This window comes from Rhynchophorus ferrugineus, unplaced genomic scaffold (assembly GCF_030347505.1).
Source record: "Rhynchophorus ferrugineus isolate W39M unplaced genomic scaffold, kcgeb_rfMv2 rfM9, whole genome shotgun sequence".
In the NCBI taxonomy this organism is placed as follows: Eukaryota; Metazoa; Arthropoda; class Insecta; order Coleoptera; family Curculionidae; genus Rhynchophorus; species Rhynchophorus ferrugineus.
Genome location: NW_027472588.1, coordinates 11,093,649 through 11,165,737, shown reverse-complemented (window position 1 = coordinate 11,165,737; position 72,089 = coordinate 11,093,649).

Genomic DNA, 72,089 nt, shown 5'->3' with positions numbered 1-72,089 from the left:
GAAGTATCCCAGATCACGCATATTCTTACGCATAGTTCTCTCAAATTCTCTGATTGCCCCCCATCGTTTTACTACGAATTCATGGGCGTTCATAGAAAAACCATCCCCCTAAAGACCATAAATTAGGGCCATATTTTATTTTACTGTCGAATAAAATATCTTCTTCAGTTTCGTAATAAAAAAGTTTATCAAAAGATTATTAATTTTTTTTGGTGGCGTTCCGACATTTTTAGGCCTGCCGTCTTCTGGTCTAATATTTCTTGAGATTCAGATTAGTAGAACGCAATTTGAAAACGCATTTATGAATTTAATAAAGTGTAGGTTACATTATTACTAAAATATTATGTTTTTATAATTTTAATTTATTGATTTACTTTAATTGACTAAATCCAAAGAACAACGGATATCATTGAGCGTTCTTTGGAAGAAACAAATATGCTCTGCATTTTTCCTATAAGTGCCACAAGCCTTCGATAAAGTTTGACACCAGGGTTTGATATATATATATATATATATATATATATATATATATATATATATATATATTAATGAAGATACTGTCAAAGCAATATGTAGAAATATCAACAATATATAACTTCAACAGACTCGCAGTTAAATAGACTTCGTTGGTTCAGTTTTATTTACAATCACTAAATTCCTAACTTGTGTTTTCGTGATTGCTGAAGATTGTTCTCCTCGAACAGCTCAGACCTCTTTAAATAATATAATTAAACTATACTCTTAGTTTTGTTACCATTATCTTAACCAGACCTCCAGAAACCTCTGGAAAAAAGTTATATGAGATGCATTGGCAATATTTTTAAATTGTACCTCAAGCAGATACTATACGGATTCTCAAATATATTTCTGAATGAATAGAATTTTAATCCACTGCTATAAATAAATTAAAAACTGATTTTATATCAGTGTTAAATTAATGGCAACGATACAAAATCTTGAAATAATAACATAGATGTAAATATTATAATTTTAGTGAATACAAATTTATTTATGTAGATGACGTGGTTAAATAAAATTTTACGTTTCTTCTTGTCTGCTAATCTGTCACTTTAGAATCCTCCGTTGGTCACTCAAGATAAAAATTCATTCAAAACAAAGGGATCATCATCCATTTCAGACTATAGTGGCCCACTTCTTCCACTTGATCTATCAGTTATTCTGAATGAAGCGATTAGTTTTAATTGCTCTTTCCCGTTCTTGTACTCTCTAGGTTTTTTATCAATAATTTTATTCGGACAATATAAGTGATTTGTCACTGCCATTTGCCAAAACGTTTGCTAAATTAATTCATATTTGCATAAAATACTGTGTTATCTATAGTGTCTTTTATATTTTAAGAGCTTAAGTAATTTTGCCTTGATATACCTGTAAATAGACTAATTAGATTTTTAATCTGTCCGTAATCTGTAAATTCGGAAATAATAACCTTAAAAACAAGATAGTCTAGGTCATCGCCTACTTAAACGGGATCTCTATACGGGCATTTCAACAAAAATAATGTTGACTTATAGTTACTTGGGTAACTCACTAAACATTTTTAAAAATTCAAACTTTTTAAAAAACACACAATAAAAAAAACATTTTAAAATAAAATATGTACATAATAATCATTTTAATAATTAAACAAAAATAAACAAAACCTTATTTAACCTATCTACTACACGTATTTTATATTGTACTATATACACAATTTATCTTAAAACCTACCTAAATCTATTCTAGTATTTGCAATATTATTTTAACTATTACCAACTGACTAATTTGAAGTCGATGCCAAGTAAGAATTTTCTCGCAGTCAACTTACAAAGGTACATAATATCACCAACTGGATCTTCAAATTGTAAGAATGTCCTTCTATCGAAGAAAAGGGACAAATCAGTTTACTCTAGCTACGGTTCATTCAGCCTTCCGATCTCATTAACAAAAATCAACAAGAGAAAATTTACAAACTCTCTGAAACTGGAACTGCGTAAATAAAGAACATTCAAATTCATTCAAACATTCAAACAAATAAAGACATTAATCAATCAAATGGCCCCAATAGTAAGCCAACTAAAGAGCATTATTCACAGGACAAGACAAAGATCTTATGAAAGCATCTTGTTCAGATTTATTCATAAATTAAAAATCTTGCCGTGAATATCAGCAAGATGGTGTGGTGTAAATTAGGGTGTGTAGTGGAACTACTAAAACCCAACGAAAATGTTACTATAGATCTCATGTATCGTTGTAAAAAAGGACGAGAAATAGCGAGCTAAGGATGCATTTGAATCCTCTTGAATGATAACGCTTGAATGGGAAGTTCTTTTTTTGATATATTAATTTTTAAGGAGAAAAATATGAGTATAATGCATGCAAACAAAAAATATTTACGATACGAAATACTACAAACTGGTCTTTTGGATTCAAAACTTTAAGAAAATACATATTAAACTATTGGATTATTAATTTATGAATTATAACATTTTGAGTGAAGCAAATTTTGTTATTGTGAAAAAATGGATATAAAGGAATTTCGGGTGTTGATAGAATATTGCTTTTTGAAGGAAAAAATACAGTTGAGACAAAAATTTGGCGTGATGCCGAATTACCGGACACTCCCCAGGAAAATTAAGAAAATTAAGTATCAAGGATTGGTATGCTAAGATTAGACGTAGTGAAATGAGCACCAAAGACCGTGAACGCAGTGGACTCCCGGTGGACTAAAGAGGTTGTTACCGACGAAAATATTTAAAAAATCCATGAAATAACTCTGAATAACCGTAAAATGAAATTGAATGAAATAGCAGACACTATATATATAACGTCTAACTCATATCATTCACGAATATTTGGGTATGAGAAAGCTCTGTGCAAAGTGGGTACCGCGCGAGCTCACTTTTGACCAAAAACAACGACGAGTTGATGATTCGGAGCAGTGACTGAAGATGATCAAGCATAATAAATCCGAGTTTTTGCGTCGATATCTGACAATGGATGAAACATGGTTCCATCATTTCACTGAGAAGTCCAATCGAAAGTCCGAATCATCTGGGTGGACTGCACACGATGGTCGTTAACAGCGACTATTACATAGCCTTATTGGACGTTTGAAGGACGAAATCGCTGAAAAGTGGCCGCATTTGTACAGCTTCCCTCCATCTTTGTTACTACTATTATTTAAAAAATGGTAAAATATTACAAACTCTTTTTATTGTATTGTTGTGCTTAACAATACTTAAACTTGTCAATTTATTTTATTTAAAACCTACAATTAATATATTCTCTAAATTATGTATAACTTTAACCTACTCTGAGATAATTACATTAAATCTAAATTTCAACCAAAGCAATCATTTTGGTGTTAATAGAGCTTCAAGTTTTAATTGTGTCCCGTTAACAAACGTTTCTTTTGAACTATTTTTTCTGCTCCACGCTTAGGTAGACAATTGCATATGGCATCCCATTAAAAGACCTAAACGTTCCCGAAGCTTGAAAAACGATCTGGGGTCTCGCTCTTAATTACTTTCGCATCTGAGAGGGATAGAGTGTCAAACCGTTTAGATTTGTATATTTTTGAAGCGGAAAAAGGACGATGAGACACATTTGATAGTCCTTTTATTTTAATATTTCACCACCTTGGTATTCCCGTTTTTTTTCCTGTCGTTTAACAGGAAACATATCTCATAACGTAGCTGTGATTTAACGTGTTGACGTAAAGTTATGAGAGAACTAGAATAAGTAAATTATATGAAAAAATATCTACGTTTTCGGAATTATTATATACGGATATTCAAAATTCATTATTTATTCGAAAAACTGCACTTCCGAAGTGGTTCCATTGGAAACATGTCAGGATCTGTTGGGTGGAAGGGGGGAAATCGAAGGCAACCCTCAAATTTCAGAGGAACGTGCACAGTTTTCACATATTTTTTTATCTAAATTAATCAGATATTGCTGAGCTGATGTGAAAATTAGAAGCCGTTCAGAGCAAAAGCTTTTTAAGAACTAACCATATCATAGGAGAAGTCGTAGAAATACTGTAGGCGACTGATTTTGTAGTGTAACGGTTAGAGCCTTCATCTCAAACGTAGAGCTCGTGGGTTCGATTCCCGGCGGGGAGAACAATTTTTTGTTGTTCTAGTTTGATTCGAACATTTCTCAATTCTCTTAGGCTAGGTAGCGGCTCCCAGGACCTGAAGCGTTCCCTATTTTCAATTATTGTATTTAATTACAATGTGTCGTCACACGGACTGCATATTTACTTGACCCACCCATTGTAATACTTAACAACGTAAGTGGGTAATTTATTGAATAAATATTTAACACTCAAAAGAGAAATATAAAATATTTTAACGAAAAAATTGAACCGACTTCAAAAAATAAATAAAAAACTCACTAAAAGATAAAAAATAATAAAACTGTAAACTACCTTTTTATGAATGGTTGTTCTGCTGATTCACCCACAACGAAGTTCTGACTAATAGATAGCAACTCATGGATTCAGTTCATTCCCTTATGTCTTAAAGTAGAATTTGAAATTGATCAGTGGTTTACTCAGACCCAGGATTCTGCCCAATACAAATTTATTATATTGGCTCCTATACCATTCCTAATCATCTCTAAAGGAGTACAAATATTTATGAGTAATTTAGAAAGTATTCTGGCCTGCTAAATATATTTTGGATGATTCTCTTTAGACTAGCTCCTAAAACGCAGAAATTCAACATCATATTGGGCCTATAAATTAATTGTAAAATATTATTCACGAGATGCGGCAAATATATTAGGGAGAAAGTTGTGATTAAAACTAATTTATAAAGAAAAATCTGCACAGTTAGTAATAGAAGAAACTTAGAATAAATAGAGTATTGTTAAAATGAACTGACAAGTAACAACAAACTAAAACAAGTAAATATGCTCTCTAATTGAAGTAAAATACTTGGATATACGTTTGTTAATTAGGTGGATTAATTAGGCCTCCAGGGGATACCACTGCATAAAAAATGTGCCTAGAACCTGTTAGGTGATGTTGGAAAAGTTTAATGTTAATACAATAAAAGAACCCTAACCTACAAATTATTGTCACTGTATAATTAACTGTAGTTTAGACTTACTATAATGTTAAAATAAATTATATTTGATAACACTATTTTTGTTCCAGTATTTTATTTACAATAGAATTTTGTTATAGGCCAAAACCCAAATAAACTAAATCTAAAAGTTTATGCGGCAACGTTCCGAACATTTGAGGTTATACATTTAAAAGACGTGAGTTCACTGTCTCTTCGGACAGACTATGTTAATACCAAGATAGAATCAAAGAAAGAAATCTTTATCCTGTTGAGAACCTTGATATCTAAGTTTTTGTGTCATCTGCTCCTTATGTATAAAAAGAGAAGCAGGAATACTACATGATTGAAAGAGTCGACATAATGAGAAGAATAGGAACTATAAAGAGTAGAATATGGATATTAAGGAGCAATTGTCAACACACTTATTTCAACAGAAACTAAAGGTAAGGTCTATTCAAAGTTATTTTGTACATACGTCATCTAAATTTGTGACGTCAAAACGTCACAATGTTGCCGCTTCAACTCTGTTTTATTTCAGTTAGGCTTTAATAAGTAACAAAATTCCAATCTAAAAAAATCGAACAAAAATGTTATCAAATATAATTTATTTTAACATTATAGTACATATAAAAACTATAGTTAATTATACAGCCACAATAGTTTATAGGTTAGAGTTATAACTTCTTATCTCTATTGTTTTCAAGAATTTTGCATGCGTCTAACAACCGGACAAATTTGACAGGCTCATTCCTTTACAAGTTCGAACTAATCAGACATCATTGTGTCTCTTTTTTGTCGGATTCTAAAACGAATTAACAAATTGGGACAGGCAATACATTAAAAATTTAGATGACGTATGTACAAAAAAAAATTGAGTCGGCTATACATCGTTGAAAGAGTCGACACAATGAGAAGAATATGAATTATAAAAAGTAGAATATGAATATTAAGGAGTAACTATCAACATTTAGGAAGAGAACCGTATTTATTATTTCAAGAAAAACTGAGAGTAAAGTATATTCTAAGTTACTTTGTACGTAGGTCATCTAAATTTATGACGCCAGACATCGCAATGTTGACCAACTCTGAGTTTTAGTTCAGTTGAGCTTTGATTTACAACAAAATTCTAGTCTAATAAAAATAATTGAACAAAAATATTATCAAATATAATTTATTTTAACATTATAGTACATCTAAAAACTATAGTTAATTATACAGCCACAATAGTTTATAGGTTAGAGTTATAACCTCTTATCACTAATGCTTTCAAGAATTTTGCATGCGTCTGACAAACGGACGAATCTGACAGGCTCATTCGTTTACATGTTCTAACATGAACTAATCAGACAGCATTGTGTCTCTTTTTGTCTGATTCTAAAACGAATTAATAAATTGAGACAGGCAATACATTAAAAATTTTGATGACGTATGTACAAAAAAAATTGAGTCGACTATGCATCGTTGAAAGAGTCGATACAATGAGAAGAATATGAATTATAAACAGTAGAATATGAATATTAAGGAGCAACAATCAACATTTAGGAAAAAACCGTATTTATTATTTCAAGAGAAACTGAGAGTAAAGTATATTCTAAGTTACTTTGTACATAGGTCATCTAAATTTGTGACGCCAGACATCGCAATGTTGACCAACTCTGAGTTTTAGTTCAGTTGAGCTTTGATTTACAACAAAATTTTAGTCTAATAAGAATAATTGAACAAAAATGTTATCAAATATAATTTATTTTAACATTATAGTACATCTAAAAACTATAGTTAATTATACAGCCACAATAGTTTATAGGTTAGAGTTATAACCTCTTATCTCTATTGCTTTCAAGAATTTTGCATGCGTTTAACAACCGGACAAATTTGACAGGCTCATTTCTTTACACGTTCGAACTAATCAGACAGCATTGTGTCTCATTTTTGTCTGATTCTAAAACGAATTAACAAATTGAGACAGGCAATACACTAAAAATTTTGATGATGTATGTAAAAAAAAAATTGAGTCGACTATGAATCGTTGAAAGAGTCGATACAATGAGAAGAATATGAATTTTAAACAGTAGAATATGAATATTAAGGAGTAAGTATCAACATTTAGGAAAAAACCGTATTTATTATTTCAAGAGAAACTGAGAGTAAAGTATATTCTAAGTTACTTTGTACATACGTCATCGCAATGTTGACCAACTCTGAGTTTTAGTTCAGTTGAGCTTTGATTTACAACAAAATTCTAGTCTAATAAAAATAATTGAAGAAAAATGTTATCAAATATAATTTATTTTAACATTATAGTACATCTAAAAACTATAGTTAAATATACAGCCACAATAGTTTATAGGTTAGACTTATAACTTCTTACCGGACAAATTTGACAGGCTCATTCGTTTACGTCTTCGAAGTAATCAGACAGCATTGTGTCTCTTTTTAACTAGAAGTATATGAGAAGGAAAATGTTGTCTGATTCTGAAACGAATTTACAAATTTCGACAGGCAAGATGACGTATGTACAACGAAACTTTGAATATAGTATATAATGATTCTCGTACCCATATAAAGATAGCGAGGATTAAATTGTATGATAAACGATGAGTTATTCCGAAATTCGCGTCCTCAATCACAGTTCACTTCTCAGAAGGCACAATTAAAGTTTTTATCGGCCCTCTCGTTAAGCAGCGTCTTTAAAAGCCAGACCTTCAGCGTCTCCATTATTATGCACAATATACAGCGGCCGAATTTCGTTTTCAATTTGAATTTAACGTTAATGTAGAAAACGCATTACTTTTATCGCATAATGGAAACGAGTTCTTCACTTTATAATATCTTTATGGAAGCGATAGAATAAAATGAAGGTCTTTTGTCAGGTGAGTCGTGAAGTGGCAGAGATAGTCGCTCCGGTCTTTTATTTTCACGGGGCTCCGTTGACAGTTTGCATAAAAAAACATTCTTTTTAGATTTAACTCGAATAATAACAATTTCTTTTATTCCCCGCATAAAAATGTAAATGTTTGATTCACGGTCATCGGGAACGATCCCTTTTAAATTATTCAAGATCGCTTCTAGCCTGAATGGTTTGACGAGTGGCAATTAAACGTTTTTACGGAGACCTTTCGACTTTTTATCGCCGCCATTTTTATGCGAAAAGGATAATGTTTAAAATACCTTATTGTATTTGTTTGCCGGCCCTAGTTCATTTAACATAGAGAAAAGCTTCTCTTTAACTATATTTATTGACTGATCATTAAGTAAAGACAGTAAAATTTCATTCAAAAGTTGCCTGAGTAATATTTTCGTCTTTTACTATTGATTTGAATTACTGTCACAACATTCCTGTCTGTTGTGACAAAAGGATACTTTTCTAAAATTGCTTTTATGAATAAAATATCATAGACAATACACTACAATAAAATATTGTAACGACCGTTACGATTCTTTAGGCCATCATGCATTCACCTATAGCAAGTTCAAAGGTTGGCAACGCTGGTAGATTGGTACCATGCGGCTCCCGGCTATAAAAGACCACCACGGCGACATCTCGCTCTCTTTTATTTCCTCTACCCTTTGTAAGAGTACTACTTCCACAGCGCTATCGTACTTCCTTTACCAAACCTAATATCCTGTCCGTTCTCCCGTCGGACACATGTATCAATTAATATCGCAATAAAGAAGTTTTTATTCAACCAGTGTTTTCAGTTCTCGTGCGAATTCCTTCCGCAAAATAGTAATGAGTGTTCGGACAAAAAATTGCAACGACAGCCACACATTCTGACCGACCAGACGAACAGTCCTACAATTGGTGACCCTGACGTGATCGAAGTGCCTAACAGACAAACCAGCTCAACAGAAGCCCCTCGACACGTGCATGGAAAGATAGCACGAGGAACGAAGCCCCTCAACATCACGTGGTCGACGTTATCCTACGAGACTAACGTGATGGACGAAAACTATATAAGCTCATCATGGGTAACATCAACACATAAACACCCTTGTATCACGAAACGGTACACGTAAGGCACCACACCTATAGGTATTCTCAAAAAAATTGGAATGCACCAAGACGAACGATGTCCTGCTCCAACTTCGATGACAGCTGATCCAGTAAAACTCCTCGCTCAGGTTGGGATATATAGCTATCATGCAGACCCCTTCTCATAAGCAGTCCCTAGGCGATTCATTGCGTAATTGCGGCTGCACTCCGGAACCTGCACCGCATAGAAGTACGTTCCAAGGCAGCTCCACTAGGAGGGGAGTGATGTAGCGACCGCTACGATCCTTTAGGTCACCACGCATTCACCTAGAGCAAGTTCAAAGTTTGGCAACGCCCGGTGGATTGGTACCATGTGTTTCCCGGCTATAAAAGAGCACCACGACGACGTATCGCTCTCTTTCCTTTTATCTACCCCTTGTAACAGTACCAATTCCACAGCGCTACCGTACTTCCTTTGCCTAACCTAATATCTTGTCCAGTCTACCGTGGACCACATGTATCGTTTAATATTTCAATAAACAAGTTTTTATTCAACCAGTGTTTTCAGTTCTCGTGCGAATTCCTTCCATAAAATAGTAGTGAGTGTTCGGACAAATAATCGTATCAACAGACACACATTCCGACCGACCAGACCAACATTTCTACAATATCATATCAAGTCAAACATATTCTAATACATTGTAATCAATATTTACACAATTCCTTTTATCTACCCCTTGTAACAATACCAATTACACAGTGCTACCGTACTTCCTTTGCCTAACCTAATATCCTGTCCAGTTCCCCGTCAACCATCGACCACATGTATCAATTAATATTTCAATAAACAAGTTTTTATTCAACCAGTGTTTTCAGTTCTCGCACGAATTCCTTCCACAAAATAGTAGTGAGTGTTCGGACAAACAATCGCATCAACAGACACACATTCCGACAGACCAGACGAACATTTCTACAATATCATATCAAGTGAAACATATTCTAATACATTGTAATCAATATTTATCGATCTAAAATGCATACTAATGAAGTTAAAAGCATTCAAACCTAAACTGGCATAACCATACACGGTCTGTCCTAGAGGTGAAATCCTTACACTCCAATTACCAAAATTTTAACTTCCAACGGTCCAACGGCTACAAAATTAAACTAATTTCGTGGCCACTAGACTACACACTTGCAATCAGCCTTCCAGTATATTGTAATAAGAAATTATAAATAACCGGGTACCTCCACGGTCTTGGTAGTTAAGCAAAATCATTTTCAGACAGTTCATTAATAGGCGAAATGTCCCGACTTATTTATTCCCGTCCGTATTGTAATTTTTACGACGTAATGCTTTTTTAAAGGCCGAATTTACATAGCTATCTGCAGGCTCATCGCACACATACGCACCAGTTCGGCCTCCGCACGAATTTGAAGAAAAGACGAGAAAAAAAATATGCCCCGACTTGATACCATCTTGGACGGACCAAGAGATGGAAATGTCGAATCAGTGTCGGAATCTGTACATATTTATAAAGCGGTCCTGTCGTGAGCCGAAACATTGAACTTTAAAAATATTCAGATTTGTTAAAATGGTTTTCGTGAGAATGTTTAAGAATACATTAGGGTAGTAACCACGTTTTGGTATATAGGAATGTAATTAACCGGCTCAATTTTTTAGTCTAATTGCTGTAAATCTCTGAAGTGCGTGTAACGGATTATGTTCGACTAATTTTGCATTTAATAGTATATTAAGAGTTTCCGACTCACCTACAATTTGTCTTTATGATAACTTAAATCTAGGTATATAACTAGGAGGACCCCACCGGCCCTATCTCACTCTCTGGTGAAATAATATTTATATATGCCACTGCTGTATTTTTTATTATATGCACCTCATTTCACAACATTACACAAGATCAGAAGATTTCCAAAAGTTCCAAGCAGGATCCAAAGCTGCAATACTTCAATATTCTCATGTGAATGCAGTCTTTCCTCATGCCCTCTTGCAATTCTCTTGATTTATCAGTCAGACTGTTGGTATCTGAAGGTCTCGATGTAGGTGATCAGTCCTATAGTATTTGGGTGCGCCCACAATACCTTTCAGGACTTTGTTCTGAAAAATTTGTATTTTCTTCATGTTAATCTTTGCAGAATATCCCCATAATTAAACTCCGTATGCCCATATATGTTTCAGTATCTGCTTATACAATAGCAATTTATTATGTACTGACAATTGTGATTTTCTTCCAATTAGCCAGCACATTTTCCTATATTTGAATTCCTGCTTATATCTTTTCTTCTTCATATGTTCCTTCCAGCGAAATTTTGCATTCCGAGATATTTAGCGTTGCTGCTTTATGGAATGGTAGTATTATTTAATGTTATTTGTGCTTGTACGGTCTGATTGTAGGTGAACTGTACGTGCACAGACTTACTTTCATTGTCACTTGCCTGTTGTAATTTTCGTGAGGCTTCACTATTGTCTCCGACAGCTATAATCGCAGTATCATCAGCAAATGTAGCCATCGTAATATTATCCAATTATGGTATATCACATGTGTAGAGTAGATAAAGCATTGGACTCAGTACATTTCTTTCGAAAAATATAAAGATGATTAAAATATCTAACATATATATAATGGGAAACAAGCAAAGTTAACAACAGTGAGCTATGGGATATATTCGAATAATTTTACGAATATATCCCAAAGCCGCCAATGAAGAACCTCACACTGAGCATGTTCGTCAAATTCTTCACAAACGGGATGCCTGATTCGAGATGAGTATTGACGTTCCTCATAAACCATGGGCAATTGAGTATACTACGGACTTTTTTGGATTGGAGCACTTGGAGTAGTACCACACCTATGCTCCGTAGAGGCAGACTGGACGAACTAGCATTTTGTATAGAGTCGCTTTCAGGGAGATTGGAAGTTTACTTTTTCTACAGAGGAGTGGAAATAGTAGGTTGTACATACCATTTCCTTTGCAAATAGGGTGCTGTATTTGAGCTGACCATTGGAATATGCGTTCGAACTGGAGACCGAGGTATGAAACTTTCTGAAGTCAGGCGATGGGGACTTTTTCAATTTGGAGGCGACAGGCGCGGAACTCCTTCTTGCAGTGGAACAGAATAGTCCGAGTTTTGCACGGGTTTATCTGCAGCCTGCAGAATTTGTACCACGCAATCGCCTGGTTTAGCTGGTCTTGGAGTATGTTCCGAATACTGTCGAGACTATAACCGGTTGGGAAAAAAGCGGTATCATCTGCATAAAATGCTGTGTGGGAAAGTTTGTGGAGTGGGAAGTTAGCCATATAGAGATTGAATAGGGTTGGGGCTAGCGGAGCACCTTGCAGGACTTCTGCGGAGATATGTTTATGAGAGGAGAATACATCACAGATCCTCACTTGAAAGGACCTACCATCCAAGTATGAATCTCTCACGGAGATTATATCATTCAGTAGACCAAGCCGTTTCGCTTTGAATATTAGACCGTGGTTCCATACTTTATCGAAAGCTTTGGTTATATTTAAAAAAGTGGCTCCAGTTTTTCGACCTTTCCTTAATGCCTGGTGGATTGTTGCTGCGACGCGGGCAGTTTAATGAAGACTTGAATGTTTGGCATGGAAACCGAATTGTTCGTTCAGGATTATGTGGTATGCGCCTGCGAAGTTATTTAAATCGTGTAATAACGCTTTTTCGGTAAGTATGGATCTTTGTCTAGGTTTGGGGAGAGCTTATAAATGTCTGAGAGGTATATTCATATTTTTTGCACACCAGAAACATGTTTGAAGAATAGTTGGTTTGCCAGGGCCAATGGTTTGGACAGCACAAATAAAGTAATCCCTTCATGTTACAGCTAATTTAAATGCAAAAATACTCCACAGTAAGGATGTCGACCGTAGAGAAAAATGTTTGTATTTCGATATAGATGCTTTAAAAAATATCGATGTGTCGAACTGAATATTTGAAAAAAATTGATGTATCAAAGAAGAAAAATCCATCTTGTTGCAAAAACAGAAAAAATATAGTTAATTTTATGATATAATAAATATTAAAATTTTGTACGTGCCTTCGAAATTTGAGCGCTTTTCTCGATTTCCCACCTTCCCCCAAACAGGTCCGGATTTGACTCCATTGGGACAACCTCAGAAGTGCACTCTTTCAAATGAAAGAAGAATTGAAAATCGGCCCAAAATTGACGGGGAAATCGGCGAACATTCATAAAAAAATATACAGCCGAAACTAGAACCTCTTCCTTTTTCGCAGTTAAAAATTTTACTGTGTTGCATATTGTTATTGCGTATTAAAATAAAACTTAAAACTAATCACCTGGTATTAGTTATTTCGACATCGAGTTGTTACCTTCGACAGGTATTTTAATCTACGCCGTACAGTTGGGAGCACGTTATTATATTATAAACTTGGCAAGCTATAAGCGGGCTTCTACAACAAAACGACTAACAAATTCCATATTCATAAACGGCGCTCTTCTCAGTTATTAATTTGCGAAAATTTCAATACTTCAGGCATGCGTTGCTTGTGGAATACCACTACCTTAAAGGAAAAATATGCCGAAAATCTAATTTCGAAGGTAGGAACGGTGACACCAACGCGTCGATAGGCGGAACGCGTACCAAACTCAGAATTTTTAATTATTATGTGCTTGTTACCGGGAGGGTTCTATTAATTTATCGATAATTAAATACTGCAAATTCCATTTCAGGGATACTGGTAAGACTTTAATCAAACGGATTGTGAGAACGAAGAGTTTCGTACAATTATTTGATATTTTAAATGTTTAAAAAGCTGTACATTTTCTCTCTTGCTCCATATACAAATTCCATCCATTTTTTTTCTGCATTTGCTCAGTTTTCATGCTTCGAGGGGTTTCCTTTCTTCTGTAGTATATCTCCGATATATTCTTTTAGCTCTCCCTCTCGTCTTTTCCATCTCCGTCCATGCTTCTTAGATTCTCTTAGCTTGTCTACTTATCGCCTTTCGATACATTCTGCTATTGATTCAATATTGCTGTATTTTCCTATCATCCTGATCATCTTTGTTATATACCTGATTCGTTCAGAATTACTTCACTTATATTGTTTTTAAACGCATTTTACGTCTTTTATTTTGACATTTTGAATTTGGATATTTATTTCTTCTGGTTCTTCTATCACAATAACTTGTTTTGTTTTCATTTTTTATCAATATGTATTATCTTAATGTCAAATTACATATATTTAAGATTTTCTGTAGATGGTGTAATCCGTCGGTTTTTATTTGTATATCATCCACAAGAGCTCCTACCGATATTTCAATACATTCCACATATTAATACCGTATATCCGATATAACGGTTGATTTTGTTCCAATACTCAATTCTCAAAAGAAGCATTGCTGAATATATTAAATGTTTAAATTATTTATACAGATTTTATACAGATTGGTTTCTTTCAGCTCACATATCTCTTATTTCCTAGCTCTTCATAGAACAACTATGAACATTAGAGAAATTAATGAAATTAGAACTTTAAAGGAAATTTGTCATGAGGGACACACATGCTTAAAACAAAATTATTTAAGATCGCCATAATAGTTTAAATAACTAATTAGTCCAATTGATGACAATATTTTAGAAGAGGAAGGATGCATAACTATTTGGAATAAGTTTTTTAATAATTGGAATAATTCGAAGGGAAACAAACCCAGGAAATAAAAGCAATCAAATTTGGCTAGTTCTTATCCACAAAAATCTTTTAGGAAGCACCATAGACTTCATTTTCACATATAATTATGGTTTGAATATTATTTATTATTTACTAAAAGCACAACAGCGTACATATTACATAATATTTTTTATTTTATAATTGCTTAATTGGATTTTATATATTAGCTTGGCATCTGACATTATATTTAAAGGGAATTGGCTTTGTTTCTAATAATTAATTTTAATGCTTGTCTAATAATCTAACACTAATGCCTTTTTAAGAATTTTTAAGAGCTTCAGCATTTGGTTTAGCAGTATTCTATTTTCTTAACAACTGAAGCATATTGTTAATACTTTGTTGCTTTATATCACGAACAGATTGTTGTTTTATCCTTATATTTTGCATAAATGCATCACTTGCTTATGTATCGTTGACTTGATACAAATTTTTAACACAGTTCAGTTCGTTTACACAATTGTTTATATAATACACTTTCTTGCACACTCTCAGATAAAAAATAAACTTACAATGCATATACCATATAGCATATTCAATATAGTATATTCAAAGTTTTTCTGTACGTCATCTGAATTTGTGACTTCAAAACGCCACCATATTGAAACATTTAACTCTGAGTTTTAGTTTATTTTGTCATCGACCTATAATTAAATGCTAATCTAAATAAAATAATGAAACAAAAATGTTATCAAATATAATTTATTTTAACATCATAGTACATCTATATATAATTATACAGCCACAATAGTTTATAGGTTAGGGTTATTTCCTATAATAACTATTGTTTTCAAGAATTTTGCCTATGTTTGACAACCGGAGGATTTTGACAGGCTGCTTCGGTTATTGTTCGAACTTATCAGACAGCATTGTGTTTCTTTTTAACTAGAATAAAATGAGAAGGAAAATATTCAAGCTAGATCTAGAACTAGCTAGATAGAAGCTAGAACTTTTCAAGCTAGATAATTATTTACCTTCAACGTTTAAAACAAGTTTCAAACAAATTTATAAATACTGTTGTGTTTATTATTCCTTTGTTTCATTAAGTTCTTCTTAACTTCATGGAGGAAGACGGTTAATAATAAGTTATGGATTTTATAGTCCTCTCACATAGTTCTTTACTTTCTAACAAGTGTACAGAACTCTCAAGAAGAAAAAGGACAATTGTTTGTCTAAAATTTGTTTGAAATTGTTTATTGGTATCACAAAAATTAATATACTTGTACAATAAGTATAATGTTTCTCAATGGGCCTGGGAATCCTCTACGGACTATGATGTGATTAAAAAAACGGCGTTATTTTGGGTTGGAACATTTTTGAGATGTTTACATTCACTGGAAATGTTTGTCAATGTTTCTATTTTGATTAATATTGATACATATGAGTCTAAAAACAAAGCTCCTATAGTTTGTAATAATGATATGGGATAATATACTAGTGTGATATAGATATTAGCATGAAGTAAGCATTTAAGTATATTGCGTATTCATTTCAACTTAATTGGATAAAATTGTAACAAATAATGTTATTGCAATAAGTTTAAATTTATGCTACATTTTTAAGAAAACCCATTACCGCTACAGCTTCTAGAAGAACAACACATCATTTACAGGCCGACAAGTACCAAGCTCTTTGAATATATGTAATAGGGAGCGATTAAAATCGGTGGAAAGTAAACTAGAGCTTATGCTTTGTTAGCTAGAGTATATATAAACTCACTTTTTTTTAATTAATTACATCTTACATGCGATATGCTTAGTACAATCTTAAGTCACAAATTAATTTATTACTACTGTTCTGTTATTAATACATCAGTATGTATTTCCAAAATCAGCATAAAACTAATCTACTTAAGCTAAACTTAAAAATACACTTATATACTCAACGAGTTCGTATGGTTTGGTTTGCTTCAATCTAATGATTTCTCGCGTGTTTTCTAGTAGCTGTATATAGTAAACTTGTTTCAAGTTTTAGGGTGAAATCTTTTATCACTTTATATATTCATTTGATTCCAAAATCAAGGAGCAGCTCTTCGTTGGTTACGTAGCCATAAACATTGATAATTAACGGAAGAATTTTTTTGTATGCGTTGGATTACTAGGTGGTTTGATGTTTTAGTACGACCTCATATTTGCACCCTATAGGTCCAAATAGGCTTTAAGATTGACTGATTGAACCAATTTCTTTAATCACAGATCAAGTTGAGAGTATCTTCATACTAGCCAGTACGGTTGCTTGATTTTGAGTCTAATTTGCTCTGCTTTTTGTCTCACATGATCTTTCCAGTTTAACGTACCATCGAGATATATTCCGAAATATTTAGCTTATTCTGCTTGAAGCATCGGGCATCCATCAAGTGATATAATTAAGTTTTTGTCAATTTGCCGCAACGCAAAATTAACATATACAGATTTGGAGTTACTAAGTGGTATTTTCCAGTGTCTAGTCCATTTGTAACTCATAAATAAAAATAAAATAAAAAATGCTTAATCTAAGAGATTAGTTTTAATACAGAATTTATTAGAAATATATTTGCTTCAAGATATTCGACCATCAAAATGACCCGCCTAAAATAACAATTCACGTAAATTTTTAACACTTTTCAAGAACTTGCCACTGTTTGATCTCAACAATAATATTTTATTCATAAAACCGAAATTTTATGCGGAAAAAGAATATTTCCAGTTTTATCCCAGCTTATATACCGATATTGATATCGCAAATTCAGTTCGATATATTAATAATAAACATGCAGATATACTCGGTTTCTAAATATTAATTTATCCGCTTCCAAACTCAGCGTAAATTTTTAAATAACGAAAGTTCGGGCCTCCTAAAATAAATGCAGCATTACAATTTATGACAGTCGATAAAGTGCAACGTACATTTCGTTTCGAAATTAATTTTCCATTTTCCTAGCGAATTCGTAAAATTTCCAAATTTTTAATACCTAAATTTTATATGACTAGCTTAATGTTAGTTTCGATAGTTTTCATTGACTTTGCGAATGATGGCTGATCAAAAACTATGGAAATATAAAATTTTATTCCGTAATAAATATGCTTTATTAAAGGTCCATGTACGTAAATCGTAAACTGCGAAACTACAAATAAAGAATAAAATCAGAAGTCGGCGCAATAACAGAAGTTAACAAAGTTTTTAATTATATATTTTTGATGATGTTTGTTATAGTTTCTATGCTAATAAAACCGATGGTTGGTGTTTTTATTCCTTCGTCTTGGCAACACTAGTTCGGAAACTTGGTATTGTTGAACATTAATTCCCTTAGAACATATTATAATTTCAATGAAACTTTTGTAATTTAGAGTGACTTGAAAAAATCATCTCGGACATTAAACGATCCAGTGAATATTTTCCTAACTTCACTATTATTTTTGTTAACTTTTGGCATTGAATTCAAAGACAACGCGGTCCTAAAGCGCAGTAAAATACTGGTATAACCAATTCAATTGAGGTTGGTGTTCCTTCAAATGTTTTTTTCGTATTAAGCTGTATTTTCCAGTCTCTAGTCCATTTGTATCTCAGAAAAGTTAGAAATAAATTATTGCTTGATCTGAGAGATTAATTTTAATATAGAATTCATTAGAAATATATTTGATTCAAGATATTCGACCATCAAAATGACCCGCCTAAAATAACAATTCACGTAAATTCTTAACAATTTTCAAGAACTTGAATAAAATTAGGCACAGTTTGATCTCAACAATAATATTTTATTCGTAAAACCGAAATAAAATATCTCGATTTCGAATCATATTTTTATTCTTCAAAGCGTATTTGACGCGGAAAAAGGATATTTCCAGTTTTATCCCGGCTTCTTCACCGTTATTGATATCACAAATTCAGTTCGATATATTAATAATAAACATGCAGATATATTTGGTTTCTAAATATTAATTTATCCGCTTCCAAACTGAGCGTAAATTTTTAAATAACCAAAGTTCGGGTCTTCTAAAATAAATGCAGCATTACAATTTATGACAGCCGATAAAGTGCAACGTACCTTTCGTTTCGAAATTAGTTTTCCATTTTCCTAGCGAACTCGTAAAATTTCCAAATTTTTACTGCCTAAATTTTATATGACTAGCTTAACGTTAGTTTCGATAGTTTTCATTGACTTTGCGAATGATGGCTGATCAAAAACTATGGAAATATAAAATTTTATTCCGTAATAAATATGCTTTATTAAAGGTCCGTGTACGTAAATCGTAAACTGCGAAACTACAAATAAAGAATAAAATCAGCAGTCGGGGCAATAACAGAAGTTAACAAAGTCTTTAATTATATATTTTTGATGATATTTCTTATAGTTTCTATGCTAATAAAACCGATTGGTAATATTTTTATTCCTTCGTCTTGGCAATATTAGTTGTTTTCATCGGAAACTTGGCATTGTTGAACATTAATTCCCTCAGAACATATAGTTTCAATGAGGCATTTGTATTTTAGATTAACGTGAAAAACTCCTCTCGAGAATTAAACGAGATTGTCTTGCGAACATTTTCCTAACTTTACTATTAATTTTCTTAACTTTTGATATTGAATTCATAGACAACGCAGTCTTACAGCATAGTAAAATACTGGTGTAACCAATTCAATTGAGGTTGAAGTTCCTTCAAATGTTTCCTCATATGTTCAGAAAAAAAAATCGTGAAGCCAAAAATCGATTATTGCCAATTCTGTACCTGATCTGACAACGCAAGAAGCCCATGTGGTATACCATAGTATTGACAAGTCTTTTACTACTAAGTTATTTTAGTATCAGTATGATAAAAAAACTAACACCTAAACACCAGTTTGACTGCCATGTTCGTAAGCTACGCAAGAATGTTACTGTATGTTATTTACACAGAATTATTAAAATATCTGATTATAGACAGAATGAATTAGAGTCAAAAAAGAGCACGCACACTCTACATTGAATAAAATAAACTAAAATAAGCTAAAGCAAGTGTACCACAAGAATGTTGATGTAATTCTTTAGCTATTTTATACAAAACGGGTTGATTGAAAAGTCCCCGACCTGACATACAGATGGCGCTACTAGAATTAAATCCGTGTGCTTTTTAGTTATACCTAACCCTCAAAAGATGTCGGACTATTAGATTGTGAATTATAGCATTTTGAGTGAAGCAATTTTTGTTATTGTTAAAAAAATGGATAAAAAGGAATTTCGCGTGTTGATAAAATATTGCTTTTTGAAGGGAAAAATACAGTTGAAGAAAAAACTTGGCTCGATGCTGAGGTTCCGGAAAATCAACCATCAAGGATTGGTATGCTAAGTTTAAACGTGGTAAAATGAGCACCGAAGGCGGTGAACGCAGTGGACGCCCAAAAGAGGTTTTTACCGACGAAAACATTTAAAAAATCCACAAAACAATTTTGAATGACCATAAATTGAAATCGAGTGTAATAGCAGACACTTGAATGTATGTATCAAAGAGAAAGCTTGCCGCGCGAGCTCACTTTTGACCAAAAACAACGACGAGTTGATAATTCGGAGCAATGTTTAAAGATAACCAAGCGCAATAAATCCGAGCTTTTGCATCGATATGTGACAATGGATGAAACAAGGCCCCATCATTTCACTCCGAAGTCTAATCGAGAGTCATCCGAGTGGACTGCACACGATTTCGGCTGAAGTTCCTCACGGTAGTATCTTAGGAGCATTGCTGTATCAGCTTTTTACTGTTGATATCGTAACAACCAAATAAAGACTACTTGGAACATTTTCCGATGACATATTCATGATGGTAAAAGATATATCGCTGCTTAAGGCTGAAATAATCCGGTAATTTTAATTTTGCGTTGCGCCGAAGTGACAAAATCCTAATTATATAACTTGACGGATGCCCGACTCCTCAATCAGAATATACTAAATACATTGTCTTCCGTCTTCATGGTAGGTTAAATTGGAATCTTAATTTTAAACAATAAATAGGGCACATTACATTCAAAATCAAGCTACTGTACTAGTTAGTCGAAATATACTCCCAACTTGGTCTAAATCAAAGATATTGGTAAGTCAGAAAGCCAGTTTGGTTATATGGGGTGCAAATATAGGGTTGCATTAAAACATCAAAACAACTAGTAGTCCAACGCTGCCAAAATAAAGTTCTACAATTAATTACTCAATGCTTTCAATGAAATCAGAAGATTGAAGTAAATCAAACCATACGAACTTGTACAATGGAGCTTAAGTGTTATTTTGAACTTAAACTTATTTCAATAATAATATATTCAGATTTGATTCGTTTGATATCGTTATATCATTACATATTCATACCATAAATCACATTTTAACATATTTCCGATTAATTCCCAGATATCACACCCCAACCAACACTCGTCAGTTTAACCCTAAGAATTAATTATTTTATCAACATATATTTGATAAAATCAAAACCGTCGAACGTACACTATATGGAGACCTTAAATCGCCCTCCCTCCAGTGTTATTATTTTGCCATAAAAATTCAAAATGTATAATCAATTCTTGTAGAAAGACCGTGGTGACTCAGCCGTATATCTTAACGATATCTTATCGTGACCGAAAATAAAAACCGGGGGTGCATAGAGCCGAACAAAGTTTTGTTGCGTTTGTTGTGATGGTAAAGCGGCATTAATTTGTATGTGGCGTAATGGATTTGTCGATATACGAATAATAGAATATAGAAAATTATTTTAACAACATTAGTTTCGAAGTTGGCCCTGCGAATAATGAGTTTATAACAGCTCGGTGGGAAAGTTTTGTGCTTCGTGGCTGAATTTTCCTTAAATTGCCATAGAAAACTTGCGTTAATCTATACTACATTATTTAATTATATGACTATTTGGATGTTGAATAACCCCTATAGTATACAGCGATCTAAAAGAATTAATAAGAATTTACTCTATAATCTTTTCAAAAGAACAGTGAATTCACGTGCTCTGAATTGATGACGTCAAAACGTCACAATTTTACCACATCAACTCAAGGATTTAGTTAATTTCGGCTTTGATATACAAAATTCTAATAAATAAAATAATGAAACTACTAAAAATACAAAATTATATTATTAAATTAAAAAATACTGTGACAAAATATAATTTATTTTAATATTACAGTACATCTAATGCATATAATAGTTTGTAGGTTAGGGTTGTGTTTTTTTTAATTACATTGATTTTTTTCATACCACTTATGAGCTCCAGGCTTGTTTTTTTTATGTACAGGTATCACCTGGAGGCCTAATACACCTAATTTAAACACCTAATAGTTTTATTAGAACTTTTACGTTAGTCCTTGTTTCCTTGGAGACAAGTTTTTTTTTGTAAAGTCATTTTGATGTTATAAATACAGTATTTGTGAATGTGAAATAACAAAATGACTCCTTAATTTGTTTTGCTACTACCTGTATATATCTTTCTTGGTTTCTTTTTCTTCAGTTAGTTTCATTCGTTATCTCCTCACACATTTTAACCAATTGATCATGTATATTGTAAACAATTATACTCATATTTGTGCATTCAAACATTACTAACAAAACTAAAAATTATAACAATATTATATTAACCAAGACAAACGTACTGAAAATGTACTACACATGTCTATTTGAGAGTGCTATTGAAGGGTTAGTTTTGCATATGTAAAGTAACTGTAGAACAATATAGAAGTTATATAATAAAATCACACAATTCAGCCAAAGTTGAAGTTACATGGCCTGCTGAATTATAATTAATTAAACCATTAGCTGAATAGGACAACGAATATTTGATAGGATTTTTTTTATAATCTCTCTATGATAAATGTGCGAGATATTAATGTCGATGCGGTTAGGGTCACAGTTCTGAAAATATAGAATGAGAAACCAATTTTCAATGACAAACGCGATATTAAAAATATACATGAAATATAACCGAGACCAGCGATTATCACCACAGATATTTCTAATATCAGGTAATATTTAAATATAAACATACTGTAGTTTATATACGGATAGCTAAAAGAACGGGCAATTTATTATGCTGGCGAATAATAGTATTAATAAATAAATGTACAGACAAGTACTGATAATACATGGTATTGATAATATCAATAACAGACAATGACAATGATAGGCAATAATAATGATGAAATGATCAGGATGGTTAGCAACAATGTTAGTCTATAGTCGAACAGTCATAACATACACGGTCAATAACTATAACTAATAGCAATGATAAATTATGCTGGGATGAGGTATGATATATGCACACTGTATGAAAGGAAGGTCAGCTTATATCCTATCACTAACAATTATTCACTTGAAATGAGATCAAGAGAAGGAGGTGCTCGAGATGTGCATTAGGGTTAGTAGGACTCGCTAGGGTTGAAGAAAAAACTCAGATATATAATTAAACAATACTCTTGCTATTGTGCACTCACTTTGCCAACTCTAGTTATGATGAACGTGCAGTGCGTACAAGGGAAACCCAAGAATCACATGTTAAATACGCTGCCACCAAGAGGCAGCAAAAACCTTTTTTGGTGGCGTTTATGTAGGCTTCAAATTATCTCTAGATAATAACTACACATCAGTAAGTCATAAATTATATTTACAGTGATATCTCTCACTTAAATATCTTCAATGTTATTTAATTTAAGAATTATACAAAAAACACAATAAAATAGAAGAGACTAAAATAGATAACGATATCCAAATAGAGGAAATTGAATAGAGAATAATAAATAGAAATAATCAACAGAGAATAGTAATTGAAAAATAATACATAGAAAATAACAGAGAGAAAACCGGAATACTGTGAAATGTGAACAAATTCACAATTTGATGACTCATGTTTGGTGGCACAAAACACCGTAAAGTAAATTGAACTGAAGAAGTTCTAACGTCCCCTGGACCATAGATATTCGGAACTACTTATGATTTCCTTGAATGGTATATGTATTTATCTGCTTTTGAAGGAAAATAATATTGAGAAAATATAAAGAAAGAAAAATGTTTTAAATCGTGAAACATCTCATTAACCGCTTTGGAAGGACTTACAATAAGAGTATATATTAGTCCACATTTCTCTCCGAATTTGACGCATGCGTAGAATAAACTATAGAAAAGAATAGACTATATTGCCATCCTTTTCTAGTGGCGGTACATTCTTTACGAGTCGGTCGGTATAGTAAATCAAGTCAAAATAACAATAAAATCTAGGATATTTAGATTTTGTATTACCTTAACAATTCTATAGTAATAACATTTAAATTTGTGTTACTCTTGGTGGTTTAACATACGTTGGTTTTGCAATATGCAAGAAGAAATAGTCAAGCGCAGAATGTAAGGTTATATTTTTAAAAGTTATAAAATCCAAACAGCATTAATTTTATCTATACTGGAAATGTTAGCTGCCAAATTTATAACATCATTTTCAACGACATCGAATAGGTATCAACATATGCCAAGATTTAATGATAACAAGAACAGAGAAGAAAATAATTCTTGTTGTGTTGGAAGTAGTCAAGTCATTAATGAGGTTTGTCCATTAAGAATAGTAGCAAAAATAGTAGTAACTGGTTAGACATTTATTTTGAACTAATATATTTTAGTAATCATTTAAATTTTATTTTATTGATAAGATATAGGTAGAATTTATTGAGAGTGGAAGTCGAAGAATGTAATATTCAGACAAGAAGAAATTAAACAGCAATTTGCTAAGGTGTAAGAACAATGAACAGTGAGTACAGTACATATTATGAAATAATTAAATTTGCTAACAAAAGTAGACCTGGATCAAATAAACAAAATATAAAACTAGCAACGACACCCTAATGATCTAAGGACAAGGAAAATACAATAAATTATTATATAAGAGTATAAGTAAATAAATTATTGTTTTGTAAAAATAATAATGTATTGACTGAGATCTCTTTCAGCTGAAAAGTACGATAATCCGTTCATTTTAGTCTATTCATTAATGGGGTGTATGGTTCAAGAATAGTGGCGATCACAGTTGATAATATTTGAAGATTTTCACAGCTTTAATATTTAGTGGTGGCTTTTTCATTTGGTTTTAACTATATTGACTGGGTTTGATCCAAACGCTTTTGGCTTTTTATGGCATTGTTTAATATTGTTCTTGGAGATCTTGTTAATGGTTCAAATATGTAAATTAATTTAAATATAACGTTTTTATAAAAGTAGAAAGGCATATAGAAATTAGTTTTATTATAAAGATACATACGCGCAAAGTACGTATGCGCCGTAAACGTAAACGTAAATTTAAAGGTATCGTTACGATAACGATTCTTAATAGATGTTCGAAGTTGTTGGTGGTTTAACAAACAGCCATGAATCATCGCTGACACACCTTCGCATATGGCAGCAGAGCACATTTCCCATCGGCCGATATGCTTTCATCACCCGTACCAAGGCGCTAACAATACTTGCTCAGCGGAATATTAACAAACTGCACCGTGCAAGAAATTAAACTGCGAAGCAAACTAGACCGTTTTCGGGCCGGCCCCTGCACTTGCTCGCCTATGCAGAAACTTAAATAAGGGATGTTTTGCCGTTGCGGGGGATGAAATTTAATCTTAACACATCCGGAGCGAAGTTTTCGTATTGTGAACGTATGTTTCGTGCGGATGGGTCGACGTCTGTAGCAGATGTCCGAAGGCTTTTGTCTGAGGCGGTCGTTTAAAATTCAACAAGTGTCCCAAATAATAGTAAAATGCATCGTATTATGTCGGACATTGTTCTGTTGGGTCCGGAATTCAGGGATACCGTCGATTTCTGGTAGTCGTCTGAATCGATGTGATTTTACTATTGTATTCTTTATTGTTACGTTCGGATGTAGAACAGATACCTTCTATAGATTAGAATTTATATGACTGTTATTGTTAGGTCTTGAAGTACTTCCGTTCGATTTTATTGTCTCTTGTTCTCGATTGAATTCAGAAATGATAGTCTTCCACTCTAAGCTTTAAATGTACGTATTACATTATTTTACATATAACTTATAAACATAAAACACTAGATGTATTCGGTATAGTGTCATTGGTACAATATATATTAACCAAAATATTTCATAATATGTTCATGAATGAATAAATTTCATTTGTAATCGTAATGAGATGAAGCTAAACTGCAGGGATTGATGGAATTGGCGTATGCGCACAATCGGCTATATTGCGTTCTCTCTTTCCCCCCCTGGAGTGTATAAGCGGCCATTTTAAAATTAACCGTTGATATAATGAAAACAAATAATCTAGAATATTTAGATTTTGTGATACATTAGCAAGTTTATAACAATAATAATTACATTGTTGTGTTGTTATTAGTGTTTTAACATCCTTTTTTTAACCTCTATAACATGATTTTAAAATATAGAAGAACACGCCAATTAAAAGATAATCAGTTCACTAGTCGATTCGTTACTAGGGTTTACCCATCAAAAATAGTAGCAAGAATTTCGGTAACTGATAAAATTAGATATCTATTTCAATTGCGATATATTTTTGTAACGATTATTTTTTTCTTTTACAAAGCTGATGAAAATTAAATTAGAATAATAGAAAAAATTAGATTGAATTTTATAGGTTGCATGAGTAGTGGAGAACAATACTTTGAAAAGATCAAATTTATCAGTAAGAGTTGACATGAATTGAATAAACAAAACATATAACATTAATTATCAATGACAACCTAATGATATAATGAGTACCACCCTGAAGGCTGGTTGAATGAAACAAACCAGGAAAAAGAGAATATGTTTTTATAAAGAGCATAGGTAAATAAATTATTGGTTTGTAAAAATTGTGTATGTATTAACTGGTGACTTTTAGTCATCGTACCTTTCAGGTGAAAAGTACGATGGTGGGCAAGATCAAGATTTTGGTTTCAGATAGATGAATTATGTATAAAAATATGGTTTCTGGACTTTTTGTAAATAATATTAGATTAATAATATTAAATAATATTAGATATTATCAAGTCTTTATGTTAGTATGATTTATGGACTTCGTCTAAAAATATTTCGATATGATGTCTTTATGTAGATATGGTGCATGGACTTGATGTAAACATATCAATCATGTTTCCCAATTTTTATTTACTCGCTAAATAAAATTACAACACTCAATTATTAGAATGTGCATTTAATTAGCATTTAATTTAAAATATGTGGTAAAGATTAATTATAATTTTCATGTTACTATATTTACTAGTCTTTAAATAAGTTCCCAGCACTTCCTTTACTATAGTAGCATGTTTGATTGTTGCTTTTTAATTTCGTAGAGCTAAATTTCTCCGTCGCTGAATGATATACAAAGAAAAATATATTAGAGTAAAATTAAATAAAAATCAGTTACAAAATAATGTATATGCGCTTGCGTAGAGCTTGCCCCACGAAAGCGCTGGTTTACTCAGGCTATTAGTTCAGATAAATTAAAATGCGCATGTATTATTACAATGTATTACAATATCCTACCGAAATAGATCCATTTTTCATCTTCAGTCACAAAATGCTCAAGAAAATTAGTCTTTTTTCACCCTGCAAACATTGAAATTTTCATTTTCAGTCATTTCTTGTGGTGGTCAATTTGCCTCCTTTTTGATCTTTTCCAATAACTCATATGAACGTCTAGGAAACATTGATTCATAAACTGTTAAGTTGCCTAAAATTTCAAAGAGAGTTTCGGCTGGATTCACTACATAAACTATTTGGTCCTTATAATATAAATTTGCCCCTAAAATCTTTAATAAAAATAGATATGAACGGCGCAGTGGTCAAGATGACAGAATGATTCTCCTACAGTTGTGATAGTAGCAGGTTCGAAACCTGCTTGGGCATGGTTGTAAATGTATGCTTGTGATAGTTTATAATTCTGATTCTCCATAAAATCAAGAGTGTAAAATCAGACCAGAAAAACGATCCCAGTAACGCCAGTAACTAAATAGGACCAGACATCTTGTGGAATAATCTCTTAAGTTGGTTACTCGCCAGTCTGTAGACTTAATGCCGAAGACCCTGATTCGGATCTGACGTTAAGCAGTATATCCAGTCCAGATAAAGCCTAGTTAGTAAAAAGGACATCAAAATATATCAGAAAAATAGATACATAGCTTTTTTTTATAAGTATATTTATTTAGTATTATATTTATTATATTTAGTAATATATGTAAATTAAATTGATGACAAAATGCGAATATAATGTGATTTATTTTGTTTTACTATATCTTTTTCTAGCAAAATATGTTGATACATATCAGATAACAGGAACAAAAAGAATCCGACGTAAAAAAGGATTTCCGGTGTATTCTCCACCCCGACAAAATCCTTTTTGACACACACGCCCCCAAGACTACCAATATTAGTCGAATATTTACGTAACAAGACAAAATACTGGTAAGCAGATCTTATTTTTTTTTCGATAAAAATATGATCAGTCGACAGCGAACTAAATTGAGTTGTCGGCGGTGGGGGTACGCGAGAGGTGGCGTGGGAGTAGGAGGGTCGAGGAGAGAGGGGCAGGGGAAGGAAAGTGAGCCCCTAAATTTGAAATCAAATTTCCTTCGGAAAATACGGTATCGCAACAGTTTTCTTGTTAGGCGGAAAACTCGTTGATCCGTTGACTAACACAGAAAATAAACTTTGTTCGAGTGCAGCCATAATCCTAATGCGGAAGGGAGTTACTTTTAAATTGTCTCTGAACCATGGTCTTGTTTATATTTAATTAAATTTTAATATTTTTTGATTGAATTTATCTAGACTGAATCTAAGTAGTAGATCCATTCCTCGGCATTAAACTTACCGGCTGGCCACTGACTAACTTAGAAACCATCTTTGAAGATATCCAATCTTACCCACCCTGGTAACTCACGTGACTGGGACGTTCTTTCTCCTCACGTATTGCACTCTCGGTTTTAGGACAATCACAAACATAAACTTACAATTATGCCCCAGTACTATTTGAATCTGCGACATTCGTAACAACAGGAGAACCGTTCTGTAGGAATTTCGCTATAAAATATTGCTTTTTGAAATGAAGAAATACCGTTGAAGCGAAAACTTGGCTCGATGTCGAGTTTCCGGATGCTGTCCCAGGAAAATCAACCATCAAGAATTGGTATGGTAAGGATGGACGTGGTGAAATGAGCACCGAAGACGGTGAACGCAGTGGGCGCCCAAAAGAGGTTTTTACCGACAAAAACATTAAAAAAACCCACAAAATGATTTTGAATGACCGTAAATTGAAATTGAATGAAATAGCAGACTCTCTAAATATATCAACTTAACGTGTACATCATATTATTCACGATTATTTGGGTATGAGAAAGTTTCGTGTAAAGTGGGTGCCGCGCGAGCTCATTTATGACCAAAAACAAGGACGAGTTGATAACTCGGAACAGTTTTTGAAGATGATCAAGCGTAATAAACCCGAGTTTTTGTATCGATATGTGATAACGGATAAAACATGGCTCCATTATTTCACTCCGAAGTCCAATCGACAGTCATCCGAGTGGCCCGCATACAATGAACCAAAGCCAAAGCGTGGGAAAACGCAACAATCGGCTGGCAAGGTTTTGGCGTCTGTATCTTGGGATGGGCATGGTACAATTTTTATTGACTACCTTGAAAAAGGAAAGGCCATTAACAGCGACTATAATATAGCGTTATTGGACCGTTTGAAGGACGAAATCGATGAAAACGGCCGCACCAGAAGAAAAAGAAAGTGTTGCTTCACCAAAACCATGCACCATGTGTCAGATTTCAGTGAAAACGATTTCAGTGAAAATCCATGAATTGGGCTTCGAATTACTTCCTCATCCACCGTGTTCTCCAGATCTCGCCCCCAGTCACCATTTTCTGTTCTCAGATCTCAAAACAATGCTCACTAGAAAGAAATTTTCGTCGATAAAGAGGTGATCGCTCGACAGTAGGAAACCAAGGTTGAGCAGTAAGTGGAGTCCAGATAACCCATAGTAAAGAAAAAGATACTCTAAATTATAAAAAAAAATCAATTAAATTTTAAATATTTTGGTTAATATAAAAGGACAAAACACCTTAGTCAAATTTTTATTTTCAGTTTTTTATATGCTAAATTAAAATCAACTTATATTATCAGTTAATATCTCAAACTCTATGCATTGTTGAAAATATTGATTTTCAAAACGTATATTATTCATACTCTTAATCTCTACGTAATGTAATTGTTTTGTTTGGCCAAAGATTCCAGAGTATATAAAAACATCTAAAGGAACATGTCTTAAAAAATTCTGACGTAAGGCCCGAACAGTGTAGGAAAGTAACTTATATTAACAGTTTTAAATAATCATCATGAAAAGAACAAATAGTTCAAAATAATACACTAATGTAAAACAAAAAGAATAATTGATAAGTTATTTAAAAAATAAAAATGTAAATTTTATTACCGCAATAGATAAATTAACATAAAGTTTCCTTAAATTTTAAAATAGTTAGCAAATTAATGAGGTTTTTATAATGTGTTTTATGGAAGCCGTTAATAAATTACCTTATTAATTTTTTTAACCTGACCTTTAATTAAAGAAATTGGTTTATCAGTCAGTCATCAGGTGCAAATATGGGGTTGCACTAAAACATTAAATAAGCCAGTAACCCAACGCTGATAAAATAAAATTCCTCAAACATAACTATACGAATTTGTTGTGTATTGATGCAAGTACAACAGAATAGTAGTAATCAATTAATTTGTAAATTAAGATTCTACTCAGTATATCTAATGTAATTAAATTTAAAAAATGTCAGAGCGTCGCTGATTCTCTATTATATTTCTATTATTGCATTGTTAAATACTTCATATTTTCCCATGTTAATTCTAAAATTTTATTATCAGTAATTTTTGCACCATTAATTTTTATTCTTAATAAACAAAACTCGACAGAGTTTATGAAAAAATCTGATTACCTTTATAATCACTTCTAACATATTAATTCATACACGGTTTCTAGAATCATCTCGATTTCTATATCTTAAACAAATACAATATTACTACTATCATCCGCTGTACTATATTTACCAAATTTTTAATTTATAATTATTAAGGAGTCGTTAGTAGTTATACTATAAATCTAAAATAGGTGTTAACGGATATTTAAATGGGTCAAAAAGATTCACCTTTTATGGATAAAGGACAGGTAATTCTTCTTATTTTTTTATGTATTAAGTTTAAGTCTTTTGGCAAATCGAGCACATTTAATTTTTGTACTAAAATTCTATAATGTACATTATTTTCACTTTCTATGGGCTTACGCTACCTATAATATCTTTGAGCTGGAACACAATATTGGAATAATTAAAAGCAGTCAATACCGCTGACATAGTTGTTGGCCGGAAGGCGATTCTTTGAATATGCTTTCTATTTTACTAAATTTGATGTATTTGTAACATACTAACATATTACAATTTCATATTATATATTCATTTAAACTATGCCAAATGCTACACTCCTTAGTGAACAGAAGTTTTGGTTTCCCATCTTAATATAGGAGTAATAATTCACTAACTAAATAAATGTTAGGACTTCTTTTCTATTAGAAAGTACATCTAAAACTAATAGCTGCTATAGTTTTATATTTTTAATTAAACTTTTTTCATCTCAATAAACTGTTGTGCAAGTTTATAACTCAGTAACGAACCGACTAGTTATTTCGCACAATTTCTCCGTAAGTTTCTAATTTATTGCGCACATTATATTAGTGAAATTACTCGTACGTTTCGCTGTTGACATGTCGACGTTCCCAGATTCCATTTCTATTCTGTACGCAAACAATTCACTGCATTACATACACAGCACGTTTGTCGAATATGTTCTAATAGTACAAAACGGCTCTTTTATCTCGCAGACCGTGTTTTCCGATATTTATAAATAAAGTTTACCTTAATTTGTTGACATCGGAATTTATTTTACCTTTAGGGCTAAAGAATAAGACTAAAAGAAGCTAAAGAATAAGTTTATGTTCTAATTCCTCTCTGTAAAATGTTTATCTCGTAATAATTTCAGATAATCTCAATAATTTAGAATAGTTTAAAATTTTCCAATAATAACAAATACATACGAGGTAAATAACATTAGAAGGATATTACTTGATTACACTTGTTTATAAAGGAAAACATTTAATTTTGAGCAATTTAAAAATGTGTTAATGAATAAAAGTATTAATTTTTTTACAGCATCCTTATTAGATACGCTTAGTACAATCTTAATTATTATTATTATTACAATTAATTTATTACTACTTTTCCTATGTGCTTGGATTAATTAAAAAGCAAGACGAGTGCGAGAAAATACATCAGTATGTCTTCCTCAATTATAAAATTATAATTATTTATTAATTATTAACTTATAGCTATAGTTTACACTAATAATACACACTAAATGTTCACACAAGTTCGAATGGTTTTGTTCGTTTCAATCCCCTGACATCCTGCGCGCTGTCCAGCAGGTGTATTGCTTCCACGTTAGTATGATTTAGTAATCTTCTTTCGTGTTTCAAGGCGAAATTCTGCACAACTTCGCAAATCCATTTGATTTCCAGATCATCGTGCAGTTCTTCATTGGTTACACAGCGATAGGCATTGGTAATCAATCGAAGAACCTTGTTTTGACAGCGAAAAGTATTAATGCCTAAACATTTTTGGGAATGGACATTATTTTTATTACTAATTACATCTTACGTTAGATATGCTTAGTACCGTCTTAATTTACAAATTAATCTATTACTACTGCTCTATTCTACTTGCATTAATACACAAGAAAGGCGAGTACGGGATTAATTCATCAGTATATATTTCCTTAAATAAAATAAGACTAACCCACTTAAGTTAAAGTTAAAATATATTTATACACTTAACAGGTTCGTGCGGTTTGGTTCGCTGAAAACTTCTGATTTCCTACGTGTTATTCAGAAGCTATATGGCTTCCACATTGCTGTGATTTAGCAACCTTATTTCATGCTTTAAGAGAAAATCTTGGATCACTTCATATATCCATTTGATTTCGAAGTCATCGTCAAGCTCTTCGTTGGTATCGTAGCGATAAGCATAGGTAATTAATCGTAGAACTTTTTTTTTGGTTTCGATGGATCGCTAGTCGGTTTAATGTTTTAGTGCAACCCAATATTTGCACAAAATAGGTCCAAATTGGTTTTATGATTGACTGATAAACCAATCTTTTTTATTATGGGTCAAGACTTTAAGTTTAATTTGTTCTACTTTTGGTCTAACATGATGTTTCCAATTTAATTTACGATCGAGGGGTATTCGTTAAGTGTAGAATTATAATTACATAATAGATAGTTCTTATTTCGATGCAAATAAAAATTAATATGGATATACTTGGAGCTATTAAGATATATTTTACTTCAACTACAGCCCTAAATAGAGATATACATCTTTTGCCATGATAACTGTGCCGTCGGAAAATGTTCTATCTACTGTTTTCTTTGATATAGGGGTAATAACAAATGTAAAACTTTAGAGGATATTTTATACCAAGATATCTTCTATCTCAAAACAATTAAATTGAAAGCATTGTTCGTATCTATATTTGATAAATTCTTCTCAATGTTAATTTTAGAGAAGACTGCAAATCTTTCACACAAATACATTGTAAGAATATTTTAATGTCTAATTTTTACCAATTAGAGTCTATTGGGACTAAATAATATTTAATACCTCTCTTTTCATATAAATATGGTTAAAATCGACCTAAAACTTGTTTCTAGTTACACAAAGGGTGCGTATACAATTTTTTTTCACGAGTAATTCATTTCCCTTCTCACCGATATCACCGTAATGTTCCAGCGCCAACAATACAAACGACCTGAACAAAGAAAATCATAAACAAATAATCTAAATCAATAAAAAACAGTCTAGGTGCGATACATAATAGATAGGAAGATAATGTGCCCGGCACAGTTAGAAGGGATGATTGGACACAAAAATCAAACACTCCATTATACCGCAGCGTTCAAACAAAAGCCCCTACGTAAAACTAATATTTGACATTTGGCACGGGGACGACGAATCTTTTGTGTCGGCGACCGTCGCTTGTTATTTTAAAATAAAGGCCATCTGCATCGACACCCACCCCACTTTGACTTTCTTTGTCGGTGCTGTTTTGCTTCTGTTTATTCCCGTTATTGTGTGAGGTGGTGCGTGTTGTTGAATCGCTTCTCAACTAAAACGTTACAAATTACACGTCGCAAAACCGCACAGGTCTCGATGGTCGGCGAGTCCGATGGGTAAGGGGGAAGTTGAGGTTAGATTTGGCATTTTGAGGTTTGATAAACGAAAAAATTGTGGGGAAGTGCGGGAGTTAGCGGTTAGGACATTAGTAACCATCAACAGGTAATTTGCGTGTCAACTTCATCGACATTACGATTATTTTAAGTGGAATTAAACTGATGCTATTATAAAACCTTGATGATATTTCCGCTTGCTTCATATGATGGCATGTTCAAGATGCAATAAGACTTTATTCAGATTCTAAGAGCCAATAAAATACAAATTGATGTTTTAGGCCTCTTTTACCAATTTCAAGTTATGTGACAATACTGATTCATTATTTCGCTTGTAACTCGACGAACTGTTGTAAAATAACCTTCTTCAAAGTATTTAATATTGTTTAAATACCAGTCAAAAACATTCGCCGTTTAGGCCGGTGATTTTTCGTCATCTTTCTGGTCAAACCACAGTTCCGTCACTATAGAGTTTCGGAGATTTCTAGATAGAAAACTAGGCCAGGTAAATTTCAGAAACTCTATTTAAGGGCCGTTTTACATAACTAAAATAATTTTGTAATAAATAAATGATGAAATAAACATTAATTTAACGAGACAAAGTCTGGGTTATACATTGGCTATACATGAAAACTTGGTAGCCAATCTGTCTCAATTTTTGTGGTATCACTAAAAAAACTGCGCATGGATGACAAAGTATCTTCTACTGACCCATTCTGGAGATTTTCTTAATCGTCATATTTGAGCAACCCAAGAGTTCCTTTTATATTCCATCAAATATCTAGAAACATAGCCACTGGCGTCAATTCCATCCAAAGCAAACATTTTCCATGCTATTGTCGTATGACATTAACTTTTTATCGCCAATAATCGAAAATCAGTGATAGAAACTCAGTTTATTACATTTTAATAAATTTTTTCACTACTGATTAATGTGGAATGTGTCGAGATTCGTAAAGTGAAATGTTTTCTTCACTGTACACATGTGTAGATAAATGACGTTACCCGTAGATTAGAATATTCTATGTGATGCTACTTATCCAAATGCTCTATAATATGGCTTCATTGAATAAGTTTTTCTAGAGTTGCACTACATGAAAGCCAACTTTTAGGAAGCACCAAATTATTTTTTCTCCAATGAGTCAAAAATTTAAATAAAAATTTACGTTAACACTCAAGTAAACGAAAATAATATAGACATGCTATATATTCTATATTATTTCTATATTGCAGCTTACTAATTTTCAGAAATTTCGATTCACTTTCAATTAGAGAACAGCAAATAAATGATATGGGAAAGATATTCTTTGAAAATTTTTAGGGAAAGAGTGGGAGTGGATAATTTTTAACCAAATAATAATACATCTACATACCACGTTGTTAATATTATATTATTTTGTATAGAATATTGTTCGATTCATTTGTAACTTGTCTTATATATTTAAAACAATTTTTTTTAAAATTTGATATAGTTAATTTATACCCAACACCGACCAAATAGTAAACTTTCATAACTTATTTAAAAAAAATACAGATTATAAATGAATTTCACAAATTAGACATCATTGCAACTTCGCTATCTGAAACAAAAAAATAAATAAGACAAGTTAAGTCAATAAGATTGAACAATCAATAATTTTCAAAGTGACAGTACAATGGCCGGTCAATTTGAGTTATAAATGGATATGGAATGAGATATCTCAGACTGATAAGACATTTGATCAAATCAATGTCAAGAAGGTAAGCGAAGGCATCTAATCTATGACTGGTCAGTTGTACCAGTAATACCAACACGACTGGCCTTTTTTGTTCGTTGAAAGATTAAGATAAAATAAGTAGGAAGGAAATATTAAATACTATATATTAAATTATATAATATGGAATTTTACAGTACCGTGTTGATTTCAGTAAATTTAGTAAAAAAAAATCTGTTCTTTTTAACTCTTTATAAAACTTCATAAAAACCTAGCGATATTTTCCTTGAATAACGGTGGTAACAGAGAGGTCCTTCAGTTTTTAGCCACTGTAAATATTTCAATTAGAAATGAAATTGATGTTACTATTAGCTCTTATTTTACTTCTAGAAGTAGTTAATTGTTAAATATGTTAAATATATTGAACGTTATACACTTTTAACATATGAGAACAAATAAATTTGAAAACTTGCTTTAACCATAAAACTTCAACAATATTTTTGGAAATAATTATACAATTTACTATATAATATTAACTTAATTGTGGTGAGTATTTCATAATTAAACATGACAGCTTATTTATTTCATTTGTTTATTCAATTCAAAGTTATGTTAAAATTTTAGTTCAGATATTTCTCTTAAGTCTACCAAAAGATAGGATCCCCAAGAACCAGATCATCTAGCATATTTGAAGGAGAGGTTTTAATTGAAAACGTACTATTGAGAACTATAAATTTGATTATAGAAAAATCAATACAATTCACTATAAGTCTACCATATGTGACAGAAATCCAAAACAGTTCGATGCCCTTTGTTTTTGATATTTTACAAGACCTTATAAAAATAACGGTGAAACCCAAGTAACACTATAGTAGAAACACTAAGCTGTAAAAGTAACTTGCTTCAAATTGCAATATTTAAACATAATAATAGGTTTTATACAATTATTTTTAAAGAATACTTATTGTGAACCAAGAATTATAATGTTATAAAAGTGCTTGCATGTATTTCGATCAGCGATATTAGCGAGAAACTGTGAACTTCGATGGTTTTGATATTGTTCTACATAAAATAACAGTTATTCGGAGATATTATAGTTTATGGAACTTTTACCATTAAAGGTCGGAAAAACATTTGATTAGGTTTTGCAAGTTATAATATTTTCTTATAATTCACTGCAGATATATTGTTCTTCATGCTAAAACAGGTATAAAAGAAAAAAAATCACAAGTGATCGGCAATAGGCAAACAGTAATTAAGTTAAAAGACAAGTTAATTTATGAACATACCATATCTAAGAGTGAAATATTTGAAATTGTTACTTTGTAAATGTAAATTAATGTAAATGTAATTTTTAATTGTGCCTTATATAATTAACTTTTTTAGTAATAGGGCTGAAAATATGTCTAAAAGGATTGATATAGGATGTGGCAGTGAATTATTACAATAGACATGCAGAGCGAGAAAAACGTAGAAACTAAGTAGAAATACAATGATATAAGTACTTGACAAGTAAAAAACAGCAGTTAAAGAAACAGCAATTAAAATTTAAACTACATTACCTGGATTTGCACTTGTTAATTAAATGGACTAGACCTCTAGGGGATACTTTAGATGGCTTGGAAAAGAGTTCAATGTATATAGTTTTAGGGTTTTCAACAATATATATATATATATATATATATATATATATATATATATATATATATATATATATATATATATATATATATATATATTGTTACTAATTAAAGCCAAAATAAACTATATAAATTATTTCTATAGAATATATAGTGTAGAATTCAATAGTGTGAATCTTTCTCTATATAAAATAATGCTGCTATGCTAATGAGCTAATACTGTTTCTCAACGTTCAGTACTTTTGTTGTTTGATATGAAGACATCTGAGGGCGAAACTCATAAAATAATTCTTTTACCATCATATTAAATTGTCGGCTTTGATGTCAACGATTATATTTATACAAATAACGGCTTGAAGGACAAACAAGTTTAAATAAAGCCGTTTAAAATTATAGATTCTCGACTAATAAATTACTTCCATTGCGTGCAAGAATTTGTCTAGCGATACAATTTGAATATTGACATGAGAGAACTAGGAGAAATAAGTTATCATTCCTCGGTAATAAAGTGCTTTCGGGGTGGTTTTTCTATTAAACGTTTTTCGGTCGTCATCAATAATTTCCAGGCGAATGGAAACGCATTGAGAGAAAGCCGAACCCGAAACGGTTTCCATTAAAAACAAGCCCGAAAAAAAGGCAAAACACGAGCCGAGAGATAAATTCTGCGCGAGACCGTCGGAACGACACAAATAAATATTATTTCCTAATCCAAATAAAATCTATTGCAACTCGCAAAAAAAGGCCATTTTCTGCGGTCCAATATCGTCATTCCCCCCGCGCGCAATAATTCAACGGTGACAACTGCAAAAAAAATAATTACTTCCCTTTATTTATTGGTTATTGTGATAAGGTATCGATATTTTGAACCGAGCGATTGTCGCATTACGTGTCGGTTTATTTTTTTATGGAAATATACAAAGATCCCGAAACACGATATCCGGTGCGATCTCAGGGGGGTGGGTTTTGTTACAGACAACCGGAGGGTGTCACGGACGGAACGCTAGACGGTTTATTGAACTTTTCGGGGATGTCTTTCTGCAAAGGAATTAATCTCTTTTGGGGTCGTTTTTAGGGGTTCTTTGAGAGATAAGTTAAAACGATTGAATCTAACCAAATGTTATGCGTGTTTTGGATAGGATGATGATATAAGATTTGTTCTTCGTAAATATTAACAGGTTAATTGAAAAGTCCCCGGCCTGACACATAGATCGCGTTACTAGAATTAAATTCATATGTTTTTTAGTTAGCCCTATCCCTCAAAAAATACCTGTATAAATTTGAGAGCTGTCGGATTATTAGTTTGTGAATTACAGCATTTTGAGTGAAGCAACTTTTGTCATTGTGAAAAAAATGGATAAAAAGGAATTTTGCGTGTTGATAAAACAGTGATTTTTGAAGGGAAAAAATACAGTTGAAGCAAAAACTTGGTTTGATGCCGAGTTTCCGCACACTGCCTCAGGAAAATCAACCATCAAGGATAGGTATACTAAGTTTAGACGTGACGAAATGAGCACCGAAGACGGTGAACGCAGTAGACGCCCAAAAAGGTTGTTACCGACAAAAACATAAAGACCGTAAATTGAAAGAGACTGAAATAGCAGACACCCCAAGCATATCCACTGAACATGTACATCATATCGTTCACGAATATTTGGGTATGAGAAAGCTTTATGCAAAATGGGTTCCGCTCAAGCTCAGTTTTGATCAAAAACAACGACGAGTTGATGATTCGGAGCAGTGTTTGAAGATGATCGTAATAATAGTGTAATAAACCCGAGTTTTTACATGACTTGATGATATGTGACAACGGATGAAACCTGGCCCCATCATTTTACTCTGAAGTCCAATCGACAGTCATCCGAGTGGACTGCACACGATGAACCCTCTCCATAGCGTTGGAAAACGCAACAGTCGGCTTGCAAGGTTATGGCGTCTGTATTTTGGGATGCGCGTGGAATAATTTTCATTGACTACCTTGAAAAAGGAAGGACCATCAACAGCGATTACTTTGCGTTATTGGACCGTTTGAAGAACGAAATCGCCGAGAAACAGCCGCATTTAAGGAAAAAGAAAGTGCTGCTTCACCAAGACAATGCACCGTGTCACAAGTCAGTGAAAATGATGGCATAAATCCATGAATTGGGCTTCGAATTGCTTCCTCATCAACCATATTCTCCAGATATGGCCCGCAGCAACTATATCCTGTTCTCAGATCTCAAAAGAATACTCGTTGGGAAGAAATTTTCGTCGAATGATGAGGTAGTCGACAAAACTGAGGCCTATTTTGAAGCCAAAGCCAAATCGTACAACAAAAGTTGTATCGAAAAGTTGGAGGGTCACTATACTCAGTGTATCACCCTTCAAGGGAATTATATTGAATAAAAAAACTAATTTTGCCAAAATAAATGTGTTATACTATGGTAGGCCGGGGACTTTTTAATTGATTTGTTATGCTAGGTTTTAGTTAATACATATTATGTGCTTGTGTGTATTCTAATCATGTTTTCGCTTTATACCTGTACATATTAAAGAAACTGGATGGGGTATATCTATAGCCTGTTCGAAATAACAGTGAACTCATCACGTCAAGAGATTTTTAAACCTATCGCAATTTGTAAGTTTGTTTTTTTGTTTTTCAATTCGCAAATAATTATTACTTAAGCTGAAAATGACGAAGCTATTAGATAGTTGGATATATATATATATATATATATATATATATATATATATATATATATATATATATATATATGCAAAATGCAAACGCTGGAAACAGGAATGGAATTGAAATGGGGTATGGCAAAGAATTCCTACAATAGACATTCTAGTCAATAAAGTTATACAAGCAAGAACTGTCTAGATATGTGTAAAGAAGTATGGTCTACAATAACAGTTTCGATTTGGATGAACTTGATGAGTCACATTTAAGATGAAATTGAGAAATGGTGAAATGAACAGATGTTAGATGGATTGGAAATTAACAGTTTAGTTATTCGGTTGAATAGCGATTCCAAAAACTTTCAGTTTGAGTGCAGCAGGTGTTAAAACAGTATTAAATGAAGTTAATTAAATTTAAGCAGTATTACTTAAGATTTAGTGTTAATTTCGGTTATTCCCGGATTGTTAGAACTACCAAAGGCTTATGGCAAGTTAAGAATAACACGATCACGTATATTTTATATTTTTTATAGGGAGATCAAATTATTGTGTCAGTTTTAACGTAAGGTATATAACTATACGTAGAAGCTGTGAAAGAAAAAGCCGACAAACGCCAAAGTTTCATACCCATATAACAAAATTCGAGAAAAGCAAGAATAGTCTGTCCTCTTTGTTTACAGGTTACTTAGATTTTCGAAATCAGCTATAGATTTAATTTGATGTATGATGAAAAGAGAACAGCTGAAAAAGATTATTCTTGCGTAAGGACTGATAGTAAGTGATCCGGTTCTCTAGACATAGTAGATGATTGTATTAGATTTTATTCTAAAGGTTATAAATATATTTCTGTAAATTTTGGTATCATTAACATTTTATTAATTTAAGCTTTCATTACTAAATCCATTTCTTAACAAACCACTAACTGAATATTGCAAGTAATAAATACGTTAGACTGTGCACCGAGAGTTAAAATGAATGATGCGAAGTACATTAACAATTATTGAATAACTATATGGAATTTTTATTCCTCATTTATTGATTGTGGAGACACCAATGACAAAAGTTTACGTTTTTTGTCATTTGCATCATTAAATAATTTGATATGTAGTGGGTAACATTCTACTCCAGCTGATCACTATCTTCTTCGTACAACAGCGCAACGCTGGTTCCAACAGATAAAGAATAACAGGTTGCATACAGTCATTCGCGACTTAGTCCCATAATTTAAAACATCATGCTTGAAAAGATCTAGTTTAAAATTGAAACGATAAATACGTTCCCTTATACAAGCCTTGGATATAGGAAGAATCTCTATAAAAGATACAAGATTGAAAACAGGCAAAATTAGTCAATATAGAGCGATATCGAAAATTAAATAGAGATGTTAGGTTAGCGCTGAAGAAATGGCCAAGCACCAGGAGCTTCTATTTCTCTAAGATAGAAAGGAGCAATATTACAATCACGACTAAAATTCGTCTCTTTAAAATGTATATTTTGTCAATCCTCCATTATGTATCTGAGGCTTAGACACTCATAGTCTATCCCTTTCTTGAGCTTTCACTAGTGAATGATTATTCAAGAGTCCGTTTATAATTTTTCGGTAGCTGACATTGAATCAATTATTTGTAACCTGTTTTCAATTATTAAACGTTACAGATTCTTTTGGTTCTCAAAAATTACCTTACAATGACATTGCTAATTAATATCATGAAATATCTACCTGACCAATATTACCAGCAATTACACTGCCGTCTGCCATTTCGCATGAAAAACTATTATGACAGCCGAGTAAATGCAATTTGAATAATTTATTCAATATAAACCTGAACATTAATAATCCCCATCGCAGATGAGACCTACGTAATACGTTTTTTATTCTCGGGCGGGCAACGAGAGTAACAGATGGTTTTCAACGGTTACTCATGCCGGCCCATCTTCCAAACAAGCTAACACAGGTCATTAAGAACTGCCATTGTCATTGCTGGAACTGGTTTAGATCGACGGTATTATGCAAATATGCGAGACATGCCTGGCGGTACTCATTTGATATAATTTAGTGTAATACGGCGGGACCCCTGTGGCACCATTTTATTTGATTTTATACGATCGGGTTGAACCAGTTTCATAAAAAAAACGGTGGCAATTTTAATTGAAGCATTGAGACATGAATAATAAATATATATCCACATTATAGTGTTGTAGTTAACATATTGATATAGACTGACTTACACGGGACAGAAATAATAAAGTAATATGAATACTATGCTGTAAAGTGTATTTTACTGCATATTGGCAAGACTGCTTCTATGTAAATAATGAGACGCATAGGTATTGATTACATGCCAGGCCTTGTATAGTCTATCCAAAATAACAGTGAACTCACGTTGTCTCAATTCATGACGCATTTAGCGTTGACATTTTACGCATTTCAATTTATTATAGCTTATTAATGAATTGTTATAAAATAAAATTTATTTTAACATTAAAATACCACTAATATATTATAGAAGGGGTTAAATTACCATTAATTAAATATCCACAATAGTTTGTAGGTTACATTTATTTTATTATATTTATATTATATTATATATTGGTTATTGTATTTATTATATAATGATGAGTATATTTATGAATAGTTTTTTCCACTCTCGTAACCCTGCCTTGGTATTGTCATCAATGAATTATAATGCCACATTCAGAAAGTTTCATTTACTCACTGTAACATTCTGAGCCACTATTTAAGTCAATAACTAAGCTGTTAATATCCAATCTGTACTAGTTCACATCCTCATTGATGAATTTCTTACTACAACTGGCATATTCTTGCCAAATACTACATTAGTCTATAATGATAACGTACCCATACCCACATGGGTACAAAATAATGAAGTCTTTGTTTGAGTCGCATCAGAAAATCGTTAAACATCTTCTCTGGCCAGCACAATTGCCATGCTTCAGCATAATAGAACAATTGTGGAGAGTTTTTGGAGCAGGTAGTAGATCTCCATCTCCAACTTTATTGCATGGGACAACATTCGTAGTAAAATAAATATTCATATGCTATTCTGTGAAGGTTTGTAGCTCCTTTAAAGGCAATTGGTAGCCCAATGTCTTATTGATATAAGTTAATATTATGTACATTTTTTTATAACATCTTTATTAGATACGCTTAGTACAATCTTAATTATTATTATTACAATTAATTTATTACTACTTTTCCTATGTGCTTGGATTAATTAACAAGCAAGACGAGTACGAGAAAATACATCAGTATGTATTCCTCAATTATAAAATTATAATTATTTATTAATTATTAACTTATAGCTATAGTTTACACTAATAATACACACTAAATGTTCACACAAGTTCGTATGGTTTTGTTCGTTTTAATCTCCTGACATCCTATGCGCTGTCCAGCAGTTGTATTGCTTCCACGTTAGAATGATTTAGTAATCTTCTTTCGAAATCCTGCACAACTTCGCAAATCCATTTGATTTCCAGGTCATCGTGCAGTTCTTCATTGGTTACATAGCGATAGGCATTGGTAATCAATCGAACAATCTTGTTTTGACAGCGCTGTATGATTAACTGATTTGCATTTTTAGTGCAACCCCATATTTGCACCCATAGGTCCAAATTGGCTTTATAATTGTATTATAGATCAACCTCTTTGATTTTAGATCAAGTTGAGAGTATCTTCCGACTAACCAGTATAGTTGTTTTATTTTGATTCTAATGTGTTTTGCTTTTTGTCTAACGTGATGCTATTATGTACATGTCAACTGTTTATGTTATTTGTTCCATAACTTGTAGCAATTGACCTCTAATTGATATTTGTTTTATTTTAATCAGACTACGTAAATTTTGTAACTAATATGTTGTTATAAAAATATAAACCTGTTGATAAAATATTGTAGGCTTTTATATTAATGTTATTAATTATTAAAATGAAACGTAAGAGGGTTGGACACAATGGATACATCGTATTTATACTAATGTTTTTTTCAGGCTAAAATGAAAGAAGTAGTTACGCAATTCGTTTACTGGAATGTCATTTAAAACTCTTTTGAAATGTTTTTGTAATCCCTTCGTTTGACTGGAAACTATTTTCTGGAATTGTTTGTCTAATAGTTTAAAGTTTGTTAGATTTATTTTTGAATATGTATTGTTAATATATATATATATATATATATATATATATATATAATGTTTTTTTTTAACTTTTAGTACATCTTTTATTATTCATAGCACATTGTACATATGAAAGCAGGATAAATCTAACAGCAGCATCTATTTCCAAAATTAAAATTATATTAGTATCACAAGCTAAAGTTAATAGTAACATTTATACAGTTTGACACGCTATTTATTTGATTTATTAATAATTCCGAATTAATGATTCCGACTAACCAGTTGTTTAATCTTGAAACAGATTTTCTCAGACTTTTACCTCACATGACATTTCCAATTTAATCTACGAACCAGATGACGTATGTACATATGACGAGTTATTTTGCTGGTTTTGCTTGATTAATCAGGCATCCTTCTAGTGATGTAACTAGGTTTTTGTCATTTTACGGCAATCCAAAATTGACATGAGCAGATTTTGAGCTACTAAACTGTGTTTTGCAGTCCATTTGAGGACTTTGTGTGCCCACTTGTGGGTTTGATTTGTACTTGGATCAATTCACAAGCAAGTCAAGTGCGAAAAAATACATCAGTATGTATTCCTCAATTATAAAATTGTAATAACTTATAGCTACAGTTTACACTAAAGGTATACACTTTATATAAGTTCGTATGGTTTGGTTCGCTTCAATCTTCTGATATCCTGCGCGTTGTCGAGTATTTGTATTGCTTCCACGTTAATATGATTTAATAATCTTCTTTAGTGTTTCAAGGCGAAACCATGGATAACTTCGCATATCCATTTGACTTTCAGGTCGTCGTGCAGTTCTTTTAGGTATTTTAGAGATATATCTTTTGCCTAATACTGCGTTGTCAGATATAGCACTAGTCACTAGATACTAGACATCTTGAGCAACTCAAGTTGAAATAAAGTTTAATATTGCGAATGCCCCCGAATGCCCCTATATGGGATATATTAGAAGTTCTTGCGAGCAAAAGTGCCTCCGGTAATTAACAATATTTCCACGGTGATAAAATGTTTATATTGTAGATCTGCCTCAAATATCATACCGGGTGAATCGCCTTTTTCAATAACCACTGTTGCTCTGTATACTTTGTCGATTACTGTATAGTCATTTTGAAATCCAAACTAGAAATATTATACTTATAAATAGTTTAACGTGCTTTAACACTAGTTTGTCAATTGATATGGATGTGCCGCGAAATATACCTATAAGACCCGACTTGTTTTGGTGTTTTTTGGAGCACAATTGTATAATCTCTAAACATTCTGGAGCCAAAGTAATATAGATATACTATTATACTGCATTATATTAATTACTAGCGACCCGCCCCGGCTTCGCACGGGTGCAATGCTGATACTAAATTAAATACACTACAGAAAAAATATGAACATTGTATATAAAAACATAGCGGCCCGCTCCGACTTTGCACGGGCATAAAATATATATGCCTATGTCACTCAATGAAAACATGATTAAAATCGATCCAGTATTTTTGGTTCATTCATTACTGCCCTTAGCCTGCACGCATTAAATTTGGAGTAAAACAATTCCTCTTCCCCTATACTTACTATGAAGATTTCCTGCTCTCTTTGGAATATCTAAATTCATACAATTTTTATTACATTACACATTTTTAAACGCAAATTTTAAATTTGTAATATCTCCGAAAATATTTGTTTAATTTACATGCTGTAAGGAACCATATTGATCTATATTAATTGCACACTGTATTTAAGGTACTTAATTCGATAAGGATTAATGCCGTATTGCTTAAAATAGCTTCGTAAATAAGCCATTTTCTCACGTAAAAAGTAAATAATATAAATGGTTAATGTGGGTTATCCCTAAAAGATAAACATATACCATCGCGGACTTTTTTGTAGACCTTTTTATGGTGTACAATACTGTAGTACATTAATTTGATCTAACTCGTAGGGCTAGGCAGCGTTTTTGCTAATTGCTAAATAAGCCTAAAAAAATAGGTTAATTTACGACATCACGTTAGAAACCTCTAAAATTATCAATGTTGCCTTAGTATATTGTGCATGTATTATACATATAAACCTTCCTCTTGAATCACTCTATCTATTGAAAAAAACCGCATCAAAATCCGTTGCGTAATTTTAAAGATTTAAGCGCACATAGGGATATAGGGACAGAAAAGGCGACTTTGTTTTATACTATGTAGTGATTTATTGCATACAAATATTCATATTATTTTATATTTAGGACAGGAATGACAGGACAAAATTAACACCAAATTTTAATATTGATTTTAATATTACTTCAATTGAACAACGGTTTATATTTTCTTCAATACAAAGAAACTATATATCCTTCAGGCCATTACTTTTTCATTATTATAAATACGGGTTGAAGCATTAATCTACTTTATATTGATTATTGTGAATTTATTCCATTAGGATATTTTATTACTATTTTTAGAAAGTTTAATATATTAATTTTAAATATAATAAACATTTTATTATTTATTTTTATTTAAATGAATGATATTTTTTACAAAACAAGTTAGTTTCTAGAATGAGATTTAGCTTATAACTTGTCCAGGAGATCACTCACTGAAGCGATCTTCTGACACTTAATACACTTAATTTTCTTTCTGACAAAATAATTCTCGATTAATTTGAAACCTATTAGTCAGACCGAATTACACAACGAATGAAAATTCGTTGTGGCACTCCTCCGTATAATTATCATCCCCTTCAGCAACAATTGTAGTAGAAAGTATTCCCGGCGCAGTGACAGATGTTATAAATGAGAAACTATTATTCCTCGAGGTACCTTGAACTGAACGCACCCTACATTTTGATGGTTTAAAATGCATTCTAAGACGATTCATTTATCATTGACGAAAAGATGAAAAAGATCTCCACATGTACTAAACAGTTTTGACGGAACAGCTTTCGTCTTTCTGAACCGAATAACCATCCTTTTATTGTGGAGTTCTTAATTTTAATGATGATTGGGTTGGATAGACTTTAACATCGTTTCAGATAAATTACAATAGGTTTATTAGAGAACTATTCAGAATATAGACAGCCATTTTAATTACTTTTTATTTATCTATTTGATTGTATAGGTACAAGAAAAAGTAACTTTGGCTTTTAATAACAGATGGTTCTAAAATCTGGTGGGTCTGAAGGGCAAAAGTCTATAGAAAATTATAAAAATAGAGGTATCGTTAGACATTTACTAAGTCAAAAGTTATAGCGCTTTAAAAACAGAAGTTCTGAAAGGTAATTTTCATCAAACTTTTTCCAAACTTATTTAAAGAAAAAACGGAAAAATGCTGAGTAGTCTCCTTGAAAATTCGAAGGTGTTTTTTATAAGTCTCTGCCGAAAAGAATACAAGTATTATTGAAATAAATCATTCGATAGGCGATGAAAAGTAGATTACATACGATAATAGTATGTGAGACCGATTGCAGCCGATGCCAATCAATTTTATATTATGTGTTTAAAAAAATTGATTAATAATTTTTATACAATTTCCTTTTAAATAAGGTATTTTTATGTACAAAAAAACGCCACGAAATATAAGAAACATTTAATAGAGTTCGGAGAAATTGAATTGATATTCTATCGGAATATCTTTATCCAGAACCTCGGCATAATTGTTCTGATTAGAAATCGATACATACCTCAACGCAATTAGGCCATTCAATCCGTCTCAATCTCGATATAATCTTTTGGCTCGGGACCGTATACTAACAGCGCAAAGTTTAATGAAAACTTTTCAGTGCTATTTCTGTTGTAATTAAAGTTTCGGCATAAAGTTTATTGAAAACGTAAGCAAAGTTTCTTAGAGATTCCCGTTTCGGCAAAAGTTCCAGGTTCGGCAATTTACTTTATTCCATTTAACGGTGTAATTATGGGAAATGGGAAACTACTGGGCCGACAGCAGAACAAGAAACTCGTATTACCACTGTTTTACAATTTCGTTTTTCCTGTGGGAAATTCAACATTTGGCCATATGGGTCAACAATTAACTGTAATACGTTAGGTGGTATTATGCCGCTTCTGTTCGATTTTATTTTTTCATCGAAGATTCCTACCCCTTTTTCGTACTACGTCCACTATTACAGGATGATTTTTTTATGTCCCGCTCTATTATTCTCGGTTTAAAGCTCCAACACCTCTCACGATAAATAACTCTAATAGTAAACGTCGAACTCGATTCTCGCTAAGTAACTCGAAGAATGCATTTATTTATATTTTATTCAAGACATTAGCATATATATATATACACTTCCAAGTATTTATATAAAATAAATGATATTTGTCTTGGAAAATGCTAATAATTTATATATTTAAATGTTTGATATTAAAAGTTGTATTTCTTCACTATACGAAGGTAAAGTGAAAAGTTCTCGGTCTGGGACAGAAATGGTATTCTTCCCTGAGTGAACGTATCATATGACAAAATTGCTTCCTCAAATAATTTGTTCACACACATTTGTAGAAGAAGTTTTGTTCGTTAAACTGCACAAGCTTGAATATGGTGGATACAGAAAAGCTTAATATTGTATGAATGAAATTCAGCCGATGACACTGTTCCTTTCACAGGTTTTTCATTAAAAAAACTACAATCATACATACATCAACTACAGGAAAACATCGAAATATTGCATGATATTGTAACGAGTGACAATCGAGTGAGAAGGACTGAGGTAGCTGAGCTGAGGGTGCCAACGAAGATGTTAAGAGGACCTTAGATGCATATTTTTCCTTCCAGGCTATCCGAAGTTGTATGTATAATAACTACTATTTTATTATTTAAGCGTCAGATTATCTATATCTTTGATTTTACCTAAACTAGTAAAGAAAATATAGCGAATAATGCTTGTGTATGCAGCTTCAACATGGAAAACTAATAGATTAACATTAATTATAATAGATTTAGCATAATTAAATAGAATTATAATAAAATACATTGCAACTCTTAGAACAGGATATAAACTCAAGAGAATCAAATTGTTTGAACTTGTGTAGTATACCTGGTGTACCGGAAAGTCATTACTGCTTTTCGTACTGGTTAACAGATGTCGCTAGGCTTTAATTTGCAATGTTATGATTTGACCTTTCAAGATTCAACGCTGTGTGTGTTATATTTTGCCAAAGTAGCACCGTCTTATATCTCTTCAAAAATGTCAAGTTTCGTGACTGAAAACGTGCTTTTGAGACATGAATTATTTTCTTACTTAGTCAAACGAAAAAATCTGCTGAAACTTACCTTTTGCAAAAACATGTGAGATGTGGTTTCGAGATAACAAATGTGGTGATTTCGATATGGAAGACAGAGAACGTTTTGGTAGACTGAAAAAGTTTTAAGATGCGAAACTGCAAGAGTTATTGAATGAAGATCCAAACCAAACTCAAAAACAATTACCCACAAAATGTGGGTAAACGGGGGCCACGTCAATTGAATAATAGGCAAATGGAAAATCGAAAAATCCTGGGTGAAATGTTGCTTCAAAGGTATGATCCAAAGTCATTTCTGCATCGAATAGTGACAGGTTATGAAAAGTGGGTTTATTTTGAAAATTAAGCACAAAAAATATGGTTACGCCTGGCTAAGCCGGCCAATTGCCTCCAAGGCCGAATCGACTTATAATTAATTGTGTTTGGTGGACACAGAGTGGCGTGGTGAACTATTGAAACCTGGTGAAATAGTTAACAGCGATCGCCACAAGCAACAAATGATCAATGTGAACCATGAATTGATCGAAAAATATCCAGAACGGACCCGAAGGCACGCTAAAGTCATTTTACAGCACAATAATGCGCAGTCTCACAGCACTTGGATGGGATTGTCTCGTCCGACTATCAATGTCTCGCATCAGTAGGACACGCGCTACAGAGCAGTACTTCCCCAATTTCGAAAAAGTTAGAAAATGGTTAGATGAATGGTTTGGCTAGAAGGGCAAAGAATTTCTATGTGATGGCATCCATAAATTCCATGAAAGATAGGCAAGATGTATAGAATCATATGGCCAATACTTTGAAAAAATAAATTTTTCCTTTTCTTTGAAAATTTTGCCTTTCCAGTATATCTGGTAATGTAACGTAGTAAGACGCTTCTATTAAATTAATTAAATAAAATAAGCAAAACAAATTAAAACGATTAATACCCAAACTTTGTTAGATTAGAGACAAAGTTATAACGGATGTGTCCTCTCAGATGTATACCCAAATTTGAGCTATTGTAATGACAAATTCTAGATTAGTCGGTAAATTAAAACAGTTAAATTATTTTCTCATTATCAATCTATACGCTATTTCGTTGAATTTTCTCCAAAAACAAAGGTGATTTTCTATCCTATTGTTATACGTTCTCTCGCCGGGAAGAAAATACCACTCTTAACCCTCTCGGAATTATTATTCGTAACCTCCACCGTCGTCCCAACTCGAAATCGCTCGGAGATTCTCAGCCGAGCCGAATTTAAAACAACGGGCTCTCCTCTTCGGGTCCCGGTTTTTGTTAAAACCCCGCGTAAAATCCTCGGAACACTTCTCCAATTGATTGTGTTTATTTAACGGGAAGTTGTCGAACACGTTTTAAAATTCCTTTGAAAGGCGAAGAGGAAGAAACCGAAAAATAAACCTGTTTAAAATCGGGAGGATGTTTTTCGGGGAAAAATTCGAAATTTAATTTGGGACCGGTCGCTGAAAAAAAAAATCGGCGGAGGTTTTTCGACGGCGTCGCCGGATTTGGCGGAGGAAATTTTAAATTGATTTCGCGATTGGAAATATTCGATTGGCTCTTGTTGGCGATTAAACGGCGATGGAGCGATGTTTCATTTGACTTTACGCTCTTTGGGACTTAAATTGTTCTTGGTTTTGTACGTTATTGTTTGCTTCATGTCGTTTTAATTCGGCTTCCTTCTATGAAGTCGGAATATAAATTCAAGGTAAATATTAACGGCAATTTTGCATCAAAATCATGGCTGCTGTGTTTTTGGTCTGTAAATTTACTACCAAATACTTTGATAAATACATAAAGCGGCTTAATAGTACGACAGTAAAAAGAAATATTATTTCGGGATATCTATATGGGTTTGATTTGGTGGCCTCAGGTCCTTGCTACAGCCTTACATACTGGATGCAGATAAAATTAGAGGAACTTATACATAATATTGGCTTTCAGTTACTAAAGCCTTAATCCACAGCTAGGCATATTACTATAAAACAGTACAAAAACAGCAAAATAATATTCGCAAGTCAAAGTACTGATTTCCATATAGTGCCTGCTATATACAGCTGATCTACCCAGCACAGAAATCACTTCTGTGGCGAAATATGCAGATAATACTATACACCATCAAAGAATCTCCTAACAAACCTCAATTAAAAATAAGTTCTCAAACTAAAGTGTTGCGTATCATTGTTAATGCTCCGTACTATATCTCTAAATAGTGTATCTCAATGTACTTGCTAATCAGCTAAATGTACGACATACGATGTCCGATCTGCTTAATGGACTTATAGACCTTAGAGTCTAAAAACCATTTTACCCAAGAACTCACTTAATGAAGTAATTTTATAACCCCTAGTTGGTATATGGTCAGAAAACGGTAAGTGACATCAACGTTTCGTAGATCTTCTGATCTATAAAAAACGTATTGTATAATTTTTAAGTTTTAAGATATTATAAGGAATAAAAATGGTTATCTAAAAAATGTATTGCTATATAAGTAAATACATATGTCCATTTAAATCTATGGTATTGCACTGTGAGGTACTACTAGAAAATCAACATAGCTATTCTTCAGAGGTTCCAGATTAAAATGTTGCGAGTCATCATCGATGCCCCCTATATTGCGTTTCCAGTTTAAACTAATTGAGCGCGATATACCTTTGAAACCCTTAAGAAATGTTATTCTCTGAAGTGTTAGTGCAAAGTACTCTTAGTGCATCCCAATGCACTCGCCAAACAGTTAAATGTGCGCGAGGACAGTGAAGTGCGTAGGCTCAAACGCATACTATCGTACAAACTGATTAATACACACATAAAGTGAGATATAATCCCTAAAGTAAGTTAGAATAGTCTCTAGAATAAGATTTAGATTATAAGTTTGTACCGCAGATTACTTACTGAAGTCATCTCTTAATTATATAATGGAAATTATAAAAAAATACTTATTGTCCATGGGCAAATTGTTGAAGTTCAAAGAGATTAATAAAAAATATATTTTATATCATTCGAAACTAGATGTTGTTTGGTTTTGTGCTAAAACCAATGTGATTTAAACAAAACCGTCGTGATTTAGAGCGACATATAAAATGGGATGCCCGGAATCCGTGTACGATACAATCGATACCGAAAGATATAGGCCCTAACCCCTTGTTTTACCGGTAGCTATAACTATAAAATTAGTAGTGACATAAACAAGGTGGTCCGCCCGTCGAACAAACATACCGTAACCAAGATCCCATCGGAATCGTCCAATTCCGAACGGACAACAATTTTTGGAGAAATACCTTCTAATGAATAGCATAGACGAATAGGTCTGTGAAGGTGGCGTCCGTGCGCGTGTTTATATTTTTTACTCGGCCGAAACCACTGTTGGGGAATACCTCGGATATTTTTGTCGTTTTTTCTTTAACGTTCCGAAACAAAAGGTCCTCTTTTTTTTTGGTCGGCCAATTTTTATCCCCATTAAATTGGTCATGGCATTGTTGGAAATTAGATCGGGTGGAAGGTATTTGAACGAAAAATGTGTCCGTTTCCACCTGCCGAATCATCCCCGGATTCTGGTACGAGGAATTCGGAGCAACAAACGTTTGATCGTTGCGGTTTCGAACGAAAATGTTTCCGACGAAATAACCGCTCTCCCGTATGGTTTTGATTAAATTAAAATAACGTAAACTTTTTATTATCTCGTTTTTTACCTACACAGTTTCTAAAAAAGAACATTGATAACTAAATTACATTTAAACGTTTACTTTATTTATAATATCATAACTTATGTCAAGGGTGCTCCTACAAGCAGCTAAAGTTGTGAAAATTAAGTTTTGAAATTAAATCAAAGTGCATCAAATTTTCTAAAAAAGAAACAACCAAAAATAACAAGGCGAAATAGTTATGGTTAGTATTTGAACATTTTATAAATGCAAAAACTATTTTTGGTATCAAAAGAATTCTAATCGAAATAAAAACCACTAAGAAATCTAAATTAATAGCTCAAACTATAAAATATTTTTAGCAATAAAATGTAACCGACTTCAAAAAATAAATATGTTATTCACTAAAAATTAATAAATAGTCAAACTTAGAATTTTGACCCAAAAAAACCGTTTTAAAATAAAATATGTACATAAGAATCATTGTAATAACTAAATAAAAATAAACAAAGCCCTTATTAAATCTATCTACCACATGTATCTATCTATCTATCTCTCTATTTACAATATTATTTTAACTACTACCAACTGATCACAATGAACTCGGTGCCGAGCAAAAAATTATATTTGTCAAGTTCGTAATTTGATTTTGTGTATATGTCAAAAAATGATATTATTATGTTTGTATTGTTTGGGCTCTTTAACGGCTTCAACTCACTCGAATAAGAAAAAAATATTGAAAATCCGTCCATAATTGACGAAGAAATCGGCGAACATACATTAAGTATACATTAAGTCGGTTAAAAATTAAATTATGAAGAATAAAAAACAGTTCTAGATATCCAAGCTGCCTGTTAAAGAGCAGAGTTAAAGAAATTATATATTTGAATCCATTTATCCGTTCATCAAGGACGCTTCAGCAAATCATGTGATATGAAGAGAAACAAGTGCTTTCTATTCGAGCAGCTTTGTTTGATTTTAAGAGATATCTTGGGAGTAGTATATTTTTTCGATAATAGGTAAATTGCCTTCAATGCATGTATGATTCAAATACATCATCAATTGTCATCGAGAGTAATCATCAGTTGTGTACCAATAGTAGGCTGATGATATTGAAAGTGCTGCTTCCTCAAGATGGCTAACGCTTTGCTGAATACCAATCAAAAGTAAATACTCAAACGATTCTTGCAGCAATATTTGGACCCATTCAGTTGCGATATGCCATCATGGGTCAAGACATGGTTTAATCGGTACATGTCAGAAATTAAGCAGTCAATGCATTAGGTGCAATATGGTGATTCAGTACCAAAAAAATCGAAGTTAATCGTATATGCCGAAAATGTATTATCTTGAAAAAGGCAGTATAGGTAAGTATTAGTGAATATTACTTCAACCTTCCTGGTCAGAAAATTTGGTATAATTCCGGCAAAAAAATCATTATTCAACAGGAACGTACCTATACACAAAAATGGATTGGGGATGAGAAAATTGGGAGATTTAGTGTATAATTTATTCATCCAATCAGTCTATTCTCCTTACTTGCCACCCAAGTATTCCATCATTCCATGGTCGCATCTAGGTCGCCTACTGACCGTAGAGAAACGCTGGAAAAGGTATCAAACCAAGAGATAATCTCTGTATAGGTAGAAAATTTAAATAAATTTTTAATTTAAATTTTTTCATTTTATTCCGCTTAAATACTTTTCCCTGTAACCTCGTATTTGATTTCACTAGTGCAAAGTTTCCTGATGGTTATAAAGTTTAATCACTAAATAATGTTCAATCGATATTTATTAAGAAATTAACAAAACTTTTTTCGTTAAACCTAGTAAACCTAGTAAAATAATTCTTGAAATATTAGCAGTGATATCAAACACCAACTTTATTGAATAAAATGTTACGCATATTATACGTTAAGATAAAAGGACAAGAACTCCACAAGGCAGAAATAAACATGTTAAAAGGAATTAGATATTTCAAATCTAATACGAAAAATCTTATTGATTCTTGCTAAGAATTTGAAATTGTAGGAATAATGTCTGATATGAGCATCTCTTTCAGAGGATTCAAATCCATATCAGCTGTTATAATTCATAGATTTTTAACATCTGCAATACTATATTTGTAATTTGAAATTCCTGTCATTACCCTTAGTAATCTCCGTCGAATTATTAAGCGTTCTCATTTATTTTGATAAGCGATATCTGGAGGTAAACATGTTAACCATTGTTAAATTCGGTGTTTTTAACATTTCTCTATATAAAATAACAGTAACCCATAGTATCGCTGTACATATAGTTCATATAATATAATTATTTGCAGCGTGCATATTCAAAATTCATATTTTAATCAACGATTTTAGTTTCATTAATTTAAAATTGGTTACTATGATGTCAATTGCAAGAAAAAAGTCCGAAGGTAATGAATTGAAAGATTTATTGATCGAAAGCTAAGCTTAAACTCTCATCGAACTTTCAGACAGAATAGCAGTTGATAAAATAGCTTTAACCAGACATACACGTGCTATAAGAAAGATTCCAATAAAATAAGTTTAACAAAAAATTCAACCGAATTCAAAAAATAAATAAAAGGAGCACACTAAAAAGTAAAATATAATCAGACTTAGATTTTAAACTCAAAATAAACGTTTTAAAATAAAATATGTACATAATAGTCGTTGTAATAACTAAATGCAAATACACAAAAAACTTATTTAGCCTATTACACGTATTTTATACTCTAACATATACACACAATTTAGCTTAGTATCTACCTAAACCTCATCGAACTTTTAGACAGAATAGCAGTAGATGAAATAGCTTTAACCAGACGTACACATGCTATAAGAAGGATTCCAACAAAATATGTTTAAGGAAAAATTGAACCGACTTCAAAAAATAAATAAAAGGAGCACACTAAAGAGTAAAAACTAATCAAACTTAGATTTTTAACTCAAAATAAACGTTTTAAAATAAAATATATACATAATAGTCGTTGTAATAACTAAATAAAAATACACAAAAAACTTATTTTACCTATCCACTACACGTATTTTATACTCTACCATATACAACAAATTTAGCTTAATACCTACCTAAACCTCATCGAACTTTCAACAGAATAGCAGTTGATGAAATAGCTTTATCCAGACGTACACATGCTATAAGATTCCAATGAAATATATTTAAGAAAAAATTGAACCGACTTCACAAAAAAAAATAAAAGGAGCACACTAAAGAGTAAAAAATAAACAAACTTAGATTTTTAACTCAAAATAAAGATTTTAAAATAAAAGATGTATATAATAGTCGTTGTAATAACTAAATAAAAATACACAAAAGCTTATTTAACCTATCCACTATACGTATTTTATATTCGATTATATACACAAAATTTAGCTTAATACCTACCTAAACCTACTACCAACTGATCATATTAAAATCAGTGCCCAGCATCAAATTAGATTGGTTCGTAATATTTTGTGTATATGTTACAAAATTATATTATTGTGTTTGTATTGTTTAAACTCGGCACCGACTTCAAACCGAAGTATCGTCGCATGAAAGACCAGCTGTAATGAATAATAAGCGGTAAGTTAAAGCATGAGAACGGTCAGCCACAACTTGTGAAGCCTAAATTTTTGTAGGATATACTAGCAACTGGAAAGGAATGTTCCAGCACAGTCACTAAATATATTGCCTTTTGAATACACGTTAGTTTGAAATGTTAATGATGACATGCTGCCAAAAAAATACGGAAAAAGTTTTTAAAAAAATTATGGAAAATAATGCCTTTTCAAAGTGAATAAATGGCCAAATTACATGAAAGTACGTAATAATATTACTTTAATATTAATAATTATTCTAGCTACACCACTGTCTAGACACTACCATTCAGAATGAATAATGTTGTGCATTACACTAGGGGTAAACTCCATTGTTATGACGCACTTTTGTGATTGAATACCGACTGGAAAAATCTATTTAACCAATAAGACCATCAAGTCGGCGGTAATAAACTGGTGAAACTTTGATAAAACAAAATCGTTTCAGTTTATTTTATAGTGCTTTTATAGGGACTCGATTTTCATTATTTTTCTTTGGGGCCAGGGCGCTATCTGCAGATTTATTTCGAATAAAAAAGTTTGGAATAAGTGAGGTTGTTTTATTGCGTAAATTTGGGCACTAAGTAAAGCAAGTGCTCATAAAAGGGGACAATATTAATGGTAACGTCGTAAACAATATTTGTTTGTATAATCAGGAGTTTTACACGTCAATAATTCCGGGTTTCTTTCGATAAGTTTATGGGTTCCGATAATATCAATACTCGTACAGAACATGAACTGAAAAGAATGAATATGTTATAGCTTCAGGCAATGGCTGAACTAATATAAGTTTTATGGAGAACTATAAAAGTAGTGTATTTTTATTAGCTACTTTTTATATATATAAACAATATTTTTGAAACAATATTTTCTTATTATTCAGTAGTGTCGTTATAATTTATTAGTTTATTGTTAAAATTGTTGTTATATTGACACTTGCAACGAGACCATGCTGATGATACATTATTATATTATGCATTTTAGTAACTATCGATAATGTGTTAATTAGAGTAGTGTAACGGATTTTGTTCTACATAATTATATAGGAACGATCATATGTTCTAAAAAATGTCATGTCATATTCCAAGTACAACCTCCCAAGTGTTGTCTTCGAAGCCAAGTGATTAAAAAGTGAAAGTAAAAATTGAGAATGAAAACAATTAAAATATAATTGCTAATAAAAGTTTAAAATTTGTGCATATTATTTCCACAAATATTACGAGGTATTATGGTATAACACTGGATATTGTTATCTACAGACCTGCGTCATTAAACGTCAATAATTTTTGTTTAATATATATACTAGCGACCCGCCCCGGCTTCGCACGGGTGCAATGCTGATACTAAATTAAATACACTACAGAAAAAATATGAACGTTGTATATAAAAACATAGCGGCCCGCTCCGACTTTGCACGGGCATAAAATATATATACCTATGTCACTTAATGAAAACATGATTAAAATCGATCCAGTATTTTTGGTTCATTCATTACTGCCCTTGGCCTGCACGAATTAAATTTGGAGTAAAACAATTCCTCTTCCCCTATACTTACTATGAAGATTTCCTGCTATCTTTAGAATATCTAAATTCATACAATTTTTATTACATTACACATTTTTAAACGCAAATTTTAAATTTGTAATATCTCCGAAAATATTTGTTTAATTTACATGCTGTAAGGAACCATATTGATCTATATTAATTGCACACTGTATTTAAGGTACTTAATTCAATAAGGATTAATGCCGTATTGCTTAAAATAGCTTCGTAAATAAGCCATTTTCTCACGTAAAAAGTAAACAATAAAAATGGTTAATGTGGGTTATCCCTAAAAGATAAACATATACCATCGCGGACTTTTTGGTAGACCTTTTTATGGTGTACAATACTGTAGTACATTAATTTGATCTAACTCGTAGGGTTAGGCAGCGTTTCTGCTAATTGCTAAATAAGCCTAAAAAAATAGGTTAATTTACGACATCACGTTAGAAACCTCTAAAATTAGCAATGTTGCCTTAGTATATTATGCATGTATTATACATATAAACCTTCCTCTTGAATCACTCTATCTATTGAAAAAAACCGCATCAAAATTCGTTGCGTAGTTTTAAAGATTTAAGCGCACATAGGGATATAGGGACAGAAAAGGCGACTTTGTTTTATACTATGTAGTGATATATATATATATATATATATATATATATATATATATATATATATATATTTTACAATAATATAGCTTAAGAAATATAGAAGAGGATTTTTGGTGAAAATTTAATTATATATTCTGCTTTAATTATTAAGTAAAGGTAATAATTAGAAGGAAGTTATATTTCATAAAATGTGTTGATAAACTTGCTTGAATGTGATTGATTTTAAAAATATCAGCGAAATTATTGGTGTTTTATTTTAATACAGGAGATTTCTATGATTTATGTTTTTATTTCTACTAAAATCGATAAAATAATATTTTTAATTTGAAACAGAGTGTTAGTTTCAGGATGTACCTGTCCTGTATTATTATTATAAGTCAATGTTTTTGTGACTCCTTTTTACTTTTATACTTTTAAATAATGTTACTAATCATTTGTAGATTTTATTCCTAGAACAATTAGATATACCTCATCTTCATATTAGATGTTTTAAAAATAATAAGCAATCTAATGTTTGTTTTGGAATTTATTCCGACTTCTTCAAAACGATAGTAGTAAAAGTTTTATAATAAATGAAATGTAGCATGATTTCGTAACAAAATAAAGTAAAAGCATTATTTATTTATCATTCAAAATAATTTGTAGATGATCAACTCCATATTTAGTCTAACTTATCGCAATTACTATATTGAAACCTCCTTGTTATGTCCAAATTTCTACAATGTTGAGAGTTGCACTTAAGAACTCAAGTTATTATCGAATACAAGTAATAGTTATCGGTTTAATCTTCGCTCAGTGGATGCCCTATTCGTCAAGCTGAATCAGCTAAATACCTTGACATTAACCAACAAAATATATTAGAACGAAAATAAAACAACTATACTGATTATTCGGAAGATAGTCTCAACTTGATCTAAAATCAAAGACAAACCAATTTGGAGTTATGGGGTGCAAATATGAGGTTGCACTAAAAATTCAAATCAACTAGTCATCCAACGCTGTCAAAACAAAGTTCGTCGATTAATTACCAATGCCTATCGTTACGTAACCAACGAAGAACTGCACGATGACCTGAAAATCAAATGGATTTGCAAAGTTATCCAAGATTTCGCCTTGAAACACGAAAAAAGATTATTAAATCATATTAATGTGGAAGCAATATATGTTATATAAGAATACAACTACTGGACAATGCGCAGGATATCAGAAGATTGGAGCGAACTAAACCATGATAACTTATTTAAAGTATATACCATTAATGTAAACTATAGCTTAAGTGATGATAATTTTATAATTGATGAATACATGTTGATCTGGTACTCGTCTTGCTTGTAAATTAATCCAAGTACAAACGAAATGTAGCAATAAATTAATTTATAAATAAGATTGTACTAAGCATATTTAATAAAGATGTTAGCAAATAAAAAACATATTACTTAAAATATTTCGTTAACTTTTAAGATAGTGTAAAAGTTATTTTTAAAGAAAATTAAAAGTGCAACAAAAATTTTAAAAAAGATAAAAAATTATCAAAAGATTAGCTAATAATTTTATAACTTATCAGTTGATAGACATCATTTATTTAAACATCATCGGAAATTTTTCTATTAGATTTTATCGAGCAACCTCGACAAAATGACCAGGACAAACGAGAAATCATATATAACTTTCTAACTGCGATCTGCGTCAGTGCCACACGTCCTTCCCGCCGAAAAAAATCCATATCCGAATCTGTCAAAACATTTTCTGATCGGTTTGGCCAGAAATTGATGAGACCATAACGTAATTGAGCAAAGAGCCAACATAAACCCACCAGGGCATAAAACTAACCTAACCCTACGATTTATTATGCCGAGACCGACTGGCAAAAATTACCCTCCCTGGGTCGACCTAGGCCTGGGCCACCGGTTTCGGGGACTCGGGAGGTTGCACAACGAGTGGGGCGGTATTTCGACTCGTTTCTGACGCGTTTAAGAAGTTACTTGCAGTTTTTACCCTAGCGGATTAATTCGCCTTGGCAAAGACCAGTGTCATATACCAACGGTTTTCTGCAACATCATGTATAAATATTAGAGTAATGCGGGAGAAGGAATCATACGCAATATAAAGTATCGGATAGTTTATTCCGGTTGACTTTTCTTGATTAGACTGGTTGAAAATAGGCAAAGGAAACTATTTAATTTGGATTAATAGCAATCTATAATCTATCCAAAGTAACACTGAACTCACGTCACCTCAATTTGTGACGTCAAAACGTCGCAATCTTGCCTCACTTTTGGTTTACGTTAGCTTACACTATTTATATTTGGCGAATAGGAAAAAAAAACAAATAGTTAAGCTGCGAATATATTTTTATTGTTTCTCAAAGTACTCGCCAGGATGATAGATATAATTTTGCTTACGCTTAAACCAATTTTTAAAACATTTATTCCATTCCGAATGAGGTATCTTCACAACATGATTTTCGAAATGCTCAATAGCTTCTTCGGGCGATGAAACTCGTCGACCACGCAGTTTATTCTTCACGGATGGGAACGAAAAGAAGTCATTGGGTGCCAAATATGGCGGATGACCCATCAATTCGATGTTTTGAGTGCTCTAATAATCTCTTGTAGCCGATGAGTGAAAGCTCGCATTGTCATGATGAAGAACAATCCGGCGTCTCTTGTTTGTTTTCCTTATTTCACCGAAGACTTCTGGCAAACAAATGATTGTGTACCAATCAAAATTTACTATTCTACGATCCTCTAGAGGCACTGTTGCAATGTGATCAGTTTTACCGAAGAAACAGCACCATTTTCTTTGAAGTGCTTCTTGCGTGAAAAACTTTCGTTGGATTTGGTTCATCTTAGAACACCCATACAGTCGATTGCTGCTTACTTTCGGGTCCATCCTCCCTAGCATAGAATATATCTATGATTCGTCACCTGTCACGATTTTATAAACGTCTTTTGATGCACCGCAATTGAATTTCTTAAGCATTTCTTTGCATCCAAAGCGAACAAAACTTTTGCACAGCTAAATGTTCATGTAAAATCGCATATATGCTGGTGTAACTAATGCTTAGGGGTTCCTCAATCTCACAATAGGTAACATGACGATCTTGCTTAATCATTTTGCACGCAGCATCGATGTTTTCTAACACAACAGACGATTTTGAACGATCTTCACGAAACTCGTCAGACAGCGAATTACGACTACGATTGAATTCACTAAATCAGCGATAAGCGGTGGTTTTTGATGGTTCTTCATCGCCAAAATTCAAATTAAGTTGATTAATACACTCTTGTTGTAATAATCCACGTCGAAAATCGTAAAAAATCATCGCACGAAAATGTTCACGGTTCAGTTCCATTTTTTGCCGAGACGAAATTTTCAACTAAATATAAAATAAAAAAAATAGCGTCCGTGCAACAAAATGTTCTGAGTACGTATATCGTCAAAAAGTCAAACTTTACGATGGAACCGTCAGATGAACTCACATGACAACAGTGTTGCCAATTCCCGAAATATTAATAGTGACCCTCGTATAACAACATTGTAGTACAAATAAAATAATGACACAAAAATTGTACAAAACATAATTTATTTAAATGTTATAGTACATATAATGCAAATATTATCGAAGGGCTTAAAATACAGGACTTTATTTAGGACTTACTTAATTTTTTTCATTTATAAGGACTTTACTACAGTTAAAAAGCCACAATGGTGTGTTGGTTAGAGTTATTTTATTATATTTTGTTGTAATGATTATTAGCAAATGTCCCGAATACATTATATTTTGTTCTTGGGACATCGGCAGTGCAAAACAGATATTGGAGTGATCCAAAAATGAACACCTCCACCCTGAGGAACTCCAGTCGAAGCTTGAATGTTCAGAATGCCCATTCATAAAATATTAACAATAATTCCTTAGAAACAATTTATTCATCTTGTCGAACAACTAGTGTGACACTTGGTAAATTGGTAAGCGATTATTTCGAAATCCTAATTGGAAACCTGGTATATATTTAAAGGTGGTCTAACACATTTTTTCAGTAGTTTTTCAAACTATTTAGATATGGCAGGTGGCAGTGAAATAGTCCTGCTAGACCCAACTTGTTATACAGGTTCTCAAAATATGTCACCTACCGACTGGCGAGATACCAACTTGAATATCATCCCAGAAGACATCCGGTCTTACCCAACCTGGATGTTGGCGTGGCTGGGATCATTTTCCTTATCGGATTTTGCGCTCTTGTTTATGGACGATTACAAATGTTGAACAATGACAAACAAATTTACAACCATGCCCCAGCAGGGCTCGAACCAGCGACCATAACCCCAACCACAGTTTGTATAGAATTTTTATCAGTCTGTCAGATATTATTCATTATGAAAACTGGGAAGCCTTCTTCATACGTCATTTGAGACTATTCGGAAATTGTCTTATTGTTGGGCATTTTCACGAAATATACTATATTGCTCCACTATATATTATCATTAAGAACAAATGATAATCGGAACGACAGATAACTGCAGAGTGTGGTCGATAAATAATCTTGATATTTGAGAATAGGAAATTCTAATACTACTATTATTATTCGTCATAATATAATTTATAACAACTTAATTATATTTTTAATATTACATTTTATTTTATATCGACTGCATTGTACATAACCATTCTTATATGTTAGATAAATATAATAAGCACTTGGGCGTCACTGTGTATTTTTATCGACTTATATTTATTTACATAACATTGTCAGGAGTTATTTTCTGTATTAAAGCCTAAGCAATAAATTATAGATGGACACAAACACTATTCCGTCATACTAGAAGACATCTGATAGAAGTGACATGATCATTTATAAGTGATTATGTTGTCAAGGTTGATATATAGTTAAAACAATCATTAATCATCTTTATACGAAACGATCAACTCTAATGATGGCTTATTGTTAAATATTTTGGTTATTTCAGGTTTGATTTGATGGAAGAATCAATGATTCAGTATCCGAATAAAACATTCTCAGTTTGTTAAATATGAAGTTATCCAATATTTCGCCATAATATATTAAAGAGGGTTTATAAATCACAGCAACATGACAGCTATACAACTACTGGATAACATGTAGGAAATCAGCATATTGAAGCAGAGTATTGATATACTTATCCCACACACTTTTTGCCTGTACATTAATGCAGATATAGCATTACTAGTACAAATAAATTAGTAAATTAAGATTATTTTATTCGCATCTACACTAAGATAACATAACGAACATAACACTTACTACACCATTAGCTATCTATCAGTTTTGGCTATTGAAATTTGGGAAAATTATCTTAGTAGAATTCAGTATATTCGCTCAAAAATTAAAACCATAACATTTCATATCTTATGTCAAACTGACACAAAAAGATTAAGTCAATAAAGAGGTAATGGAATATCAACCATTGATAAATAGTTTACAAATGGATTTACGATAATGCTTTAGAAAATATATCAACTAGCTATTCACTAGATTCTTAAAATTTCAGAACTTATTGATAGATGTACCCACACTGGTGCTTTGCACATAAGTTTAAAGCACAGCAAAGTTTTCACAACCAGCTTTGCTTCCTCAACCGTCAAGTAGATCCACTGTTCTTGAGCAGTTGTAGTCCCCTTAGATCTTTGTGAATGTCTTCATGCTATACCATGGGGAGTTAAAAATTCTGCGAATAATTATGTTTCAATAAGTTTGGATCATATTGATATTGGATTTCTTTGGCCAATCCAATTATACACCGTACCAACCATCAAAGTTTTCGAGCCTCATGCGGATCCTTTCTTCTTAATATATTATTTTAAGAAACGTCAACATTACCAAATTTTATTCGAATAAATTTTGAGTTTATGAACTGGAACAAAAACAATAAAACGTATAAATCAGTGAGCATGGTATGCACATTATCTCTGCATCCATATTGATATTAAATTCACCTAATCAACAAAACAACATGCAAGTATTGTAAAAAAAAATTATTTTATATCATTTGAAGCAGAAGACATTGATACATTTGTTATGATAAACTAACATTCACAGTCAAAACAATTTCTCTTTATACCATGTTTAAAGGTTTATTTTTAGCATTGAACACTTTGAGAGATTATTAACTTATTATTTATATGACTCCTGGATGTTTTCACGTTTTTAGTTCTATTTTGATTTCACGAATGATATTATTTTTGAACTCTTCTCTGTTGGTCATTAAAAACTAATAAGTAACAATGTGAGGTAACTTATTTATCATTTTATAACAGTTGAGTGAACATTGGCACATTTATTATGGTCTAATAGGTAATAATACTATGACGTAAAAATTAACTGTTCACTGTCAAAATAGTCTTTGTTTATATATTGTTCAAAAGCCTATGTTTAGTATTTGACATTTTGAGAGATATTTAACGTATTATTAATGTTATATCTGAAAGTTTTCATGCTTTTTTTAGTAACATTCCATTTCTGAGAAAGACATTTACTTTTGAACTTTTCTCATTAAAAGCTAATGATTAACAATTTAAAACAATCTAATGGTTATTTTAGATAATTTGAAGAAGTAAATATTGATACATTTTATTATGATCTGATTATAACGTTATTAAGACTTAAAAATTTCCTGTTTATAGTGAAAATAGACTCTGTGTAATTTAATTTTTGAGATATTTAATGTATTATTTATGTTATGTCTGAAATTTTTCATGCTTATTTTGGTTACATTCTGTTTCTGAGAAAGACATTTACTTTCGAACTTTTCTGTCATTAAAAGCTAATAAGCAACAATTTGAAATAAATTAATGGTTATTTTATATAAATTGAGGTTGTAAACAGTGCTACATTTATTATGATCTGATATATAACGATATTAAGACTTAACAATTTACTGTTTATAGTCAAAATAGAATCAGTTTATATAATGTTCAAAACCTCAATATTTTGATAGATATTTAAGACATTATTTATGTTATTCTTGAATGTTTTGGAGGTTTTTTGGTTGCTTTGCATTTCTGAGAAAGACTAAATGTCTTTGAACTTTTCTGGGTCGGTCATTAAAAACTAATAAAAAAAATATTCCCAGTCCAGAAAGGTTAAACAACGAAGCAAAAAAAAAACACACACACAGTCGAGCTGGGCCCAATTTTTCATAATAACCAATGACGCGTCCAATTTATCGCCGAATTTAAAAATTTCACCCGAATAAAGATCCCGATATCCCCCGTGAAATGCCAGCGCCATTCTCTTAACGGCTCGCCCCTCGTGTGGGACAAACATCTGCTGAAAAATTCAAGGACCGGTCCCACCCAGAGGGCGCAACGTTTTTTCCTACCTGTCATATCTCTATAATAAAAGGTCCGTCCAACAATAACTCCCTTGCCGAGGTTCTACCTTCATAATTAAGTGTGAATTTTGAATAGAAAAAAAGACCGGAATAAAATTGTATCTTTTGCCGGCGACCCCTCGAATTAAGGGAGATCGTTTTCGGAATTTATCGTGGCCCCTGGCCGGGGGAAAAAAACGCGAAAATTATAACAGTTGGCCTGTATGATATATTCATTAGATCGCTTCGTGAGTTATTAAAACCCCATCATCGTTTTTTTTAATAATACCAAATCTAAATTAGCTAACAATATATTTATATATATTTAATTTATATTTACCTGATTTCTTGAACAATAATGATATATATATAACATATAAAATAATTATAAATATATTTAATAAATATAACATTAAATATATTTTTTTTATTAATCACATCTTACATTATATAAGCTCAGTACAATCTTAATTTACAATATAATTTATTACTGTGCTATTTTTACATATTTTAAAGTCTTCTTTTACCAACTATGGGTTTATGTGGACCGGACCTACTATTTAACGTGGGCTCCGAACCACGGCCCTCGGCATTAAGCCTACCGACTGGCGAGTGACTCACCAAATCATCCCAGAAGACATCCGGTGTTACCCAGCCTGATTACTGGCGTGACTGGGATCATTTTCCTTGTCGGATTTTGCACTCTTGCCTAGGATAATCACAGATATTAAACAATCACAAACATAAATTTACGACTAGTGTCCCAGCAGGATTCGAACCCGCGGCTATCGCAACAGCAGGAGGACCGTCCTGTTGCCTTTACCACTGCGCGAGTACTGGATTAATACATCAGTATGTTTTTCCCAAATTAACATAAGATAAAACTATTTAAGCTAAAATTGAAGATACACTTATACATTAAATATGTTTGGTTCGCTTCAATCTTCTGAACCTGCAGGGATGTTGTCCAGTAGCTCCATCGCTTCTATTGACATTCCAATACTTTCCATCTACACCCACATCTAATACTTCTGCCAATTATATTTGAGTTTGGGTTGGATATTCATCCAATAACTTCGCATTTTTAAATATTTTCTGCCTACCAGAAAATTCTTTGTCCTGCACTTCGAAATCAACATTTGAGGGTGTTACTTTTGCAAAATGTTACATGCACAGCTTTTAAGCTTGATGTAAATAGAATGAAATGACATATGTGTCAAATCATAACATTGCATACTTCTTGGCACAACCCCATATTCGAATACCATAATTCCATATGGGCTTAAGTATTATATCGCAGTATTTTATTACATCTTGACAGGGCAGAATTTCCCAATAACCAACACATTGTTTTAAATATAATATCCAGTTTTTCTTTCTTTTTCTCTACTCGAGCCTTTTAGTTTTCCAAATTAATCAGAGTAACTCCTAAATATTTTATCCATTATTTTATATACAGATATTATTTACACTGACATCTCTATACTGATTTCTTTTATATGTAAAATCACGTGAGCAGATTCTGTCTCATAAAAGTAGAGTCTAAAGATACGAAGCTATGTTGCAACTCAGAAACATCACCAGTGTATATCAGGTAAAAGATCAGTCCCAACTAGCTGGGCATTCTCATGCTTAAACCTAAAGATTTTATAATTCTGCATAGTATCTGGGAACTGGCTTGCTTTAGGATTTATTCCTTATCCACATGACCTTTCAGTTATATACTTAATTCTGTATATTTCTATGTAATTAGGATTTTATTGTTAACCTCTATTTGTAACTTTAGACTTTTAAGTAGAATTTTTCAGTTAATTCTTCAGAATATCAATTGATATGATAGTATATTAATACCCAAAAGTTTATGATTAAACTTGACTAAATGCCTACTGGAGAATGTAAGTTGCCAGCGCCATAGAATATTCCTTCCTTATCCACATGACCTTTCAGTAATATACTTAATTCTGTATATTTCTATGTAATTAGGATTTTATTGTCAACCTCTATTTGTGACTTTAGACTTTTAAGGAGAATTTTTCAGTTAATTCTTCAGAATATCAATTGATATGATAGTATATTAATACCCAAAAGTTTATGATTAAACTTGATTAAATGCCTACTGGAGAATGTAAGTTGCCAGCGCCATAGAATATTATTCACAATCGGTATTATTTCTTCGTCTAATTAATTTATCTTCTGACTTTTTGGTTTTGACTTATTATTATAGTTATATTTATTGCCCACAAATTATTATGTATGTATATATATATATATATATATATATATATATATATTATATGGGAAAATAGATATATAGTCAAAGCTCTTTATATGCTATTAAGGACTGATTATTTTATTAATCATATTAAGATATATAAAGTAATAACTCGTCACCATATTCGTTAACTTTATATACCTGTTTTTGATTAGACACAAAAACCAGAACAGTTGTTCAATATAATGTATTCATTATGTATTATTATGATGTATTCTTCCTTTAATTTTTTTGGTGATATTAAAAGCTCGTCACAGTCCTTTTATTTTGTCAGTTAAACCAAATGTCTTTTTTTCTTCGTAATAGGCTTATAAAATATTCTCAGGCGGCTTTCATGAAGCAGAAAGAGTTTTAGTCGCTATTAATGGACGTAGGAGGATATATTATTACGTAGCTATAATAAATTGTAATAATTATATTAAAAATGACTTAATTTTAGTATCTATTAATATAATTATATTTAGCATAACGAATTTAATATTTTTAACAAATAATATTAATATACAATTACAACAGTCTGTAATTATAAATAATAAGAATATATAACACTATATATGTTATTCGTTAATTGATTTTAATGCTTATTCTTGAAAATATTATTAAAAGATTTATTCTACCGTATAATTTTTTAGAATATTTATAATTGCTTATCACTATTTATTCTTAAATTTTTTTAATGGAAAATTTTTTAAGAATTTCCCTTTATAACATTAGGCATACATTGCATACATTTTCTTAAGGATTACATTTTTTACAATACAACATTTTTCTTCGCATTTACAGAAGAAGTATATGCTGTTTAGACTTAGAAACTGATAGATACAACTAATAATAAACAAAATGAAACCTGTAGATTTATATATTTACAAAACGATTAGCTCACAATATATATATATATATATATATATATATATATATATATATATATATATATATATATATATATATATATATAAATATATATATAAATATTTTTTTTTTATTACTCTTCGTGAGTCCACAATCTGCCCTATTGGCAATAAGTATTTCTTCTGTTTATATTATATATACATGGCATGTAGAAAATCACTTCATTAAGCAATCTTCTGTATAAAATATTATCTTAATTAATTAGTCTTATTCTAATGCTTATTCTAAACTCTACATATGTCCAGTAATCAGATCAGATGGTGTTAAACGTTTTAGTCTACGCACTTCACTATCACATCGCATATTTAGCTGATTAGCGAGTACATTGGGATGCACTGACACTCTTTCGAAGTACTTCACACAAACACGTTGGATTACACTCGTTATAGGTTCTAGAGGAATATCGCGTTGTATCACTTTATTTGAAATATAGTACGGAGCATCAACAATGGCACGCAACACCTTATTTTGGAACCGTTGAATGATGGATATATTGGATTTGCTAGCGGTACCCCATAGTTGAATTCCATATGTCCAAATGGGCTTGAGTATAGACTCATACAGCAATACCTTGTTATCTAATGATAACTTGGATTTGCGCCCAATGAGCCAATACATTTGATATAATTTTAGTCCTAGTTGTTTCCGTTTAGAGAGTATGTGCTTCTTCCAGGTTAGGCGTCGATCTAAATGCATACCAAGATATTTAACATGGTCTGCTTGGGGGAGTTGGCGATGATTGATATTTACTGGTGGACATGTTCTTCTACGCAGGGTAAACGTTATATGCGTGGATTTTGATTCATTGGCTTTAATGCGCCATGTCTTCAATCATAAATGTATTTGCTCCAGGTGGGTTTGTAGGTTTATTGATGCTGTGACTGGATCTTCATGGGATGCTAAGATTGCTGTATCGTCTGCATATGTTGCCACAGTAGTTATTTTTGTGGTGGGCAGATCAGCCGTATACAGAAGATACAGTACTGGACCCAGTACACTACCTTGCGGAACTCCTGAATATATGGGATTTAATTCGGTATGTTCATCGCCTTGATTTACAATAAAATGTCTGTCAGTGAGATACGATTTTAGTAGCTGATAGTCCGGATGAAGGAGAAGTTTCTTTAGTTTAACCTGCAAGCCCGTATGCCATACTTTGTCAAAAGCCTGAGATATGTCTAGGAAAGCAGCCGAACAATATCTTTTGGCATTTAGGTCAGCGTTTATTTGGTTTACAAGTCTATGCACTTGTTCTATAGTCCCATGCTTATTGCGAAAGCCAAACTGATGTTCTGGAATAATTTTTCTTTTTTCTATTATATAGTTTAGTTTTTTTATGTATAACTTCTCGAAAACTTTCGAGATTATTGGTAATAAACTTATAGGTCGGTAGGAGGTCACATCTTCTGGTATTTTTCCTGGTTTAACTATCATTAATATTTTAGCTACTTTCCAGATACTAGGGAAGTAATTAATTCGTAGCATAGCATTAAATATATATGTTAATAGTTTTATAGCCTTTTCTGATAGTTCTTTTAAAATTTTGCCAGTAATTAAGTCATAACCAGGAGCTTTTTTAATATTAATCTCTCTCATTATTGTATGTTTAACTTTTTTGACCGTTAATTTCTCGTGCGGTAAATCCATTTGAAATGGCGAATCTAGAAAGCTAGTAATTTTATTTTCGTCATCTTTATGTAGCTGAGACTGGAAAGGTTTAAAAACATTTTTTAAGTGTTTTGAGAAAATGTCGGCCTTCTCTTTATTGCTTCTCGCCCAATTATTTTCGCTTGTTTTAATAGGTGGGTTATGCTGCTGGGATCTCCTAAGCTTTTTTGTTGCTTTCCACAACGAATAGTCTGTAGCCTCAGTTGATGTCAAGTTTTCTAGGTATTCTTGAATGCCTTGGTTCTGTTCGATTTGGATTAGATCTCTCAGCTCTTTTATGGCCCTATTAAATTTTCTTTTATTCTCTTCAGTCCTTTGCTGTTGCCAATTTCGTCGTAACTTTCTTTTTTCTGCTATCTTTTTCTGTATTGTACATGATATATGTGTATTTTTTCTTGGAAATGTTTCAATGTTGGGAGTCGCGGAATATGCTGCCTCCTGTATATTTTTTGTAAGATTTATTGCTGCTATTTCTATATCCATTTCAGTTTGTAACGGTAAGTTTAGAGAGATATTTTGGTCTAAGTTTTCTCTAAATGAGGGCCAGTTAGTTCTATTATTGCACAGAGAAGGGGGTTTATCTTTGATGGTAATTTTTGAAGAAATTGTTACTATTATTGGTGAATGATCAGAAGACAGGTCGAAACATGATTCTGCCTGACACTTTTTTGGATCAATATTTTTTGTAATACAGAAATCTATCGTATCTGGTTTTTTATTTCTGTCTGAAGGCCAATATGTTGGTTCACCAGTAGAGATATGTTGTAAGTTATCTATCCTTATGGCTTTGAGCAGTTCTCTACCTTTTGAGGTTATTATTCTTGAACCCCACATTAAATGTTTTGCATTATAATCTCCTCCTGCTATAAATCTATTACCTAGCGTACGGAAGAATTCTTGAAATTGTTCTGCCTTGTTGTTATGTTTGGGTGGGCAATAAATCGCAGAAATTGTTAATGGTCCATGGGCTTCCTCTATGGTTATACTGGTGGCTTGCAGGTAGTCTTTGCGGAATTTTTCTTTTTCGAAATGCTTTATATCATCTCGAATTATTATGGCTGTACC